Source organism: Eretmochelys imbricata, chromosome 13 (assembly GCF_965152235.1).
Source record: "Eretmochelys imbricata isolate rEreImb1 chromosome 13, rEreImb1.hap1, whole genome shotgun sequence".
Lineage (NCBI taxonomy): Eukaryota > Metazoa > Chordata > Testudines > Cheloniidae > Eretmochelys > Eretmochelys imbricata.
In genome coordinates this window covers 4866637-4938339 of record NC_135584.1, presented here as the reverse complement: position 1 = coordinate 4938339, position 71703 = coordinate 4866637, and the positions used below count along the sequence as shown (strand labels likewise).

Sequence of the window (71703 nt, the reverse complement as noted above, 5' to 3'; positions counted from 1 at the left end):
AGAAAACAGCTGCAAGGCTGGGTTGAAGTCTGGAAAACCTGCCTTACAATGAGAGACTAAGGAAGCTCAGTCTATTTAGCTTAAATTAAGATGTGGCTGAGCCATACTCTCAGCATGGACCTGCGGGAGAAGATTTCGAACAGCAGAGTCATTAATCGGAGGGCAAGGCAGCGTAAGAGCCAGTGGCTGGAAACTGAAGCTAGACAAATTAGGACTAGAAATAAGGTGCAAACTTTGAATGGTGAGGGTCTGTCACCGCTGCAACAACTTACCTAGAGACATGGTGGATTCTCCATCACTTGAAGTCTTCAAATCAAGACTGGGGATGAGATCCTCACTCCCACGCCAGCCTCTTTACAGCACATAAAAGGGATGGAGCAGCATAAAAGACCCTAAAGACTCGGGTGGGAGCAGGCATTGGGGGAGAAAGCTACCAGGCTGCCTTCCCAGAATACCTTTGTACACCCACGCAAAGGGGGCATACTGGGGGGGTGTCTCAAGGGCAGTGTTCTCATGTAGTCAGGTATTTTGAGGGTCTCTATATACTTGTGCTTAAGCACTTGAAATAAAATGTACTTAATAAAAGTACTAATATCCCTCCTCACTGTCTCAGATCCTGGATGCCCCCCCCCCCCCAGAACCCACTGTCCTAGCTGGAGCTTCAAGCACCAGGTTCCAGTTCTTAGGGCTTTTCTCTAGTGGACCCACTGTTGCACCGGCCAGGTGGGTGGCAGCCCCGTGCCCTTCACATCTGATTGGTCACAGGGGTAGCGTGGAGACTTGCTCCCCAGCCCAGCAGAGCGGAGGGGTGACTCGGGGGTGGGGGGGAGAGAGACCAGGCAGACACCTACCTCTGAGTGTCCTGCAGTGATGGAGCAAGCCCAGTTGCTGCGTCCGCTGCAGGGTGGGGTAGGAAACGCCTGCCGGCCGCTGGGCATGGATGGGCCAGTGCTATGGGGCTGTGGGGGCCCAAGCAATTGCTTAGCATGCCTCTTGCCTTCCCACCATGGCTGGTGTTGAGTTGGTTCCCCAGCCCTTCCATCATAAAGTGACTGCCCACGCAGTTAAAGGGAGATGGGGGAAAATTCACGTCCCTTTTGCCCTAGCTCTCACTAGATGCCTCCTTCATCTGGCTGGGACACCCCCAGCCTCAGAGGCCTGGGTGCCAAAGAAACACGGCTGCTAACAACACTACTGTCAACAGAGGGGACAAAGCCACCCCACCACTCTCACCCCTTCACACACGACAATAGGGGGTGGAGGGAATGGACACACACTGCACCTTTCCAAGCCCAGGTCTGCAGGGGAGGGACCCCCACTCCTTGAACTGGAATGGTGTGACTGGAATATTGCTGGTGACTGCTTGTGCTGGAACTTCAGACTTTTTTGGGACTTTAACCCTTTTATAGGTGCAATAAAGATTTTTTTTTTTTTTACTCTTAAAACAGGTGTCTTGGGTTTGATCAGTGGCTCCCCATCCCCTTCCCACCATCATGTGGGGACTTGGCCCCAAGGACTAGGGATCACTTGGATTTTTTTTTTTGAATGGCTCACGCAGGGGGCTCCTCCCCCGTTACTGATTGGGTCACACCTCTTGTCTGACACCTGCTTTATGCAGACTGGTTGAGGGCAACTGGCGGCTATGCTGATTGAACTCAGCAGACTGATCCCTTCCTGGTGTTACTGGTGATAGTTTTAACCCTTTGCAGTCAAGCTGCACTCGTCACGCAGCAGGGCACACTAGGTTCTGTACAGCTCTGATTTCTAGGCATCTGTGTTGGAACTGATTCACATTGACATTTCAGTATGGAGAGAGACACAGGCGAGACATTGTGTCTACTGGACAGACCACAGGGCAAGGAACCAGGAGCTCCTGAACTCACATCCTCACATGATTGGCAAGCCACCAGTTCACCTTTATGTGTCCCAATTTCCCCACTGGTAAAACTGGGATAATAAAAACCCTCCCTCCCTCCCAGGGGAATTGTTTGGAGCACTTCATAAGGCTGATTTATTATTATTAATTATCACTATTAGACCTCAGTAAGAACCCTAACTAGGGAGCAGATATCTGCCTGCTGCAGGGTTCTTACACCTTCCTCTGGAACATCTGGTACTTGCTGCTGTCACAAACAGGATACTGGGCTAGGAGGACCTTGGGGCTGCTCCAGGCTGGCAGTTCCTATGCTCCTACTGTACTGAGTACATCAGAATAACATGTACTGATTGAATAATAGTTCCATGTCAAGGAGTCTTTGGGTTCAAGGGCATGAGGCACTTTTGTATTGTAGATATTATGATGGGTTTACAGTGGCTACAGGGGGTGTTGCAGGTGCTGAAAGGGCCCCTCTCCATACCACACTAGCTGACTCACAAATGTTTTCCATGAGTGGGCCTGATTCACCATTGCCTCGCGCCTTGGGTAGTCACTTAGGAAAAGTGGACGTGTCCTGAGCTGGAACCATTTGACACCTACTTTGTACTAGCTTAAGGAACTGCACAAGGCCGTGGAGAATCCGGTGTAGCTGCCAGCAGTCCTCGTCTGGCTGGGGACATCCCAGGTTTTGCAAACCTGTCCTGAGTCAGGTCAGGTTTTCTAAACCTCGAGAAGTCATCAATTCCAATCCCCTGCACTGAGGCAGGACCAGCTAAGCCTGGACCATGCCTGACAGGTGTCTGTCCAACCTGTTCTTAAAAACCTCCAATGATGGAGATTCCACAACCTCCCTAGGTAATTTGTCCCCACGTTTAACTACCCTTATAGCTAGAAAAATTTTCCTTATTTCTAACTTAAATCTGCCTTGCTGCAGATTAAGATCAGGACTTCTTATCCTCCCTTCAGTGGACAGGGAGAACAACTGATCACCATCCTCTTTATTACAGCCCTTACCACATTTGAAGACTGTTATCAGGTCATTCCCCTGCCTCAGTCATCTTTTCTCAGGACTAACCGTGACCAGGTTTTTAGCCTTTCCTCACAGGTCCAGCTTTCTAAACCTTCTGTCATTTTTGTTGCTCTCCTCTGGACTCTCTCCAGTTTGTCCACATCTTTCCTAAGGCATGGCACCCAGAACTGGACACAGGACTCCAGCTGAGGTCTCACCAGTGCAAAGTAGAGTAGGACAATGACCTCCTTTGTTTTACATATGACTCTACATAAGAACGGCAATACTGGGTCAGACCAAAGGTCCATCTAGCGCAGTATCCTGTGTTCTGACAGTGGCCAATGCCAGGTGCCCCAAAGGGAATGAACAGACAGGTTATCATCAAGTGATCCATCCCCTGTTGCTCACTCCCAGCTTCTGGCAAACAGAGGCTAGGGACACCATCCCTGCCCCTCCTGGCTAATAGCCATTGATGGACCTACCCTCCATAAATGTATCTGGACTCTCCTGTTACCACACCTCAGAATGATATTAGTCTCTTTTCTGCAACCACCTCACATTGCTGACTCATATTTGACCCCTTGAATTTGCCCCTGGCCTAGTATCACACATACCAAATAGAACAATTCTTAGATTATGCTTGGTCTGCCCAGAGACCAGTGAAAGGGTTAAAGTGTGGTACATGGCTAGCCTGGCTAGCCCTGGGTTTCCTGTGTCTTACCGCCATCCCTCCTCCTCTGTTCCTTCTGACTGGTTGTTACCCCCTCTTCTGCACCTTGTTTTATTTAGACAATAAACTCTTGGCAAGGACTGTCTCTCATTGTGATTGTGCAGAACCTAGTGCAATGAGGCCTTAGTCATGGCTGGGACCTCAGGATGCTAATCATTATGATGTAAACAGGGTCTGAATGGATTCTCCCCTGACAGCTAGCTGGGAAGGGAGGAGACTTCAGGAGCAAACTGTATTTACATGAACATGCCTACTCTGCTTAAACATCCAGCAGTTAGAGCAGAGTGTTGCTCAAAGTGATCAACTTTGGCTGGTGTTTGGTTACAAATCACTTTAGTACTGAATGCAGGGGTAGTGAAATGCTGTTATCAATATTGTTGTCATTATATGAATAAAGGGGAGCAGAACTGTGCTTAACCTGTCCCAAATGAGGAGGTCGGTTTGAGCATTGGTCTGCTAAACCCAGGGTTGTGAGTTCAATCCTTGAGGGGGCCATTTAGGGATCTGGGGCAAAAAAATTTGGGGATTGGTCCTGCTTTGAGCAGGGGGCTGGACTAGATGATCTCCTGAGGTCCCTTCCAACTCTGATATTCTATGAGGTCACGCTTAGCTGAAAGGACCTCGTTAAGCCAGGGGCTCGAATGCCAGTGCCCTGTGAAAATAAGAAGGGTGGGGCCAGATATCCCAGCCAGGAGGTGGGGACTCACCCCAAAAGTCGCCTGTCTGGTTTAACCTATTCCTCCCCACTGTTCAAAGAAAGAGCTAAATAGGCTTCATTAGGAGCCTCTTTGTTATTTTAAATGCGCAGTCAGAGCTGAAATCACTAGTGGTGAGTCTGTGTTTCTGCCCAGCCTGCTAAGAGCTAAAAGTCACTAGGAGACTGACCTGAGCAATCACAGTAGAGAGGCAGGTAGCAACAGAAGGTGACTGATGAGGGGCCGGCAAGCAGGAGGCCGGCAGGAGAGGGTGGCAAGCAAACAGGCGGCCAGAGTGGCTGCCAAGAGCAACAAGCAAGTGGCCAGTGAAATCAGCGAGCAGGTGGCTTAAAGGAGCGGCCAGCCAGAGCAAGTGCTCAGATGGTGGAGCAAGCAAGGTGCCTTCTTCCCCGGGTTGGGGGGCGAACTCACACAGCTGCACCTCTGAACCCTGAGTCCTCACTAACCAAGGACAACCTCTGTGAGTGGGGTATGGTCAGAGAGCAGAGGGGGGCACAGTAAAGGAACTGTTGGTTGTAGAACTCAAGAACATGAGGCAGAAGGCTCTGTCTCACGCACTCTGGGGTGGGCGTCCTGCTCACAGTTTTATGTTTATGAATCCTACTTGTGGCATTTTCCCTAATTAATGTCAGGTGACTTCTCTCTTTCCATTAAAAGTTTCTTTTCTACACTCAGACTCTGTGCTTGTGAGTGAGGAATATTGCCTCTCAGAGGCGCCCAGGAGTTGTATGGAATTTTCCCAGGTTACTGGGTGGGAGCTCAAGTCGGTTTTGTGTTGCATTGTTGAAAAGGAACCCCTAGATATTGAATCCAGCCCTGGCTGCTGCTGGCTCCACCTGGCAGAAGGGTTACATAATGCAATTACCCTGGGTCCAATTGTACATGTTTCAAGTGTTCAGTCCCCTCACATTGTAATTTTTATTTATTTCTTTATTATCTCTTGGAAATCTTAAAACCCTTGTGTGTGCTTTTATTATTGCAAAATGAGACAAGCCACAATTTATGAGTATTACTTTTTTAAAAGTCTGCTCTCCTAGAGCATTAAAGTGTATCCCTGATTAAATTTTAACTGTAGCAACAAAACCTAAAACGTAAGAGTGCCTCAGTGCTCAGCCCAGCACATGAGCCTGGCACAGGTTGGGCTGGTTTCCATTCCGAGTGAATGTGGAGGCAGATGGCGGACGTTGCCCAGAATGGCAACTAACTCATAGGCTGTGTGTCGTCTGCTGGTTTATTGCCTAATCTCCTCTGCACAGAATCTGCTTGGCACAGCCCAGTGCAGAATGTCCAAAGTGTTTTGCCCCAGTCTCTGCTGCCGATTGTGCGTGTCGCTTGGCCTCTTTCAGTGAGCCCTACTGGTGCTCTTTGACCTATGATGACCACATGGACACCGCCTCTCAGGCTGCAGATGCCAGCCCTGGGTGGTAACCAGCTCTACAGTCTCTTTCCCCTCTTCCAGGACATGCAGGTGATGCAGCTGGAGGGACAGGGCCTCCTTCTGGCTTTAACAAAGCTGGATGGGCTCAATGCCAATCTTACTGGCCAGCTTCTCCACCCAGTGGGCCTTAGTCATGCAGGGGTTTGTGCACGACTACCACCATAGCTAGGTTCACCTCGGCCTTGGCAGAACTAGCCCCTTCCAGCTCCTCCTCCTAGCTTTGTGTGAAATCCCCTTCTATGTAGCCTGCAAATGGATGGTCAAAGCCCATCTGAAGGTCACTTATGTTGGAGAAACCATACCTTTCCCTGTCTTTACTTGCTATTTTGGAGTTGTTGTCTCTGCTGCTCTGTGCCTGCCGGGGATGTGGCAGGAGCACCCCCCAAGAGACCCCCTCTTACCAGTCCAACCTCTTGTCCCTGGTAGGAACCATGTTTCTCTGGATCTTCTGGCTGATCTTTGTGGCAGCCCTTGCCCAGCCAGGGGATGCCTAGCACCAGGCTGGGCTGTACAACTTCATCACCCTCAGCGCCGGTGCTCTGATCACAGTCTCGGCTTCCCGCCTTCTGGAGAAGCAGGACAAGCTGAGTATGTGCCACCCGCCTGGTGCTACCTCCACTGGGGGCATGGCCATTGGGGCGTTGGCCAACATGATGATCACACCAGCTGCTACCCTTCACCCTGGACATCATCTCCTCTTTGGCATGCATCCTGGGTCTCAAGTCTGCGACTCCCTTCTTGACTGGGAAACTCCATCTCCAGCAACCAGTGTGGCATTAACAACCTCCATGACCTGTGTGGCGTCATTGGCACCATGGGCGGGATGGTGGACATCTGGATTGCTTTTGAGGAGATCTATGGCCCCCACCTCTACCAGATCTTCCCTCTGTGTGACTGGCCAGGTGGCAATGTCAGCTTGGATGCATCCTCATTGGGGGAAGAGACTGGGACGGAGCACCTCAGAGCAGGTTCTCTACCAGGCTGAAGGTTTCGGGGCATCCTTTGCGGTGTCCCTCTTTGGAGGGTACCTCTGTGGGCTGGTTCTGAAACTCCCCTTCCTGGTCCCACCATCTGATCACCTCTGTTTTGATAATGCTCTTTATTTTAAGATCCTGCATCCGACTGAGATCTCGGACACTGTTAACCTCCATCAGGAAGTTCACCTTGCCAATGAATGACAAGGTTTAACAGTCCTCTTCTGTTGAGGCTGCAGGCCCGACTTGACCTCCTCTCCAAGCACCAGCTAGATCAAGGCCCTCATCCTCTCCCTGACAGGGAGCTGTGTGTGCATGGCACTTTGAATTATTCAGTGACTGCGGCCTGTACTGGTCCCTGAAGAAGGAGGCGCAAGAAGCTTTCACTGTGTCCACTTGGCCTCTGATATCTCCAGGCCTATCTCCCATGGCTGTATCTAAATGATGCTGCGTCCTCGCATTGTGTCTATCTTGTTCCCTTGTTCTGCTTTAGGTGGGAATGACCTAAATCCACGGAAAGGCAACTTGGCTGTTCAAATCAAAACAGCGTCACATGTGGGCCTGGATTGGATTCTGTCTCATTCTTGACTTTCCAGCGGGGAGGCTTTGGGCTGCCAGAATGAGTCCCACATTGCAACGGGGTCTCAACCAAGCCCCTTCCCCAAGCCTTGGGGAAAGCACCCATGCAGCCAGGCCCACCTGCACTGAGCACACATACAGGCAAGGGGTGGGGAGCAAGGGAACAGAGACAGAGGTATTAGGGCAGACCTGGGGGACCAGTCTCTACCTGTGCTGCTAACTGCCTCTGCACAGCCTCCGTGCTTTTTGTCATCTTGTTATGAACCAGAGGCTCACGTGCTCTTAGGGCTGCCGGCTGCCAGGCAAACAATCTCCCAGATCCCTCAGCCGTGAATTGGTGAGACTCACTTGTCTTCCTCCAAAACACCTCACAGTGTCCCTGCACCATGTTTCCTTTGGATTATGAAATCTAAGTCCTCTACTTTTCTTGCCTACCAATCCCCCCTCTCTTCTTTATGGGGAAAAGGACCCATCTCCATTGATTCCTAGGGAGGATAATCTGCAAGGTTAGTGAGACTACTCTAAGGTTTGGCTCATATATATGCGCAGTGATGCCCCCCTTCAACAGGCTTTAAACCTGGGACATTCTGCACCAGCGCATAGACCTCTACTGCTTGTGCTAAAGGAGCAGCTCCACGAGCTGGCAGCAGTAGCCAACTGTTATCTCTTTGCGGTCTGGCTGCTGGAGGGAGACAGGACCCACACTGCGCAAACGTGTTACAAATATCTCGCCTCTGTCCAGTCTTGCTTTTAAACGTCCCCGGTCATGGATCCTCCAAAGACTTCCCTTGCGGAAGGCTCTCTGCCTAAGAGTTCTTGCTATCCGGAAGCTTTTATTGTGCTGATGGCAAACTTTCATTTTCTGTCTTTCGACCTGCTGAGTCAAAGTATATTACCTGGTGAATTCCTGGGTGGGCTGCTGGGGCCTCACCAGAATCTGAATGCGTCAGGGAGGGCTCAGCGGTGGCTAGTTCTCCGATGCAGATACCAAAGAGGGGTCTAGGGACATTTTTATAGGGGCACAGGCCTGCACCCCTATGGCCATGTCTCCCAAAGTATAACCAGCTGCAGTCCCTCAGCACAGAGCAAGTTTCCTGCTTTCTTCTGCTGGGGCTGCGGAGCAGCAGTTCAGAGTCTGGCCCAAGACAGAAAGAGGATGCTGACTGCTGGGCACAAAGCAAACACTTGGCCCCAGAGAGAGCTGTAAACAGGACAGTGCAAAGGGGATTGCCCCATCGCTGCAAGGGGAATCCCATACCCATTACCTGCCCATGACTGTGAAAATTTAGGGGAGAGGAGACAAAAATGTCAGAAAAAAGACACCACTGCAGCGGAGATCCATGTAAACTGCAACCCCGTCCTTGCAACAGGAGGGCTGGCAAAGCAGCACAAACCTCATTGCTTCTCTGCGGCTTCCTGGTCGCTCCCAGACTGCTCCTCCCGCCGTGGCGCACTTCGGTGTGTGTGTGTTGTCTTTGAGTCTTCCCCAGAAGCGCTGGCTCCTGTTTGAGGCTCCACTCGGGCAAGACACCCTGTGCATTGCCCAGACAGGAGCCCGGGAAGGGGTGGGCTTGGAGAGCGCAGTGAGATTCTTAACTGGTTCTTAATCTGAACTGGACTGGAGGGAAGGGAGCGGCTGCCCACTGGAAGGCAGAGCAGTGGCTCCATGAGTGGCCAACATCCCCCCAAAGGCTCCTGGGATTCAGGGAGCAGCACCTCCCCTTGCCTGCCCCCCTGCACACCCCTTTCTGCAAAGGGCATATGAGTCATGGCCCCATGTGGTGACGCTAGTCCCCTCTGATCCTGCTACTGCTGCAGATACAATGCCACAGAGGGTGTTCTGTTCGCAAGGGTGCCCCAAACCACCCCTCCTCCCCCTCGCCCTTGCTTGAGGAGTCTGGAGTCTCTGCATGGCTGGAGGTCCAGAACACAGGGCATCCAGCTGCTGGCCTGGAGCCAGCAGACCCCACTTGATGGATTGCACTGTGAGCATCTCCCCTCCTCCTGGCACAGCGCCATGGAGAGGAAGCACCCAGAGCAAGGCTTGGGAGTTGGTCCTGAAATAATCAGAAACAGGCCCAAGTGCCATGGGGTTGTTTTGTTAATTGTTAGAATAAAAGAGTGTTAAACTCACCCAAAGGGATTCTCCCTCTGGATCCTCTTCCCCGAGAGCAATGGGCCCGTCCAAGTGGAGGCCACAGGGTGGGGTGACTGACCCACTGGGGCTGGGAGAGGTATAACTCAGAGCCGTGTGGGCTCCCTCTTTCCTGTGTCCCATCAACTCCACACGAGGCCCCATGGCTCAGGCCTTTGTCTGAATGTTCCAACAGAACCAGTTTAATCTAGATCCTGTTTGAAATCAATTCGCTTCAACCCAGTGTGGACACCCATATGTCTGTGCAAGCGGCTTATTGTAGTTTAGCTTGATCTTCTCCTAAGGTCACATCAACACTCAAACTGGCAAAATCAATGCAGACTCCTATGTATTTGAAACTGTTTACATGGGTTTCACTTGGCCCCAAGATAAACTGCTCCAAGCCAGATTCAATCAAATTAAGTGTCTACACACAACATTACATTGGGTTCACCTCATTAGTTTCAGCTCACACCTTTAGTTAAAACAGTGTCACTTTGGGTGTAGCCTAGGCCTCACTGACTCAGGGTCATAATTTCAAAAGTGCCCCAGGTCGATCGTCAAAGGTATTTAGGCTCCTAACTCCCATTGAAAGATCTGGGTCTGAGTGATTTAGGAGCCTCAGTCCTATTCGCTTGCAAAGAGACTTAAGAACCTAAGTCACTTTTGAAAATTTGACCCTCCAGAGTAGAGGTGACATGTTGGCGGGGCAGGGGGATCATGTGCCCCGTCCCTCCCCAATTTGCTGTTTGGCTTGTACAGAGCATGGTCACATAGACTGAGCATCCCCAATCACACTGCTGAAGCCAACTGCACTTACTCACTCACTCTCCCTCCACACACACACACACATACACAAGTCATCTCTGCTCCAGAGAACTCAGTGTATGACAGGGTTGGAGGGAGTTCAGCACCCTCGTGGCCCTTTGATGACTAGAACCGGGCAACATTTTACGACTGAAACATTTTTCGGTGAGAAATGCAGCTTCGGTTGCACCAAAACATTTAACGAATTCCCGTCAATTTCTCCAAAGTGTTTTGGTCAGAGGAAAAAAAATCAGAAGGTTTCGTTTCGATCATTTCAAAACAAAAATGCTTCAATTCTTCTATTCGAAACGCCCTTTGGATTCGGAACGTCCGTTCGTTTTATTTTTTTTTAATTAAAAATGTAAAAAAACCCTCAGGATCTAAATGAAATGCTCTGTTCGGCCTGCGGTGATTCCCCCCCGACAACTTTTTCAGGGACCAAAAATTTTGAAATCCTTTATTTTCGATTCCCCCCGGAACTATTTGGTTGTTGTTCTTTTAACTGTCGGCTCAGCTCTATTTACGACACCCATTTTCATCCGTCATTCAGGAACGCTGTGCAGCTCTGGAGACCCAGCCACCCAGAGAGTGACAGGAGCTCAGGTGTTGGAGAAATTGTTATCCAGCAGAACATGTACCCACTGGCTCCTCTCCCGGTCTGGTGCCTGCCTCCAGGTGAGCAGGTGTCCTGGGACCAGCCCACGGAGAATTCGGTGGGGCTGGAGAGATGGGGGTTGGAGCTGCAGAGATATTGACGTCTCCTGATTTCTGTAGCAGCTGCTCGGGCTGGAATCCCCTCTCTGGTGTGGTTGGGAAGGGCTGGTCCCTTGAAAGGAGCACCCCCGCTGAGGACATCCTGCTAATGGAGTCCCAGAGCAGGCACGCCAGGGAGGCCCCCATGCTTTGTGGCACTCAATCTGCTTGGCAGATGGCAGGAATATTTGTTGTCATGCAGGAGCCTGGAAACCCAGCAGCAGGACCAGAGAAAGGGGGAGGTTCTCCCCCACCCAGAGAGCCTCTTTATTATTAGTTAGCCTGAGGTTTTCAGTGTGTTTCTTGCTCATGGGCTCAGAGCTCTGCCTAAAGCCTGGCATGGAGCTAACAGACAGCATGAGTGTCTCCAAGCAGCTCCGCTCAGGCACCTCCCTCCCCGGCTGCAGCCCGCGCCAGAGACAGCCAGACGCCCTGACGGGCGAGGCACCGCCATGCAGGCCTACGGGATCCCTGCTACTCTAGTCCTGCACGGAGCTGTGAAGAGCACATCTCGGCGGGTCGGGGATTGTGGGGATGGACAAATGTCCTCCAGGGTTTGTGACCTGGCCCCTCGCATCGTGGATTTCCACAGCTGCATTGGATGGGGACAGTCTGCGTGTCTTCCCATTGTTTTCCACACCTGGGGGCTCCTGCCCGCAGAGGAATTCCTCTCCTCCAGCCGGAGCCAGGGAGGGCCTGCAGATGGGCGCATCGCAGGGCTCTCCAAAAACAACTGCTCTCCAAAGGATCGAGCCGTAAAATATTAACCAGAGCCCCTAGCGTTTATCACACTGTAAATCTGGGCTTTCAACAGCTTTATGACGCTGCGCAGAGACAGGGAGAGAACAACACACTGTTCCCATTGTCATACACAGACTTAACATGCCAGGCCAATTCCCTTCTCCCTCAGTGTCCCTCGCTCAAGCTTGTCTGGGATGGGGGTGGGGGGGGGGTTGCAGGAGCCCACCTTCCAGGTCTGGAACACCCACAGGTGCTCTGGAACTACAGGTACAAGTTCCAGGGTCAAGTCAACCAGCCTTCCTTTGGAGGCCGACAAAAGGAGCATTGTTGTGGTTTACTCCAGGAAGGGCTTTTGAAACCAAGAGTCTGCCCCATAAGTAAATGCGCCTCCGAGGGCGTTTGCACTCAGCCAAACCTTCACCCCAGAGGCAGCTGCATTTTGGTGGGGCAGAGTCCCTGGCAATTGTGAAGCCCTTGGGGTGAACAGCACTGTAGAAATGTGAAAGATGTTATTAAATCGCATCCTTGGAGGAGGAAATGCTGCAGCGCCAATCTGAGGGGTCCCTAGCGTGTCACCGGACATGGGCAGATACAGGATCAGCTGGTCTGGACGCCATCAGAACCCAGACCCAAACCGCACGTCTTTGGCCATTAGAAACAGTTGTCTTAACTGCAGCTGTCCCTCTCCCTCCCCAGCTTCAACATCCTCATGCTCTCCAGCTCCAGGAGCCCATGAGCTGCCCTGGGATGTTCTCGTGGTGTTTTTGAGTCTCCAGGAATGGGTCCATAACAGGATGGCTAGGTTTGTGCTCTTCCAGGCGTGATCCCAGTCTAAGAGTTTTGGGGAATAGCAAAATAGCCAATAGCGTCTTGGCTCTAACCCTTTGGCAGTTCATCCATCAAAGGGGCTGGGCTAGCGCCCCAGGGCTCTCCAGAAGGAACAGATCACTGGACTTCTCCATACTGGGGCATCTCACCCCAGAGCTCCCACTCAATCTAGCCAGGCCTGCATTTAGCAACATGGAAAGGGCAGAGGGAGGGGGCGGCCCCCTTGAAATCGGTTCCCAATCCCCTTGGGAGCTGTGACTTCCCAGGCTGATGCCACGACCTACCCAACCACTCCCTGCACTACCCCAGTTAGGAGACAGGCTCTGGGCTAAATCCTCTGGAGCATCCGCAGGGAGTAGCTACCCCATACTGGTCCCACCCCACTGTTGCTGCTTCCCCGGCACAGCCGAAGGACGGCATAATGAGTGATAATTACACAACAAGAGCCCCAGAGAAGGAAGTTTGGATTTGATGTTATCAAGTGCGTGGAGCATATCTGTGACAGCCGTTAAATGGACCTCTGCAACACACACGCATCCCATCACACGCACGCAGACACGTGATGGCCACACACATGTGCTCTTCCACACGCATCGAATATAAAAGACACGGTGGCCCGGGCATGGGCATGGACCCAAACAGGCACCGCTGCTCACGCCTGCCTGCACACAGACATATAGAAAAGCACACTCAGGGCAACCCCAGACCTTTCCCCCAACACACACACACCCCTCCCCCCACACATACATTTGCTTTTCAAATTCAGCAGCCAGCAGGCAGAGACTGCGCAATCCTACAAAGCGCCAATGCCCCAGAGCTGGGCACCCTGCTGGGTGCCAGCCAACCGCCTGGCACTGCGAGGGGGAGCGGCGACGGGCTGCAAGGAGCCATCCAGGGAGCTGGGATCGGGGCCACTTGCCAGAAGCCCCAGCCGCCGGGCAGGGAGCGTGCGCCCTCAAGGAAATGTGTTCACTCCCGCACTTGGCCTTGCCTCCCTTCTATTTTTATTTTACTTTTCAGGCCCGTTTCCTTTTTCCGGCTGTTTTGCTGCAATTCCACCATCGCTCCAACCTCCCTTTTCCCCTCCCTCCCTTTCGCATTTTCCTTCCTTTCCATTCACTCATCCCTCCCTGATGGTCCATAACGTTCTGTCTGCCCGGTGCTGGTTCTGACCCCCCCCACCCCCCAGGCTTGCTTCAGTCTCCACCAAGCCCCACGCACCCTGCTCCCAGCCGGCAGGGGATGGCGGAGCTGCAGCCGCATGGAGCAGCGAGAGGAACGGACAGGAGAGGGGCAGGGGTTTGGTGTTTATTAGCCGTTCGTTCGTGCAATCACTGTAAAGCCCTCATCACTGGTGGTGCCATGGTCTCGGGCAGCCGCTGGAAGGACACCTCCTCCCCTGTCCCCGGGGCCAGTGCGTTCTACATCTCGCTTCCCACGTCCGTGTAACCGCCCTGGCCTCTGTCACGTTTCCCCTTGATAACTCAGCCTTTTGCTGTCAGCATAAGCTGCCTGCCAGCTCTGGCTGCCGCTGCTCCCACCCTGCTGCCTGATCGTTCTGCGGCTATCCTAGGTCTCTGAGGCAGGGCCTGAGCCATGACGTCCGGACGTGAATCCAAGCGGCACCCACACGCCGGAGTGCCTGGATCCGAGTTCAGGCCCGTCTAGGCAATGCAAGGCCTTGCCTGCAGTTTCCAGGACAAGCAGCAGCCTGGGAGTTTCACGGCCGCTCCACGTTATGCGCCATGGGCCAAGAGAATGGCACAATCTGCCCAGGCTTTGCCTTGCTTTCTCTGGGACCATGCTGCCAGTTCGGGGGGGACTTGGCTCCATGGCTCCGGTGAAGAACCGAGCGAGTCGTTCAGACAACACAAGTCACAGCCCGTCCTGTCGCATGGAGCCACCAGACCCGTTACGCTGGGAGCTGGCAGACGGAGGCCCCCAGCCACGTCTGGATCCCCGTAGAAGGTGGAGGGCTATGGTCCAGAGCCCGAATGCCTTTCAGAGACTGGTGGGATTTGTGTGACGGGAACATGCTGCTGTCCCCCGTACGTACAACCCCTAAGCGAACACGCCCCTCTGCCAGGCCCTCGGCAACCGATCTGCCCCCACAGCCCAAACGACGGACCCTCAACCCGAGGGCCAGCCGGTCCCACCAGCCCAAGCAGCGTCTCAGTCGTGGCCCCGCCTGCAAGCTGCAAACGCAGCTAGCTGCAGCAGTGCATGGGGCAGCACCGGCTAACGCTGCGAAGCACCTTGCCTAAAATAGCTCCCTCAGGGCGGCCTTGAGCCAATCACTGGGCTGCTATGCAACCCCTTGGCTTTTCCGCAGGCTCCGCACCAGAGAACGGGACAGCGCATGGCAGTAGCGGGGACGCCCGGGGCACACTAAGCAGCACCCGCCACCCCACCCTCAGCCTCCCGCTGCTGGGAACAAACAGGGAAAACGTTCGCTCCGCGGGACCTGCATGAATCATGCTTCCCTTGGTGCATTGGAAAGGCTGATGGCTGAGCCTGGGGGCAATTGAGGAACCCCTGCCCCAATATTGTTATAAAACCGGGATGTAAATTGGCGAAATCTTTGCTATTTTAGGACTCTCAGGGGGGTGGTTGCTAGGGGGCGGGATAGCTGGTCTCTCTCCCCCTCTCCCCCCTCCACTTAACAATTAAAACGCTCTTTGTATCTGACCTTTTGTTTAGGGAAAAAAGCCCAAACCCAAACAATGTTTTCAATGCAAAGCCCCCTGCAGAGCTGATAGAATGTGGATCAGCAAAACAAGCCCGTGTTTGTTCTCTGCACCAGCTACTGGCTCTCGGGAGCCAAGCAGCAAACTCTGCCCACCCCGGCCACCTCCCAGCCAACTTTGCTGGGCTGGAGGGGGACGTCGGGGTAAAGCACTGCTCCCCGCTGACTTGCAAGGCCTGCCTGGGGGCATGGACAGGAGGGGGCTCTGGGAGTTACGGGCTCCCTGTATAGGATTCACACACCCCTGGGCATAAACTCCACTCCAGTTCCAGGGCCCATGTGAGTCTGACATCCTTGTATAGGCTGCAGCTGCCACCAGGAGAGAACCCCAGACTGTGAGGAAAGGAGACGGACCCAGCCACCATAGACCGGGGCAGAGGAAGCGCAGCAGGCAGGCAGAAGGGGCATAGTACAGGGGCGGGGCTGGAGACAGAGGGTCAGGTGTCAAAAGGGAGCGAGTTTGGTGAGACACCTGGCACTCAGGACGGCAAACCCTTCGCCAGGCTGCTGCTGGCCAACAGTGGCCTCTCTGCCCGTAAAGATCTCTTTCCTCCAACTCTGCCGCAGCACTTCCTGCTAATGACACTGGGTCAGGGTGGGGAAGGGGCCTGGTCTCCTGATTTTCCTTAAAGCCCCAGCTCCTGGAGGCAGGTGATTGTGGGCGACGCTCAGCTCTCTCTCACTTTTTTTTCCCCCCCAGTTTCTAGCCATTGCCTGCAAACATGAGCCAAGGGTGCCCTAAAGGCTAAGGAACCAGAAGGCAAAGCAAAAGGAGGCCCCATTTTTTTAGATCTCGTGATTTTTAAGCCTTTCTGGAGGTGGGCTCAGGCTTTCGGAAGGCTCCCCTTGGCGATGCCCCTCCGATTGATGCAGGGACACTTCCTCTCCGGTTACAACGACGTGGCAGCCAGTAGCCAACGAAACAAGGAAGCGCTAGGTCTTGCTGGGGACCGAGCCCCCAGCAGCGGGGGCACGACAAGCCCATGAGGACCCTCCATCCCCCTCTCTGGTGAAATCGCACTGACTTCACTCCGAGCGAGCGAGCAGACGATTTCCCCCGACCAAGAACATAAGGAGGGTGGGGGTGGCAGGCTGGGATACTCCCCGGGAATCCGAGTTCCACCCTCCAGCAATTCTTTGGGCAGCCCCACACAGTGGCCGCCAGCCACGCTGCGTGGCATAGCTAACGTGGCTCAAATCCCAAGGTCCTGGCCGCTTGGCTGCACAGTCTTTCTCTAGCACAGCCTTGCACAGCCCTCTCCTGCCATCTAGCGTCGTGCAAACGCCAGGAGACCAGGGCCAGGTTCTGTGCTCCACCCCGTGTTGTCTTACGTTGGCTCTCAGGCTGAGATTGTCCAAGGGCCTTGGCCGGGCTTGGTTCTCAAGCCCGAGCGCTCTTTGATGGACGGGCGTCCTGCAGAGGCTGCGGATGGACCACAGCCGTCCCCCGGCCGACACAGAGCCAGACAGGCCATGGCTCTGGATGCCAATCTCCCGCCTTGCTCCACGCGCAGGCCTGGCCCCAGTGCAACGGCTGCACAAAGCCCCCAGCAGCGAGCGGGCCTGGGAAGGAGAGTGACGAGCTGGATTAAGAGAAGCCAGTTCTGCCCTGTCCTGCCCCCATGCTAGCTCAGCAGCGTCAGTGGCCCTGACCAGGTTCAGCTGGGGTCAGTGTTTGGCCCCCGGTGCTGGGATCTGGACTCGGGCCTTGGGAGGAGCAGTCCTTTCGCAGAGGGGCTGCGAGCACTTTGCAAACAGTCAGTTTGGCTCAGCCCAGCAGGAAGGGGAAGCTCTCTGGGGCATGGGCTAGGTCTTTCTGGGCTTGTACGGCACTCAGCACACTTGGGATCCTGAGCAGGGCCTCTGGGCACTCCCTGACCCTGAGTATTAAATAAAGAGAGATTAGCCCCATTTCACAGCTCGGAAAACCCAGGCAGGGCGCGAGGCAGGAATTTGCCCAGGGTTACAAAGAGGGCCAGCGGCAGAGTTGTGGGGAGATGCCTTCCCACCCGGTCCTCTGCTTTAACCACTAGCCCATGCTCTCCCCCCCTTGCTGGGGGCAGGGAAAGTGCATTGCTCTAGAAGGGAGATCGCTGGCTCTTGGACAGGAGGGGTCATAAGGAGGAGCCTCCCCCCAAGAGTTTGTTTGGGTACTAACCTTAGCCACTGAGGCAGCCTGCGGCGTCAGGACGGGGAGGGACGTGGGGCTGCCAGGGCACCGCACAGCGGCACGGCGAAGCAGGGGGCAGGAGTGTAGAGACAGAGCGGGGGTGGGGAAGCCAAGGAACACGTGAGGGTAAAGGGACGGGGCAGGGGCTGATGGAAATGGCTGTGGACTGAGCTCCTCTCCAGCCTGCCCCGTTCACCAGCTCCCTGCTGAAGCCGCTCGGTGCACTGACCGCGGGGCCCTCAGGATCAGGCCCAGAGGGGCTGGCTGGAGCCACTGCCATCCTTTTATCACACATCCCCCAGGTGCATTGGTGGAGGCTGGGGGCAGGAGAGGGCAGAGGCCAAGCCTGCCAGGCCCATTAACCCTCTAGCAGCAGCGCCAGCCGCCCCGCTCCGGGCGGGTTTACACAGGGGCCAGTGAGGAAGGGGGTTTTGCTGCATCAGTGATGAGCAGCCCCAAACCAGGTGTTCCCACCGCGGGGGCCCTCGGCCGCTCGCGGCTGTCGCTCCGGTGTCGAGAGAATAGTCACAGCCCTTGCCTGAGCCTGCCTCCCTCACTCGGGCAGCGTGGCGTCCCGGAACAAGGGAGGCTGGCTCCGTTCCAAACAGACGGGCAGCTGCATGCTGGCAATGGACCATCCAGCCCTAGGTGCCGCTTCTCTGACCTGCCACCACCCCAGGAACGACACATGGGGCTCCCAGTTTATTCACCCTCTCCGGTTCCTAACAGGCTGGCTCAGGGTACAAGCCATCCTTGCTAGAAGAAAACCAGCAGAATCATTTGCATGTGTACAGTGCCCTTGAAGGCAGTTGGGGAGAGGTTCACTTAAAACTGATCAAGGGATTTTTTTCACCCTGTGTATAACTAGCCTGCGGACGCCCCTGCCACAAGATAGTACTGAGGCCAGATGATAGCAGGGTTCAGATCAGGACTGGGCATTGATAGGGAAAGGACAGTAGGACTAAAAGCCACCCAGGGTTTTGAAAGGGATCTAAACCTTCATACTTTAGTGCATGATCCAGCTTCTAACTAACTGAGGTCAGGAGGAAACTTGCTCCATGGGCAGGTTTTCCCATTCCTGCAGGCTGCAGTGTTCTTTGCACCTTGCTCGGAAGCATCTGGTTCTGGCCAGAGCCAGAGACAGGATACCAGCCTAGATTGTCCCCTGGTCCAAGTTTGTCTGACAAGTCCTGCGATTAGTATCATACCTGCTTTACAGCAAGAGAAACTGAGATTAACAGACTGGGTGACTCGCCCAAGGCCAGCCAGATGCAGAGTCAGGAACAGAACCCAGCAGAATGATGCCTCCCAGCCCTCTGTTCTAACCACTAGGCCAGACTGCCACCGTTACTCTAGGAACTCCAGCGTCAGCAGCAGTTGAGGTTGTGTCAGCAGGGACGGGGCGGGAGGTGTGAGAGGCGTGGGATGTAGCTTGCTCTCCTGTAGCCATGGTGGCTCTGGAGTGGGGGGCTCATAGGCCTGGGAGGCGCACAGAGAGCACATGCCACTTCTCTGAATGCAGTCCTGCTCACCTCTCCCTCATCATCCAGGAGTTCAAACAAGGACCGGGAGCCAGGAGATCTGGCCTCTCCTCCCTGAGTCTGCTACCAACTCTGTGAGTGACCTTGGGCACGTCACTTAGGGGACATCTACCCTGCAAAAAACACCCTGCAGCAGCTAGTCTCTAAGCCCGCAGGCTGGGGCTCACAGTATGGTGCTCAGCATAGCTGCGTAGATGTTCCCACTGGGGCTCTGAAACCTGGGGAGTGGGGGGCTTTCAGAGCCCGAGCTCCAGCCCAAGCAGGAACGCCTGCACGGCTCCATTTAGTGCCTTAGCGTCAGCCTGCGTCTGTAGGCTCGGGCTGTGAAACCTGCGGCGGCAGGCTTTTGTTGGGTGTTTTTTGCAGCGTAAACATAAGCTGGTCTCTCTGCGTCTCTGTTCCCCATCTGCACTCCAGGGATAATAGCACGTCTCTGCTCCCAGGGGTGTTGTGAGGGTAAACTCCTTGAGGCCTGTGGGTGAAGCAGAGCCAAAGATGTACCCAGACAGGTTGTTGCAAAGGGTTACGGTTACAGCAGAGGGACCGTACCTGCAAGATAGCCCCACAGAACAACTGGGAGTTGCACAGGATGCTCCGATGAGTCTGCACCACCTCCTTCAGCCAGCAGGGGGGATTCTAGTTTCGTGATAAAATCTGGTCCCCAGACTGAAAAGTATTTTTGCAGCAAGGAAGGGAAAGGATGATAGTAAGACGTAACCGCAGCTCTTGTAGGCCAGACCTGCGCTAGCTTTAATTCAACTGGCATGGCTGAAACCAGCAGCCAAGGCACAGAGGCCTGGACTTCCACTCCAGCTGTACAAACTCTAGAAGAGAGGGGGGAAATCTGTGTTTTCTAGATAAAATATCCAGAATCGGTAAGGGAAGAAGTTTTATTTTCAAGCTTCTGAGAAGCTGCAAACAATGGGGCATTCACACGGAAGAACTGAGAGAAGGCAGAATGTGTTGGTAAGAGAAAATTTGTTATTCATGAAACAAACTATCCAATCCCCCACCACCTGAGGTTTTTTTTTTTAATTATCACCATTATGGCATTTCAACATTGGATACACTGGGGATTTATGCATTTCATGGATTTGAAGGATTTTTGCAGAGGTTTTTGTTTTGGTGCATGGAAAACGCTTTCCTTTCCAACGCTGCTCCTTCGAGCAGGCTCATGTTGAAATGTCAGGCAGCCAGTAAGTAAAAGGATGTTTCTTTACGATCTCTACTCACCACCTGTGACGGTCACTTGTCTGCACGAGGCTGGCTGAGTGCTTCTCGAAGAGCTGCAGGTGCTCAATGAATCTCAGAGCAGCTCCTCCTGAACTCAGACTCGCCACTGACAGCAATGGAGTGGCACTCCCTAACTCCAGCAAAGAATTTGGCCCTTGGTGTTGCGTTCCTAACCAAGTAAATATCTTGGCCAACAGCCACCTGTATATGTAGGGGCTTGGTTGCCACCAGTAAGGGTGCAGAGTACAACAACGGCATTGTCCCATGAAGAGCAGAGAGAAGGAGATTCATAGATTCCAAGGCCAAAAGGAACTACTGTGATCAAACACTTTTCACTCCACCTGCCACGGCCACAGGGGGATTTGAACCGCCGCCCTCTAGCATTGCAAGCAGGAGCCAAGTCCCAATGCCACCTCATATAGATACAAGACTGCTCTCAGCAGCCACTGGCTAGGGTGTCCCTGAATGTCCTACTGCATGGCTCAGCATGAATTCACAGCAAGTCGGGCCCTCTGGTGAAGCGAATGGGAGCAGCATTGCCTCCAGGCCTGGAGCCCTACCAGCAACAACTGGTTTTCTATAACGGATGAAAGGGTGAGGTCTGGTGCCTCTCTTCTAGAAGCAGGGGATTTGTTTTGCTGGCAGGAAGAGGACAGTAGTTACAACAACATAAATGATGAGCAACTAAAGGCTGGTTTTACATCTCGGCAGCACAGCCTTCCCCTTAGCACCACGAGGCAACGACCGTTCAGCCCTGACCCGGAGGGAAGAGCACCACTTACTGAGTCACTAACCCCACCTCCGACAGCCCTTTGGCTTTCCCTTGCCCTCTTGCAAGTGTCCATCACAAAGAATGACGCGAAGAGAAACCCGGCCCCAAGAGGAGATATAAGTGGTTCTCAATTGCCTATTCTTCCTGGTTTTTCCAGGAGATGGTAGCAGCTGTAGAAAGTCCATTTCATTCTCCGACCAGCCTGTTGAGCTCAGGTTGAAAGAACGAGGGAGAGAGAGCTAGTTCAAACCCATGGAATATCAGGGGATCTAAGATTTTCTAGACTACTTGCCACTATGGCTACCATGCCCAGCCTTTCGGGAGCTAGACGGCTTTCTTTCCAGCACCTGCTGGGATAGGAAGCCAATATTGCATGTCAATGAACAGTCCTGGGAAAGCAGCAGACATGATCAGGTGGTGCAGTTGTAACCCACACACCTCCTGGGTGTGGTGTTCTGTCCCATCTAGTGGTACCAAGACCACTTAAAGAAAGAGATAAAATGAGTCTGCTCCACAGCCTTAGCTAATAGCCAGGGGGCTTTTAGCTCATGCAGTAGAGGCTCATGGACTAAGCTCCAGAGGGGTGCCAGCTTCAATCCCACCAATCAGGGTCTGTCAGCGTTACACAGTGCGAGAGATTTCCTAGCAGACAAGAAGCATTTTCATGATCCGGGAGCCTCTTCTTACCCTATTACCCTCTTCTTTCACTGCCCTGTCCTTCCAAATTCCTAACGTACAGACCCGTCGGAGCCGAGACCTCCACTGTGGAAATGTCCCACAAGGTGTTATTCAGAACAAAGGAGCAAATTCTGTCGATGCCACTCAGTTGATTTCAGGACTGTATCTGACCCTCAGTATTTGCTACCTGGAAGAGTAGTAGAGTGGGCCATGAACACAAGAGAAGTCCTTCTCCAATCCCCACAGAGAAGGATGGGATGCAATGGAAAGCAAGCCCCAGCACTGCCTGCTTCACCCAACGGCAGAACCAAGAAATCAGAAGGCAAGGAGTTTCCATGAAATCAGTGTTGCTTACTGGCTAGTATGGAGGTGGTGGTACAATCCCAGGTGCTCAGCACCCATGGGGAGAGCACCATACATGGCTTCCTACTGACCCTATGTGTCCCAGTCCTTTGAGTGCAGAGAGAACAGCTTCTCCCAGCAGGTGACCAAGTTTTCCACCGTTCGCGCTATCTCCTTCAGCTGCTTTCTCCTGTTGCCCTGGCCTCTGTGTCGCGGTTTCTCTGTAGCTGTTGACAGACTCTTCTGTTAGCATGCAAAGAAAGAAAACAGTCACGGCAATGAAAACCATGGCCTAGATACAAACACCAAACAGGACAGAGACCAGTTCAGGGCTGTTCGTACCCCGGGGGAGTACTGGAAAATGAGGGTCCCCAAGCATGCATGTAACCCACAGGTAACGGTGGGACCTGTATCACACACACTTCCCAGTGGGTTGTGTGCACTCTGCTGGAAACCTGGACACTCATCCCAATGGGCACATGCACATCTGGCAGTACAGGAGAGAAGCCACCTGTGAGGTGTGGGGTTGTACCATCGAGCATCACTCTCCAGAGAGGGTGGGTGCGTTCCAACCTGGTGGAACTTTCCAAGGTAAAACTTCCAATGATGGGGATGGGGCATGGAGGTGTTTCTCTCTATATATATATTTCAACAACAGCCTAAAATCCTCATAAATAATCCCAGCGTTGGATATTGGCTAATTAATGCAGACCACACACATCTAGTATGGAGGAAAGTCGCCTGGCAAGTGGAGAAGATACAAGATCTGTTCCCCAGATGCCTTGAAATGGTTCCCTCCCCCAGGTATAGGTCTCCATTCATAGGTGCTCTGATAGACTATTCAGACCAGTCAGCCACATTCCCCAATGAGACGACACTAAATAAATTAATTTCTCTGACAAATTGAATGGAGGAGGGGCGGAGCCAGGGATTCCCTAAGACTGCCAGGTAACCTGAGCTCATCGGCAGACTCTTGCACGAGGGCATCAAACATGAATGGATTCCCTCAGCTTGGGCTTTCCCCCGCGACTCTCCCAGGTGAGGAGTATCCGTTAATGAACCCTACACAAGTGCCAGATAGGGAGAGGGTGGCTATCAGCTTGGAGTTTCCCTAAGGTTCTCCCGCAGGAGAAGGCTAAGGGAATTCATTTCAGACACAACAGAACAGCTCAGTGACAGTTCAAAGGCATCATTCCAGGGCAGACGCTGGATCTTGCCCCAGGCCTGCATGTGATGCTCAATAAAGACAAAGTGGGTGAGGTAATATCTTTGATTGGACCGACGTCTGGTGATGAAAGAGACAAGCTTTCGAGCTTGCATGCACAGACCTGAAGAAGAGCTCAAAAACTTGTCTCTTTCACCACCGGATGCTGGTCCCACAAAAGATATCACCTCGCCCACCTTGTCTTTCTAGCATCCAGGGACCAACAGGGCCACAACACTTAAACGTCTTCACGAATGGCATTTTTGAAAGGGCTGGAGAGCCCTGGAAAGGCTGCTGCTTTCTGCAGCTGTGTTTCTGTAACCCACACACCTCCTGGGCGTGGTGTTGTCCCACCGAGTGGCACCGACACCACTTAGAGAGAGAGATTAAGGAGTCACTGCTACAGCCTTAGCTAAGGGCCATTTGGCTTTTAGCTCATGCAGTAGAGGTTCATGCACTAAGCTCCAGAGGTCCCAGGTTCGATCCTGCCTGCCAGCTACCGGGCTCTGTTGGTTTTACACTTCTATGCTGGAGTCTTGCTGGAACGTGCATGGTGCAGTCTGGTGCAAGGGGGCAGGTTCCTCTATAGGGATCAGCCTTCTGGGAGATCTGCTCCATGGACCAGCTGCTGGGAATGGCACAGACTCTGGAGGAAGATCACTTTCTTTTTCCTTGCATTTATTTTCTGAACGGATCAGAGCCCAGGAGCCCCAAGGGCTAAACCACCACTGGGAGAACTCCTTTGGACTGGGGTGCCAGGTGAAAAGCTTGGGAGCTAATCAGACTCACTGAGCTCAAATTTCAGTTGGGAAGAGGTGCCGGACAGCTGCACCCCAGACTCAAATGATGGCCCAGATCTTGGACAATCAGGACTGTGGGAAAGGATTTGCCCACTGCCCTGTACCCCCCACCCATGGCTGCTGTTTTTTGCACTGTCCCAGCTGCATGGCAGAAGAGAAAAGCAAGCCCCAACCTTGTAGATTTTCTTGCAGTTCTGTTTGGTCACAGACTCCGTGTTGCTGACCACCTGCATCACAGCCACCACTTCAGGATTCCTCTGTGGGCCTCTTACCATGTCCCTGAGAGACATGCTCATGGTGGAGATAGACAGCAGGATTTTCTGCTCCTGAACAAAGAAGGATGCAAAATCCAGATGAGCAGAGCCAACTCGAGCAGAAAACACTAGGATTAGTGGATGAGCCAGTGCTAGCTTAATACAAGCTCGGGGTCCCAGATTCTTAGATCACTGGAGTAAAGAGTGCCCTAAAATATAGTCGTTGGCCACCCCTGCCCCCCACCCCCAAATTCCCTTCCCCCACTCTGTGCCGTAATGCCCACTAGAATACAGCTGAGGGAAGCTGTTCTGCTGACCGCTTGGGGAACAAGGCATGAGACAGTGTCACCGGGGAAGCGACACCAGCGTGACCTGCCGCCCACCCACCTGCACTGCCATGTTAGCATTGCTGCTGCCCAGCAGGAGCCACCCCAGCCGCTAAAGAGACCCGCAGCCTTTCCCTCAAAGGGCAGGTCATGGGCACGTCCATTTCCCTTTTTTGAGGATCCCCCCTCACGCACAGACACACTTCCCCTTGTTTGAATACAAAAGAAAAAGCCCTCGGTTATTAGCTACACAAAAGCTGGGGGGCAGAAACTCAGAACAGAGCAAACAGCAAAATGCTCAAGTGTTAGCAGCAAACGGTGCGAAAGGTGGGGTGACCAGATGTCCCGATTTGATAGGGACAGTCCCTCTATTTGGGGCTTTGTCTTATATAGGCGCCTATTACACCCCCCCCCGGGTCCCGATTGTTCACACTTGCTGTCTGGGCACCTAGTGAAAGGGGCACATATCACAATGAACTGGCTAGTGCGTCTATGCTCTACTGCCTCCTCCTGGGTGGAATCGTAACTGCTCCAATAGTTAATGGCGGTTCGGAGTCCCAGGGGTTTGGAGTTCGGTAGCCACGGAGCTCTGAGGGGCCCTGGTGTACAGCCCAGTGACAACACTGGCTGCGGACTTGTCACACCAGGGTCAAAGTGAGACGGGAACTTCTGTGAGTCTCAGACACTCGTGGCTGGGCTTTGTCTAGCGAGGGGAGTGTGTCGAACTGGCTAGAGAGCAAGCGTCAGTCATGGCCCTCTGCTGAGTGTGATAAGAATGATTTGGCCGTGTCCCTGCTGCCACGAAATGCTGAGTGACCCTGGCATGAGGATTAGTCACTGGGTGGCCACTCACACATTCCCACAACAACTGGCTTTCCGGTACTTCCGGGAAAGGCGTGGGCCCACCCCATCGGTGCGACCTTGCGCACGTGGGGCACAGGAAATCGCTCTGCAGGCTCCATTTTGAAGAGCGCGCCGCTCCATTCCCGCTGGGGTGACCTTGCACACATGGCGTGCATGAGGTCACGTTGCACAGATGACGCCATTTTGAAGAGCATGCCGTTCCAGCCTTGCCACGTGACCTCGCATGCACCGGGTATGCAAGGTCACAGCAAGGGCGGGTGGAGCGGTGCGCTCTCCAAAATGTCAGCCCTGTCCAATACTTGACAAAACCACATCTGGTTTTGTCTCAGTCCTGGACAGGGAACAAACCACCCAAGAAGAGGACTCTGCAGCTTAAAACCAGACAAACGGCCTGCCTCCATGCACTGCAGGATGGCCTGATGTGTGACCCAGTATTGTACAGACTCACATCTCAGCCTCCATGCTTTTTCTCACACACAAACACACACCCGTTCAATGGCAAAACCTGTGTGAAAACAGGAAGAGAACGCAGATCACCCTGTTCCACATACACAGACAGGGCTCATTGAGCTAAAGGGAAGTACTGGCTGTTAGCTAGCAGTACAGGGCTGATGACACACAGTTGAGCAGTCCTGATTTCATCTAGTACAGGATGCTGGTGTACAACCCCACACCCCCACCAAAGTACACTGCAGAGAAAGCATTTGTCTAGAAGCCAGCATTTACCTTGTTAGAGAGGCAGGCTAGGCCAGCTCTCCCCCTCCTTGGGGTTCCAGCAGATCCCGTCAAGTTTTTCTGTGTAAAATACAAGGATTACAAGCTGCTCAGCTGTGGGCCTTTCCCCACGGCTCCCCTGAAGTTACTGTCCCGCGCTCTCTGCATAGCGCAGGCTTTGTGCGCTGGGGAGAAGAGATCCACTGAACTGAGCAGAGCACCCCATGAAGCTCTATGGCTGGCTTGAGAGTGGGGAGAGTGCTCCTTACAAAAATCTCCTGGCACTTTTCATGGGGCGGGGAGTTTGCTGTTGCCTTGGCAGCTGCATTCCAGTGGTGCTCTGGGCGCGCGCTTCCCATTCTCAGGGAACACTGTTATATTCCAGCAATGCCTAAAGGCCCAGGTAGGGTGGAGGCCCGATTCTGCTGGGCGCTGTACCCACATCAGTGAAGCCACAGTCCCTGCTCCAAAGGACCGAGGCAGCCTAAGACAACCTGTGCCACATGGCCAGATAGCTACATTTTTATACCCGCCCACCTGCCGGGGACCGTCCACTCACCAGGTTCTGGAGCTCATCGAAGATCACGGCTTGGTACTGCCGCAGGATTTCCACAATGCTGCACTTTGCCTTGCCCTTGCTCAGCACCGATACGAGCAGCAGCAGAACAGCACAGAGGAGAGTCCTGGGGAGAATCTAGATGTGAAAGAACAACTCAGCTTCCGCATTGTACACTAGTGCCCGACCTGCCTTCCCTGTGCCACAGAGGCGAAAGGAAGCTGGTTTCTCTTGTGTGGTTTAAAAGCAGGACAGGGAGAGGTCAGCATGGACTCAGACTCCAGAAGTGCATATGGGGAGCTCCTATATAAGAAGTGGAAAGCATTAAGGGTGCATTGGACTGCAGTATAAATAAGATATCCTCCGGGAATACATGTCCCTGGGTCAGCTAACCAGATTGTGCAGCATTCCCAGCAGATTTGGACTTTATCAGACATGGGGAGAGGAAACTCCAAAGCTGAGAGGCCATCCTGGAGGACCTGCTGCTAGCACTTTCTTCTCCCTTTAGAGCAAAGAAGCTTCCATTTCACCCCAGCTTGCAGCTCTGGCAGCCTGGGAGCGATGCAGTCTTAAGTAGGATGGTCCTAGGACATTTCAGGGTCAGATCCAAAGACTTCATTTAGAATTAATGGCAAGAGCATCTCCATCCTTGGAGAGGTGTTTTTATGTGTTCAAACAAAACTGGGGGCAGCTGTCACAATGGTGCATAGGAACAGAGGAGGCCTGAATAGGCAGAAGAATGGCTGCTGTGTGGGAAGCCTATTTTGTCACATTTTAAAAAGGTGCTGAATATAAAATACAGGAGCAATAAAATCCGGTGAGACGTGGTCTCTTGTGCAATTGTTCTGCACTAGGTAGTTCTGCGTCTGCTCCAGTTTTTCAAAAGGGTCCTTTAATCCAGGTGCTCAGTGGTCTCCCACAGGAATGAAACAGACGCTCTTGATGGCTAAATGAGGGGGGAAATAGCCTATGCAGCTCTCTGCTTTCATTGGTGCAGCACGGATCCCTAGTCAAACCTTCAGGCTTCATGCTTTCCACGCAGTACTGAAACCAGCTGTGACACAGCCCTGAAGCCAAAGCTTTGATATCTGAGACTGTTGAGTGGCTGGAGTAAATAAATTTTATCTTAATGCTTGTCCTGTCTTTGAAAAATCCATGATCCTCAGACATGTCAAGGGATGGTCTAGGTTTACTTCCTTCTGCCCCAGTGCAGGGAGTGGAATTGCTATTTGGGTGTGGCAGAATCTTCTCAGATACGCCAGTTCCACACCTTTGTTTTCTCTGTACATTTCCCCAAGAGAAGGGAGAGATCACTCCAGAGCAAACTTCAAAACAGCACAGAAGATATAAATAATGCTCAAAGCCATTCATCAAAATGCCAGCTTCGCTGCAAACGGAATATCCCTTTCCACACAGACACCGGCCAAAGTCTAAGGGTTGCTAGTCTGGAAGGCTTCCCCCCAGAGAAAAGAAGGCCATGCCACTTCACTGGAACTATTAAGTAAAGGACTCTTTCCATAAATATCAAATTCCGGAACAGAGCAACAGTTGCACCATTTCCAAGCAGCTGGGACGGGTACTACATTTTCAGTACTTAATATGTGAAGAAACACAGTCTGCCACTAAAAAGACAGGCTGGCTACACTCTCAAAGGCCATGACCCGCGATTCTCACAACTCATGTGACCAGCCTGGTGGAGGGGCGCACTTAAGAGATACGCCCTTGTGGAAGGAAGACTCTAATGAACAAATCATGAGAACTGTTTTCTCTTAGTAACTGGCACTGTTCAGAGGTGGGAAAAGTTGTTACAGTTAATTCACATGCCCGGGGATTACTAATTCTCTCTCCATGACGGTGTGAAGGCTTTGTCCCTGGCCCCCCTTACACACACACACCCCGCCCCCAACATTTCAAAATCAGCCTCACTTAATGTTTGTCAGTAGCATCCAGGAAAAGTTCATTGTGGGTTTAGAAGTCACCTGGTCCCATGGAAGGACCAGGGCTTATCTGTAAGGTTAAGAACAGGTCTGTGAAGGGCACAGGCAGCTAGGTCGAAAAATTCAGCCTGTTAAATTGTGCTTTGCATACGCCTGAAGGGGCTAGTTTCTTCTTTCCCGGCTTTAATCCTCTAGCAAACCCTGACAGATAAGGGAAATCACCAGTATGGACAGCAGTTCCTGGTGTCTCATGCGCTAACCTCAGCGGCACAGAACCTGCTCCGGCAGAAATCACTTTGCCCCCCAGTGTCCTGACTTGCACCGCCCTGATAAGTCTGCCCGGGGGGGTGGGCCCTGTAGCTTTGGGTAGCTTGGAGGGCAGAAGGGGTCTGGCTGGCTCTGCCTGAAACCTCGCAGAGAAGCACGAAGGCAAGCCCGAAGGAAATCGGTTTCCACCCAGGGCTCCCCGCAGTCTCTACGCCCGCCCACGCTCTCCGAGCCAGCCGGCTCCAGCCAGGAGCCAGCACCGGGGCTGCGGGGAGGGGGGATCCTGCCCTTTCCAGAAACAAGCAGCCGCTGCTGAAAAGAGGGAACATTTACAGGAAAGTCTGGCCCGCGGGACGCGGGGTTTCTCGCTTGGACGGGAACCGTCCCCGGGGGCCGGTGCTGAGTGGGAATTTCCAGTTTCCTTCTCCTGGATCTAGCTGGAATCGGTGCTTCTCCTATGCGCGGGGGGGGGGGACCCCACATGGTCCCAAACGACCCTCTCAGCCCCCTCCCCCAGCAAACTTCCAGGTATCAGCTGCCGCGGGCTAGGATCAAGTCGCCCCCCTCCCTCTCCCCCCGACGGGGACACTCACCATTTATCTCTCGCGGTGCCGATCCCCACTTCTGCAAATGCCCGGGGAGGGAGGCGAGGTGCCCAGCTGCATGGTCCCTTCCCGCCCCTCCAAGCTCCAGGATGCCCGGCGCGGGGGGCCCGTCTCAACCTGTGCCCCTGCCTCCCCTCCGAGCCCCGGCAGCTCCCTCCCCTGCTCCAGCTGGGTCCCAGCATTTGAACTTGGCTCCAGGATCTAGGAGGAGGAGTGGGAGGGGATAAAGCACTGGCGGCTTTAGTCCCACCCTCCCCATCCCCAGATCCTGCCTGACCGAGTTATCCCAGGGGGAGACCGGCACCTGCCCTCCCAGAGCTGGAGGAAGGGAAAAGGGGGCGGGGAGGAGGTGGGGGGGAGGTGAATCAGCCTCTTAAAGCTTCGACAGGGGGGTAGGATCAGGGCAGGAGATTATAACTTGTCTAGAGAGGAGATGGAGAAGCAAGTCTGGGCCTGGGAATGGAGGGTCAGGTCAGATCGCTCTGCTTTACAGTGCAAACTGCCGGGAATCAAGTCCCAGTGGGTGGAGGGTCAGATTTTCAGTATGCCCCAGAAGTACCTGGTTGAAGAAGGTGCTTTTTGACCTGTATATGGAGCAACCAGGGCAAGTCCCTTCTGGGTTTCAACTGAAATTTCAAACCTTGATTATGAACTCTTTGGGGCAGGGACCTTGTTCCAGGAATGTAGATTGCAGAGACTCTGAGTCCAGGACAGGGCTACCATACTACAGGTAATAAATAACCATCTCCCTTCCTAAATGTTTCAGAAAGGCTCCTGAAAGCCAATTTCAACCTGAAGTCCTCGGTGCCGGTTTCACCAAGCATGCACAGGCCAGGTAAGGCTTCCAAAACACTATGCAACTACTGCTGCTGAAGACAGCCATGCCTAGGCCAAGCTGCCAGAGATCTGAAGATCCTGAAACAAAAGCAAGAGGAAACACTTGCAAGTTCTGCTTTAAAAACAAGGCGTTGGCTCCATCCTTATTCCCCAAGAACCACCTTTCAGGGCTGAGGATTTTTGCTGTGGGGCTAACTGTGGTCAAAGACCCCGGATCATGGCAAGGCAGACCTTTCCCTTTCAGTTTCTACTAGCAACACGTTTTAATCATTAGCAATTTCTGAAAGTGGATCTAAAATGGAATTAACCTACTTTAGTGCTCATAACTGCACTTTGTCCTATAAAATCTTGCTACACGTTATCAATTTATAGACCTTAGTGGGAGTAGCCAGTGTGAAATGGTTAAGACACTTTAGCACTGTTTACACACAAATAGAGGTTAAAAAGGTACCTTTGTTGGCCTCAGACGAATGAGCCCAGAATCGTATTTGGAGTGTGAAGTCAGCTAAACCTAATTTAAATTCTTTTCACCATGATTTTTACAGAACAAATTGTGGATAACTAACCTAAAGATTTGACAGCAACCAAAAGCATGCTTCGCCCTTGGGTATTAATAAGACATGGCCCATGCCCCATGCCCCAACAAGTTTACAATCTAAGTTCACACACGATGCAACAAAGATTAATGGACCAACAAAGGAGAACGGGGTTAACAGCAATAAAGAGAGTTACTTGGCAAAGGAGAGGGCACAGAACCATGAAGCAAAAATGTGTGGCTTTTCATAGGATACCTGAATAACCTAACTAAATTCTTATAGACGTCTTGGCAGAACTGTGCCTCCCAGAAGGGAATGGTCTACTGGATCATTGCTTGAAGCAGGAGGAACTATGTATACTCAAGGACACACCACTAAAGGCTGGATCCAGACATGTTTATTGTGCTCTATGTGCCCATAAATCAAATTTACAGGTTCAAAAATCCATTTTCAAAATTTTAAGACATCTAAAAACATTAAGCTGGTAAAGGGAAGGGTCCATTTAAAAAAAAATAAGCATCAACATTTAAGGGCCTTTTGAAAGATAAGGTGAAAGGCAGAAACACTGGGTGGCAAGAGGAATTTCATGCTCTCAAAGAAACGAATCCACGTGCTGGTACATCGCCCTCACATCGTGATGCTTTCAATACCCCATTCTGTGCCTCAGCACTGGGAGAGAGAGTACATTTACCCTGAACGGTGAATTTTTGCATTAGTATGTTGCTACATTTTATGCTCTTTAAATTAGGGAAAGTTCACTCCAATATCACACAAAGCCTTAATGAACGGCCTTTGTGTTGAACAAAGCAAGGGAAGGGGAGGATGGAATTCAGCCCTCAACCAATGGGCAGGGATGCACTGTGGAGGTCAGAGTCCTAACCCTACAACCGTTTCTGGGAGTTTCCCAGACATTGGAGCCAACAGCCCTTCCCCAGCCCATTCCAAAGCAAAGTGTTAAAAACCTCACTATGTTCCCTCCAACACAACCTCACTGCAGGACTTAAGTGCCATATAGGGCTTCACAGGTCCTCGGTACCTGGGTGACCGTGAAGCCCAAGCTTGCTGCCCTGATTACTATTGTATGTAGATTGTCTAGCACATTTCCAGTACTATGGCACTTTCCAACCAAAAGGAACAGTCCCCTCCCCTTACCACCTAAGATCTTACCACCTAAAGAGACAAAGGACAGATGAAAAGACAGGGAAGGGATACCATCAATAAGCAGAGGGGTCAGGATAGGCCCCACAGGTACTCAATATGTAAATGCCATTTGTTAATATATGCAGTAGCCATATTGGTCCCAGGATATTAGAGAGACAAGGTGGTCGAGGTAGTATCTTTTATTGGACCAACTTCCATTGCTTTAAGCTTGTCTCTCTCACCAACAGAAGTTGGTCCAATAAAGCATTACCTCACCCACCTAGTCTAATTTGTTAACAAATTTTTTCAAGCTGACCCCCTGCAGAACATTAGTTTGACCCAACTCTGGGAAATCCTACTTAAACTATCCCCTTATCTATACCCTCCCCATCCCAACCAACAAACGCTCCTGTCCTCTCTCAGTACGGTTAACCCAGACTCAGACTCAGCCCCTGCATCCCCCATGCAGAGAACCTTCACTCTCCCTCTGCATCAGTCCCCATTCTCCAGCGACGGAAGGAAAGTCACTGTTGGTGGTGGAGAATCTCTTGGGATACTGGAGGTCTTCCCTCTCCATGCTGCTTGCCCTAACAGCTGCAGGCCTGAGCCTTTGAAAGCTTACAAGCCCACAGCACACCAATGCGGTATACTTTTCTTAATGAAGGTGCAATTGCACATGTTCTCACCAGATACCTGAGAGAGAACACATGGGTTTCATTTCGCATTTATAAATCTGGAAGAAAAACTTTCATCAAGAGTGGCCACTTCTTAAACAATGTGGCACTTAAAGCAAAAGAACATGAGAAAGCTTGGCAGACAAATACATTCCTCACAGGGGCACCGTTGTAAGGAGTGTAGCTGGCCTTTTATAGGATACCCACCCACTAGTCAGATCCAACCACCCTGCATTTAGTCTTTGACACGCAACAGTCAGTGCAATGGAGGAAATGGTGCTCAAATAGAATTCAAAGCGAAACACAAGACAGTTGTATTTTATAGCATCCCATTACATCTGTACAGTTTTCCAGGCAAGTGACAGGTTTTCTTCAAGCAACATTCTATGATGATACATACTTAAAAAAAATCACTATATCCTAATATACAAATGCTATTAAATGAAGTTGGAGATGTTTGTATCTTTCAGTTGGTGAAGAAAATAGACACAATCTCTCTGGAGGACATTTCTTTTCACTCAAAGGAGGATCAAGAGACCGAAAGTCACCCCTTTGGGTCAAAAAATGGCACTGCTCATAGGTTTAGAAAACCTTACTCATGAACCTAAGACAACTTACAGGGGCCACAGACACAGAGATAATCTATGTGCTCCAAGATCATCCCAGCAACAAGCTAGTTTCTCCATTTGAGTTTGGAGAAGTTTTTCATATCCATCCATCCTGGAGGTCAGCTTCAGTTGCTACAGCACATGGCTTCTTAATGGTTCTAAGAATAAAGATTTTTTCTTTAGAGAGCCTCAAGTTGTTTTTACCATGTTGTTTTAACACTACTGCTGTAGTATTACAGTGAAATTATTCTATTAAAATAATATGCTTACATTATACATTTAAAAATTAGAGAAAATATCACTAAAAATAGGTTCTGGTTATTGAATTTCACAAAATGCTCAATTATGAATAGTTTTCCACAAAAATCTGACCAGGATTCTACCCCAAAAGTTGAGGAGGCAGTTCCAGTCTAGCTTTGTCACACCAAACACACATTTTTGCCTTCCATTTCTGCCACCATGCCCTTCTTTCCACCCCAAAATTCCAGGCATGTCTTCCACCAATTATTGTTCTTTGGTTCCTCTATTTACTTTAAGCCTCAGTATGTTTAAATATCAAGGAGACAGCTTTGTTGACAATGAGTCATCATTAAATGGGCCAAACACCAAGAAACTGAAGGCCTGGCTGACAGGAAGAGAACTCGTGCCAGGGAAGACACCAGAGGAGTTGCAAGTCATCAGAAAGTGATCAAGTAATAATTAAGGTTTGAATTTACAGAATGGGTTCACACATCCAAATGAGAATGCCCATCAAACCTATGCAAAATTACTCAGCACCACCACCTGCCAGCAATGTTCACAGAAGACACCATAACACAAATGCATCTGATTATGCCACACCAACGACGTCAATGTGCAGTCTCAAGGGCTACCGCAGAAGTGGAAGGGACTGTCTCCTCATCTTAATATTTTTTTTGGAAAACCAGGGGTCCTCCTTTGTTCCACCAACTTCCTTCGTTTACTCTACGCAATTGTGTTGCTGGCAGGGTTGGAAACGTATAGCAAAGGGGCCGTGTCCTCCAGGGGTGATTGACGCAGCTGAACACAGCATACTCTAGAAGGCATTTTTAATTTTGGCTGCCACAACGACTAGGATCTCTCCAATTTTCTTCTGCCAGTTCTCTATGTCCTTGGACACTTCACACCACAGCTCTCCATGGCGGGGCTCAGCATTCTCACAGCGCTTTTTCACCTCTTCCTGCTGCTCCTATGGAGGAAGGAAAACAACAGGCTGGGACTACCTTAATCCCCCAATTCTTTCCCCTAGCTGAGCAAGAAGGTCTTCAGATCCTACCGTTCCTCCTAACGCACTGGTACATTGTGCTGGAAGTTAAGGGCGTATACAAACCATTAAAAAAAGAAAAAGCGGTGAAAATCAGGGTTAGGAATAACTGAAGGTTAAAGATTGGCAGCAATGGCAACTGTTCTGCTTTGCAAAGCAGCCCAATGGCTGACAAACTATTTTTGGTTTTCCACCGTCTACCTTTCCCCACATTCTTTACATAGTTGCTCTTCACAGAATTTAAGATTTGTGGTGAGAGAACACACAAAAACGGATATTTTGCGGAGTTATGAATCTAATACGGTGCTCTATAGCCTAGTCTTAGTACATTCTAGGCTGCCAGACAATGAAACCGTTTCCCTATTCACAGTTCAGGCAGAATCAAAGCAACTGTGGTGGACGCTTTCCTTGTGTTGCCTAAAGACATCACGCATATCGAGGGGGACTCATCTCCCTGAAGCTGAGAAGTCTCACATCAGCTCAGTACCAGGTTTCTCATGAGCATTACATAGGAACTGCCATACTGGATTAGAACAATGGTCCATCAGATCTGATATGCTACTTCCAACCACAACCCATATAGATATTTCAGGGGATGGGATAAAAACCCTCATAAGGGGCAATTATCCAGCAACACCTATAGGGAAGCTTCTTACTAACCCCAAGCAGCTAGCGGATGGCTTACGCCTTGAAGAATGAAGGTTGATCTCAAAAATTTTTGTATCTGCTAATGTAACTGTGGATGGCCAAGACAGGCTGCCAACTGTGTCGCGTTCTTTGTGGTGGTGTTTTTTGTGATATTCACTCCTGGTGGACTGAGTGGAAATACTATCTTTGGAGGACCACACAGAAAAATTAGTGTGCGTGGGGTCAGTGCTCAACAATGCATATTTTACTGCAGCTATTATTGGGGTAGCAGTTTCTAATTTTTAAAATCTATATTATTTTTCCATGCTGTGATATCTAGTGAAATTGGTAAAGGAACACCAGAGCGCACATGTAGAGAGAAGTGCATATTCGGCCTAAACGTACAAGAGCTGTGGCATTGCTAACTGATCCTGAAGAATCCCCCATCCTCTGCTTCAAAAGCAGAAACTACACACTTCAGTTTAAGAGTAGATGTGCAACGGCAGTGAGCATTCAAGATGGTATTTGGCTTGACAATTACCATTTCCTGCAGAACCACATAGAGAACACAGATGGGGTACACTAGACTTACAGTTGCTCTGATCTATAATCAAACACTAGGCTTGCACACAATTGTTTCCCAGCCACATAAAGCTGTCTGTAAAGATACATAACCTTTTTTGTTTAGAGCTTTGAGATAGCTGTTCTGAAAGGTTCTGGATTCATAAAATGATTAAGTCATTTGTAGGTTTACATTTTCCTTTTGTAAAGGCAGTCAGTTGGCAATTTCTGAAGGTGAAATCTAAAAAGTAATTCCATCTATTAACAATGCTGGTTTTAAAAACATCACGTTTTAAGTCACACTGCTCATAATTATCTAGTTAGCAAAAGCAGTCTCAGCCTCTCACTCCTCAGGCCAAGTGTAATGCAGAGCAATGCACTCTCTGCTAGGAACAGGGTGCCCTTAACGGCTGAGCAGTAATTCCTGTTGCTGATTAATCTGTAGTGACGATGGGCTGCAAAAACAGTCCTGTTAGCCAGCGGAAGATGGGATGGGCACGCCACACCACTCCCCAGGAGGTCACGGCTTCTTTCTAGAGAGAGAGACACACTCTCTTACCTCAGTGCCATGCTGGAGCTCGAATTTGTAAAAGAAAGCCCAGGCATCCCCCAGGTCTGAATCTATCTTCACTGTCCGATGGAACCATTCTCGGGCCTTGGTTATTTTACGCTCGCTCCAGAACAACCTGTTGTGGGAAGGAAAGAGAGAAAAGCAGAAGTGGGCAGTTGGCAGGTCACTCTCTACTTGTAGAGACAACTGGTCATCTGACACGGTTTAAAAAGTTCAGCTCTTGGCTCTCCCAGAACAAAGGGGGCAGCTATGCAAAAGAGATCCTTCTGCTTGGGAAGGTGGAAGAGAGACTACAGAGGTGAAATGGAACACCCACTGTTTCCTTGCTGATTGCTGAGTCTAAAAGGGTAAATTAGCCCCCAACCCAAAAAGGAAGCAGGTGGGAGAGTCAGATGTTCTGAAGAAAGAATGTTATTACTTTCTTGAAACCCAGACAGAATCTTCCTCCCTCATTTGCTTATTGTCAGTCAATCATGCTGCCCCAAAGTCAGAAAATGACAGGATTAGGCAGGCAATCTTATCTCCCACCCCCACGTTCTTAATGTTTTGAGATGATCTTGTAGCTATCTAACAAGCTATGTACAATCTTTAGATATTTGGAGCTTATTTAAGTCCTGTACCTACAGAAGTGTGTCCAGATTTACGAAGGCCAAGCTCTAAAGCAGAACCCATCGTACCATGCATGTATATAGTGAAATACTAAAATCTACTGAAACAGATGTACATTGAAAATCTATTTCAATGCAAAAGGGTAGGAGTGGGATTTAGATGTTTAAACCCAACTTTTGCACTCACATTGCCTGTCACCATTTCTAAAATTTTCTCATGAATTTCAAAACTTCTCCCCCCAAGAACTACTCAACTGTGTCAATATTTTATGGGTTTGGTTTCTGTACATCAAATAGAGTTCAATTAAAACTAGCGAGGTCTTTATGAATAGGAGGCTGTGTGATTGGCTAAGCTGCTAAGTTGTATAATTTTATGGTTTGATAACATGATTGATTTTTAAGCCTTATGATACTCTTGATTGTTCGGTGTTAGATAAACTGTGATTTAAAGAGCATGAACACTGATAGGAAACAGACAAAACACCTGCGAAGTAACAATTTGCAGTAACTTATTTACTTTTAACAAAAGCTCTTCACAATCATGTTACAGCCCTAGGTATCAGAGATACATACATAAGACTCATTATGGGAGGCGGAAGCAACTTGTGCTGGGTTTAGTTTAGCTACTAAATAGTCTGAGGCTGTACCAGAAAGGGCCTGGAACCAGTTTCCCTAAAGCGAAAGTTAAAATTCTTCTCCTTTGCCGACAAATCTGAACAAGTCAGCTGTCATTGTCTGGCAGACCCTAGTGCCACAGTAACTGGAGTGAATCCTGTATGATTTGCTTTGGCTTACAAGAAAAGTTGTGAAAGAGTTGGGCACTGTTTTACACACTTCCTCTATTAAACTCTTCTGGTATTTACAAAAGAAAAAACAGCTGGTTTCAATCACTATTGCACTAAAATCAGCCCTGCACTTGAATGGAGGCCCTTAACATAAAAGAACAGGAAAAAAGCCATGAAGCACAGTGTATTAAAGTACTAGCCCTTCAACATTCGATAACTCAAAATTTGGTCTAGGCAACAAGAGAAAAATGATATTTTAGTCTTGCTTCAATTCCTAAATGGACATTTGCCTGCTTCACAGAAGCAAATTCAGCACAATTGGCAACTTATACACAGCAAATGCCCAAAATGAAACAGCATGGGATGACGGAAGCAGAGCTGGAAAAGCAGAATACAGCAGGTCAAGATTATGGGCCACTGGCAGAATTTGGGGACTAAGAGGGCAGGCGGGGAAGAGACGGAGTTTAAATAACCTGTCCACATTAAACTGGCACAGTGGCCAGCCCAAGCAGCCCCATGCTTCCATGGGCATGAACAACATATCCTAAAAAGTAAAAGCAATGACAGCTTGTCTTCAAGTCTTTGTCAAAGTTATGTACCAAGGTATCTCCTGCTAGTGATGTTTTCAGTGTACATAAACCTAACACTAGAACAGATCTCAGCATAAATCCACTGTGTTCCCCACTGTACTCCTACACTTCCTAGCTGACATTAGTACTCTGAGAAAAGGCAGACAGCTTGTGTTCAACCAAGCGAAAGAAGCTGATCTGCACTGATGCTCACAGGCAGCTACACAGATGCATCAGTTGTTCCTGGATTTGAGGCATATCAATACTGTATTGAAGCAAGACCACGTGATACCGATCTGCAGCAGTGTTTTTGTTGTGTATGTGACCTCAACTTGTGTACAGAGACAAAATGTCTATTTTTACTTAATTAAAATAGGAATAGCTACTCACTTGGCTACAGCCAACAGGACGTGAGGGTCGTGCTCACACTTCTTCAGGGCATCCACACTTTTGGTCTTTCGCTGTGGTCTTGCCTCAAGGAAAATTGCTTCTGACCATAGGATTCCTAAAAACCAAATAGGAAGATTCCAATTTTTGTTAAATCAGAGATTAAAAGGCCACATTACCAAGAATAACGAGTATGATAGAAGCTTAAATCCAGAATGGAGTGTCTTTACTGTCTCAGACTTTCAGGCCAGAAGGGACCATCATGATGATCTAGTCTGACCTCCTGCATATGGCATGCCACAGAACCTCACCCACCCACTCCTGTAGTAGGCCCATAACTTCTGGCTGAGTTACTGAAGTCCTCAAATCTTGATTTAAAGACTTCAAGATACAGAGAATCCACCACTTACTCTAGTTCAAAACAGCCAATGACCCATGCGCCTCACTCTGAAGAGGAAGGCAAACTCCCTCAGGGTCTCTGCCAATCTGACCTGGGGAAAAATTATTTCCCAACCCACATATGGCAATCAATGAAACACTGAGCATGTGGGCAAGAACCACCTGCCAGACACCTGGGAAAGAATTCTTTTTAACTCAGAGCCCTCCCCCTCTAGTGTCCCATCTCTGGCCAGTGGAGATATTTGCTAATAGCAGTCAGGGATGGGCCATAGGCCTTTGTAGGCAATCACACCATCCCCTCCATAAATTTAGCAAGCTCAGTCTTAAAATAAGTTAGGTTTTTTGCTCCTACTACTCCCCTTGGAAGACTGTTCCAAAACTTCACTTTTCTGATGGTTAGAAACCTTCATCTAATTTCAAGCCTAAACTTATTGATGGCCAGTTTCTACTCATTTGTTCTAGTGCCAATGTTGTCCCTTAACTTAAATAATTCCTCTCCTTGCCTGGTGTTCATCCCCTGATGTATTTATAGAGATCAATCATATCTCCCCCTCTACTTGTTTTGTTAGGCTAAACAAGCCAAGCTCCTTAAGTCTCCTCTTGTAAGATAGGTTATCCATTCCTCTGATCATTTTAGTAGCCCTTCTCTGCACCTGTTCCAGTTTGAATTTGTCTTTCTTAAAGACAGGAGACCAGAACTGCACACAGTATTCCAGGTGAGATCTCACCAGTGTCTTGTATAATGGTAACAACACTTCCCCATCTCTCCTAGAAATACCTTGCCAGATGCATCCTAGGATTGCATTAGCCTCTTTCACAGCCGCATCATATTGGTGCTTCATAGTCATCCTGTGATGAACCAACCTAATGCTCAAATAGCTCTTACCAAAACTCACTAACTTTGTACTGAATGTTTCTTTATTTTGTGCTCTGCAGTATCAGCTGCTATTCCCTGAGTACTGAGACTCCAGCTTTGAAGAGTTTCCACAATACACACTCTTAGCTTTCCATTTTTTTTGGTACTTCATACACTAGGTATGTGCCGGCCCCAAAGACTTTCAGCTGAGACCACCACACAATGGGAACAGTGCAATATAGAACTATCCTCAAACCTCTTCTGGAGACCCTGCAGCATGCAACACACGATTGGTGTTATGCGGTGGCCATCGGCCATTTATGGATGCATCTGTAAGCAATGTTTGAACACGGTTATCCCACAAGTGCAGGTAAATGTTTTAATTGTACAGACAAATCACATGCATTTGCCTACATACTAATTCAGTTAATTCATGAGTGCCAAAAGGTGGGATACACTCATCAGCTTTCCAGTGGTTAGCATGAAGGGATAAACGGTCTGATGAAACTTTCCACAGTTCTCTTCATGCACACAGTATATTTCCCAACACCACTGCCAACAAATTATTAGAAGCAAAGCTAAAATGCCTTGAAAATATATACATTTCTAGTAGTCTGCTATGAAGGGGACACTTAGTATGAAAATAATAGACCACACAAAGTCATTATTGGCAGATTGGCAGTAGCTAAACTTGAACCTGGTCTATACTACAAAGTTTTGCCAGCAGAGTTGTTGGCTAGGAGTCCGGGGGAGGGTGGAAATCACACCCCATAGCCAACACAGTTATGCCACCAAAACCCTGGTGTAGATGCAACAATGCTGACAGAAGAATGAGCTGGAGCAGCTATGCCTGCAGAAGAAGAACTTCTGCCAGCTTATACTGCATCTGCCCTAGAGAGCTCTGCATCTGCACTAGAGAGACAAGCCCATAGTGAACAACCCGGACCAAAAAGGTAACCAAATCTCTCAGATAGGCAGGAGTGAAATTGTTGAGTATGTAATTTTAATTGTACGGGACACACTACATCTATCTCTTCAAAGTGAATATGACAGGTAATTACCCTCAGGAGGAAAAACATTAAGAAGCTATAAAACATACCACCTGGAAGTAGTTGGAAGAGTTTGATGAAGAACGCTGAAGTCCTCCCAATGATCCTTACTGTACACTGCTGCCAAACAGGCCAGTCACAGGAGGCCCAGAAAAACTGCTCTAAATGCCCACAGAAGTTTAAGGTTACACATCCCCAGAGAATTTTTCTTTCATTGCCAAAAGCTGAAAAGGAAATCTGCTCAAAGGAGCATGAAATCTTCTGGTTCACATGTCAGCCAGCCACACCTGTGGAACACTCTCAATCTATGAAAATCTTCAGAAGTCTTACATCTGTCAGGATTCCATCAGGTGGTTCAGAGCAATAGCTTCCTGTAAGTGGTAGCCATGTATGCATCATAGGTAAGGATACGATTCTGTCACGGATATTTTTAGTGAAAGTCATGGACAGGTCATGGGCAACAAACAAAAATTCATGGAAGCACTGACCTGTCCCTGACTTTTACTCAAAACATCCCTGACAAAATGGGGAGGGAGGAGGGTCCAGCACTCTGCCCCCCTGCCTGGGAGCTGCAGGGCTGTTGGGGGTGGGGGGAAGGGTTCAAGCGGTGGCAGTTGGGGAGCTGTGGGGGGGCCCGTCAGCAGTAGTGGCCAGGGAGCTCTGGGGTCCCTGTGGTGGCTGGGAGCTGCGGGGGGGCCCACCGCCATCCACAGAGGCTCGGCTGCTGAGGCAGTCCCCTGCTACTTGCAGCAATTGGTCAACTGCAGGGCCCCCAATGTCACGGAGACTCTGGAAGTCATGGATTCTGTGACTTCCACGACCGCTGTGACATAATTGTAGCCTTAACCATGGGTGTGTGTGTGTGTGTGTCTCTCTCTCTCTCTCTAACTTTGTTCTGATTTCACTGATCGTTTAGAGCAAGAATTTTCCCTTTGTCTCTTTCAGGGCTTCCCTTTACTTGCAGGGTATATTTGTACCAGTGTAGAAAAGTCCATGACCTGACCATGTGTTTTATGACTATTGTGGTATTCCACAACAGGGGGAAAAAAAGATCCTTAAAATAAAAAGCTTTTCTTTCTCAAGATTATTTACCTATGTAGTTGCTACAGGGCTGTTATACAATTGTGATTAGGAAGAGAACTCAGCAATCATGAATGGCAGGGAAGGAGGTTCAGGACGAAATACTTCTATGTGGTTCATGCTACAAAAATGTTCAGAAACTCTTGACCTAGTGGGAGGGTGGGAGTCAGAACACTTGCATTCTAGTCCTGGCTCCAACACCGATCTGCTGTGTTATCCTTAGCAAGTGCACACAATTAGTTTTCCCCGTCTATAAAATGGAGATAGTATTTATCTATCCCATGGAAGTGTTGTGAAGGTGCCGACAAGCTACGATATAAGGAATTCTTATGAGTGCACATCTCGTAATGGAAGATGCAAAGAAATCTCATAATTTTTCCACTAAATCATACCCTGCTGAACAGTTCTACTGCACAAATGATCTCTGTTAACCCAGAGTGCTTTCATTCAATCCCAGAACTTATCACCTCTTTTAAACAGGAGACATCAGTTTAGTTCTCAGAGGAAAAAAAAGTTACCCATGTCCAAGATACTCTCTCAGGAAACCAGGAACCACAAACTGGACACAGGCCTGATATCACAATCCAAGCAACACTGCAGAAAAACTGAACCACCTGTGAACAATCCATGCCCTTTTCTTCAGGCAAGAGTCAAGACCTCTAACAGATCTGCAACACTTCTTCTGAAGAAGGAAATTACCACCTCCTACAGCATATCATAATCTGACCGGTACATAAGACGACATGGCTAGTAGAAACATCTTAGAGAGATGAGGAACCCTCTTATCCACCAAGCAAAAATAACTGGATTTCAGAAAAATCAGCTCCTCCTTACCCGAGTTGGGACATTCCTGCAATGCCTTGGCCATCAGCGTATTAGCAATGTTCTTTAGTCCAGCTCTGTATTCTAATCGCACGGACTCTAACCTGGTGTGGAAAAGATAGCATTGTCAACATCTCAATTCAGTATCTAAGAAAGCAGGAGCCCACCAGTGAGACATTTCATTTGAAGGACATGGGATTGGTTAAGAACACATCTACCAGTGCTCTCTGCACAGCTTCCAGGAGACTAATTTTGCTCACTCTCATAAGCTCATTGGGCTAAATGTATTCAGCAGGAAATCATGGAAGAATCAATGACTATTATAATTTTTCCATCCCCTGGGTTAAGAGACAATTGTGACCTTTATTTTGTAACTGTCATCTTAGATAAAAAACATTTAGAGGAGACTGAATTAACATGGAAAAGGAAAGACCTGGTTTCAGAACGTTAGTTTAAATTAATCTACAGTTTCCATTAAAAGAAAACAGCTGGCAACCAACTGCATTCCCCGAACAAGTAACATGATGGCAGCTGTGTCCTAGAAGAGCCCCCCAGAGGACTGCAGGTATTCAGAAGGGAATTGTTGTCCCCAAAGCAAAAGAGTGAAATGCCCAGGATTTCCTTCTGGCTATATGCGATAATTTGGATAGAGAATCCATGCTTGGATGGCAGGAGGTTGGGGAAGGGTGAAAGGTGGTCAGCATAAAAAATACATTGCCCTTATTGTTCATGTGTACTCAGTTCAGCTCTACACTACTCACCAGAGGTCTGGATTCTTTGGATTCTTCAAGCGAGACTTCTCCAAGATGGCTCTAGCTCTGGTCAGTTGCCCAACTTTCTCCTCCAGCCTGGACAGCAAGAGCCACAGGGGTGTGGAATGGGGGCACTTCTTCAACTGTTTAAAAGAAAGCAAACAAACCATGGTTTGGGGCAACAGGGAGAGATGACAAAGGGGAGTTTATAGAATTGACTACTTTTTATGCCAAAGCTGCAGAGCAACTTCCAGAGAAGCGAATCCTTAGTGAAACTCTGAAGTATGGGGAGAAGGGGGAAATGTGAGTCACTGGTGTCACTTGATATTTTTCACAGCCTTTCTGGTGAGTTTTATGATAGGAATCCCTGTGAAAAATAATTTTTTGTCTTGTCTCTTGAAGTTCCAGGGGAAAAAAAGGGCAATGCACTGTATATTACTGAGCTGCCTCAGTGTTATGAGGAAACACACCTTGACTAATGGGTGTATTCAAAATCTGTGTCGCCTTGAGATGGAACATAAAGTGCTGCATCAGCAGAGGAGAACATGGTATCCAAATTTAGGTTTCCTTTGACTTTAAGGGACTTTAGGCCACTTTTAGCCTCCAACTACTAACATGTCTCCAAGTCAGTTTCATGGCTAATTTTAAGAGCATTCACTCTCTTATTCCACATCACTCCCAAGACGTGCCCCAAATATATTTGGGGTATATGGCAGCATGCACCTTTTTGGTGGCTAATGAATCTCTTTGGACTACATAAGCTCTCTCCTTGCACTTTGTTCCTCGTAAAACCTACCAACGGGTACTTTTTTTGCTTTGGTAGCCATTAGAATATTGAATAGAAAAAGTAAATATTTTAAAGGGGAGCTTGAATTCCCCCTCCCCCCAATCAAGAACAAGCATATGGCCAGCTTCCTCTTAACATTGTCAATACAACTGAAAGAATAGGTAACTCGGTTATAGCATAACCATAGTCAATCTACTTGGATGTGTGGTTTGATGTTTATACTACAGAGCATGAATGTGTGGCGAAGAAGAGATTAGCCTCTCATTTTACACAGACAAATCTGAATGCACCAAATACATGTAACTTGGAAGGATCTTGGAATGAATATTACTCTAGTGGAGGATAAATTCTATCCAGAGACTCTGGTTTAGATGTTCATACTTTGCTCAACCTCTTCACCTAGCTATTCCTATGTGATCATTCTACCATTTTAGCAAGATGTCAGCATCCAGCCTACCGGTTTGCCAGGGACAGATTCCTACAAGTTATGGCTTTTGCTTTGAGGAAGACAGTCAATACACAATTTCCTCATACTGGAGGCATGAAAGCAGAGATGGAATCATATCCATTCTTACCCCTTGATTATAGGCTTCCCGAGCTTTTTCTATTAGCTCATCTTGCTCCTCGATCTGCCCTTTCATCATCCACAGCTTGGGGAAGTCTTCATAGTGCTTCAGGGCTTCCTCACAGAGCTCCTGGGCAGCAGCAATGTTCCCAAGCACCCATTCCAATTTCACTGATTTCATAAAGACCTAACACCAGACAAGAAGGTGCTTTATCATTAGCAGTTATTGATCCAGTAACATATCAATGCAGTGGATTCCTTGTTCCACAAACATACAGCTATTACATTAGCAGACTAGGAACAGACTTCTGAAAACAGGAAAATTAAGGCTAAAAAAATTCTGGAAGTCAGCAACAGCTAGAGATCAATACAAAAGTTATCCAGGAGCTGGAACAACATGATCAAACTTAACCTTTGCCGCAACTATAAGCAGAGTGCATATAAGTGATATTAAAGAAGTATTCCAGACACAAATATTTAGGCAGTAGAAGAGCATATGAACATGAGTTTGCTCACCGGCTTTCCTACCACACCCCACTTTCCTTTACCAGGTCTCTACCACAGTTGTAAATGTGGCTCCCAGGACCTCTTTCCCTCCTTCCCCACACTCCAAAGCTCTGAACTAGAAGGCTAAGGACTGCCACATACTGCTTGCAATTCTTCGCTTTACCATTTAGAAGGGCCATTGTTGAGAGGTAATGTGCTTCTTGCTGGTCCAGATTGTGAAAGACTAAAACCAAAAATCAAATACAGACTGCAAGACATTTAGATACTATTAGCTTCCCACATCTTTGAACACCCCCAATAGCCCATGCAAGGAGCAACAGCATCGAATCTGACATACGAAAGTTTCACAACCCTGACTGCCAGGTAGAGAGGAATGTTGAAAAGATCAAGGATGAGGGGTAAATTTTTTAAATTAAATTTTGCTTTATTTTCCCTATTACAAAGACTAGATCTATTTTGTTTGAGGGGTGCGGTGGGAGGCTGTTTTAAAATGGCCCAGTTGAAAACTGGCAAAATAACTTCTGCCTACACATAATATTGCTAGCTAAATCCTACGGACTGACACACCAGTGTAGTTTTATATCACAAACCAGAAGAGTCTGGCCTTTTAGATAACATGCCTGTACTAGGAACTCAAAAAAATATGCATTAGAAAGTCTTCCCTACAAATAGGATAGTTTCATTTTTAAACGTGAGAAATGAAATGCAAGACATGCTTTATGTAACATGTCTATTACATAAACTGTCCACTGTAACTGGGAATTTCTTGACCTTTGCCATCTGTGTAACATTCTAAAGTTTTATTTGATCCTAGTCTTTTTTCTCCATAATACGTTTACTTCATGTTGCAATGCGCTGGGGAAGCACTTTAACAAATCACTCATGTCCCGGCAAAGCACAAATAGCAGGATGCCATCTGCCAAGTCTCTGGGGCCAGGAAAGTGAAGGAACTTCCTCTTCTTCCCGCCCCTCTCCCCCACATCAGAAGAAGACTGTCGTTCCACCCATCACATGTTCTTACTCTGGCTGTGGGGGCACTGCTACGCGCTTTTGCCAGTAATCTCCTCGCTCTTTCATATTCGTTGTTTTCAGACTCCAGCTTCACAGCAGCCAGCCAGATCTCTTCACTGTTGGGATTGGCCTACGAGAACAGAGTGAAATATATACTCTGATTCATCAGAAGATTTAATCCTTTGTTTGGTTCAGATTAAAACTGTAATCAGGCCCTTGTCAATCTGCACCAGGATTCTTTCAGCTCAAGCTCTTCCCAATCATCTATGGCCTTTTAAGGTTACAAAGAGTTCTCCCAAACAGACCCACAATCCAAGGATCTACGCCAGTTTAGGAATTGGACGTTTAATTTCTAAACTGCACAGAAGAGTTGGTCCTTGAACCTTCTTCTGAACCACCAATTACAGTGAAAAGATTATAACGCTGACGCAGGGACTTTTTTTTATTACCCCTGAACACAGTGCCTGGCAAAATGAACCCTTGATCCCTGACTGGGGTCTGTAAGTGCTCCTGCAATACAAAATAACTTCAGGGCATCAATGTTGGAAAAGGTTCAGAGCTCTAAGAACAATTAAAAATTCCAAGAACCTAGCTGTGGAATCAAAAATCAGTCACCTCCAGTAAGAACAAGTCTCTGCTGTCATTCAGTTTTACTACCACTCTGCTCTTGGAGGCCCCACTCTCCTCAGCATCAGCACTATGGAGCTCCCCACTCCTTTCAGTGTCTAGAAGATAATTTCCTTCATTATGCAGTAAGCTGACTATATTGGTCCAGGCTACAGACAATTACAGGGGGCAAATAGGAGGGCACTGCACTATCTGTGGGTATGATCCTGGTTCTGGAACCCAAACCTGTACATTTCAATGAATGGAGGAAGTAGACTAATTCATCCAGAGGAACCTGCTGATAGTGGGGAGACTGCTAATCGGAGAAACTGGGCTGGGAGTGGCAATTTTGAAAGGATTGCAGTCTACTGGGTTCCTTCCAGCCTGTTTCTCTTTTCTATCTGGGAAACACAGAAACAAAAAGGAATGTGAGTTTTGCCATTTTGAAAGGCTAACTTTGCTGCTGCGGGAGCTCAGAGCCCTCTCTAGAAAGGACCTACTCACTTGCTTTGCTCTGTTCCACCCTGGCAGTAATTAATTTATGCATCTGCCAAGTGCTCAAGTCTGTTAAATGAAGGCTACACCCACCTGGAAAGCCAGGGCCAAAATGCTTCTGGCTGCAGGCACATCTCCAGCCAGCCACTTTGATTTGGCTCCCATGAGCCACAGCACTTCTGCTTTAGGACAGTGAGCCACCGCTCTCTGCAAGAGAGCCTCCAGCGATTCCCTGAAACGAGAAAACGTGAGCTACGATAACTCGAAGGCACAGCTATAAAGCTGAAGTGCCAGACCCTACTTCAATTATTACTCCATGTTATAAATAGTTATTGTTGCAAAGTCCAGTGCTGTAAACTCTGATAAATCATGTCATAAGGAGAAGGGGATGGGTTCTTTTTCCATGAAGTTTCTAAAATCAACTTCTGAAAAGGGCTCGACAAAAAATGAATCGTTGTTAAGACACCATCATTTGAAGCAAGGGTTTATGGAGAGACCTCATATACAGCTTGTGTGTCTTGGAAAGTGCTGTTCAGCCCAACAGTAAACCGTACTACATATGGGGGCAACTGACGAAGAAGTCTTTTCCAGCAGTATCAGCTGAAGTAGCCTGGATCACACTGATAAGAAGTTATGTTTTCAGTAGAGTAAAAGTTTATATTACAAGTGAAATGCGGGGGTAAAAGTCAGTCACCACCAGGAAACTTGAAAGGCAACTGACAGCAGTGGAGGAAAAAACAAACAAATGTGCTGAGAAAGCACTCAAACATTAAAAGTTAAGTCTCAGATCCCGCAATCAGTTACATCTGAGTAGTCTCAATGGCTTTAATGGGATTACTTGCGAGTGTGTATGTGTTTGTAGGATTGTGGCCATAGGCCCTTACAAGTTTAGCCCCTCTTCCAAGCTTTCTAAGGAGAAAATATTAGATGCATGTGACACAGCACAAGCTTTAGATATACTATCTGCAGTGGCTTTTCTTTTCTTTTTAAATTTAAGTTCAAGAGTGATCCTAATCAGAACAGTTATCTGATACAATTTAGCAAACTTTGTAATTAAAACCTGACTGAGGGCCTCCCTGCACACACACTGGCTCACTGACCACCCAGTGTACTTGGAGAAGTTTAAATGAAACACATGCTAGATTTCTAAGTGACTTACCATCCTACATTCCCACCATTTCTCAGATGTCCCATTCCCAAACAGTTTAACACCACGTCCATATCATTCCCACATACCAGGTAGCCCCAATCACCAAGAGGATTTTTAATGACTTCACACCAGTATTATGTGCTGTCTACCACTATAAGAAATTAAACTCATCTCTGCATACAATTCCAATGGGTTTTCATCAGCTCAGAGACTTTCTAAATCCTGTTATTCAATAGTTTGTGGTCAATTTATTAGCTTCTTTGCTTACAATAACTCCAACCCACACACTTTAGAACTGTAAGAACACCCTTTTGGTAGCGTGAGAAACATGCAGCATATGTACCTGGTTCCATGGTTCTTTTCAAAGTAGGCTGCTCGCAACCAAACACTTTTCTTGCTTGGGAAAACTTGTAAGGCATAAGCATAAATCGCCCGAGCACACTCTAGGGCATTGTGAGCAACACACTAGAGAAAAACAAAGGGAGGGGAGTAAATCAAAAGGGAGTCAGTAGAGGGCCTAGAGATATAAAGTACAGGATAGAATGACGAACATATCAATGGTGACACAGGGCTCAAGGTTTTGCAAGAATTCCGGTGACTGGTATTTACCAAGTCCATATATTAGCAACAGGACAAACATCTGAATAACAATCACTTAGCGGAAATTAAATATATACTGGATTCGGAATAATGTTTAACTCTAAATAAGGTGCAATGGTGGGATTCTCACAAGCACCTAGGAGTCTCAGGAACATGAATGCCATTGCTTTTCAATTGGGCTTGTGCTCTTAAATCACTTAGGTGATTTTTAAAATCCAATGTTTTTAAAATTGGTCCTATATGCTTGCATATGCATTGCTTACCTACAGAACTCACTGGTGAGCATGATTACATGTGCACACATGGCTTTGTAGCCTCAATTCCAGGTTAACATATTGAAAATGTAGCTTTGGAAGTTTTATAAAAGTAATACTGGTAATTTAGTTATCAGTGCATATTCAGTCTGTCCAGACTGACAAAGAAATCCAGTTAGATTATGTAAACATTTGAGCTAGAATTTTCAGAGGAGCCTAAGGAAGCCTGCCACCTAATTTCCTTAGGTTCCTTTGACAATTGCCATCTTGGCCTACAATATCTACTCCTATTACTGCAAAATTTCTGCGCAACTAGCAGTCTCTAGAACAGGAAGGTTGCTGCAACTAAAATTGAGAAGTGCTGACAGAACTCAGAGACAAGCTTGCACAGAGTCTGTTGGTATCTGGCCAGTAATATCAGCCCTTCGGTTTCATAAAAAACAGATCTACCTTCCCAATTGTCAGTCCGTTTCCCCTACTATAATTCAAAGAGAACAGAAAGGCCATAATCGGACATACACTATCTGCATCTTCCATCCAGGTATGTTTGCGATCTTCTTCTTCAATCCCAATCCCAATCACAGCTCGCATAATAGCCTGACACGTGGCCACACTCCCAGCTTTATCACACTCCTCAGCATCCTAGAGACAATGAGAGCAACACTAAGACAATCTGTTATTTCAGTCTGAAAAGCCAGCAAAGGAGACAGCACATTCTGTAGCATCCTTTGAGCAGGAGAAGACTGACAAAGCATGACCTCTCCAGCCTGGAAGGGTGCTCTATTTCACAGATTCCCTTTGGACTGACCCAACTGTGGATTTTTCCAAAATAAAATGCTGAAAACTATGAAGGGAAGTGAGGGGAGAGAGCATGAGAAGATAAGAAACGTTCCAAGACAGACTGAGCCGTGAAACCTAACAAAAATCCTGTGTGAAATCCTGTGTGAAAACATACACAAATTGAGGATGGTGGCATCAGTGCTCATAACCTCAAAATTACTGATCTTCCTTTACATTTGGCTTGATTCTCAGATCTCAATGTTTAAATAAAACGCTGTCGGCCACCACCAAGTTAAGAAACATTTGGCACATTTATCAGAATTCACAGGAGAAAAGGTTTGTTTTAATATACACAACTCAAAAAAGGCTAAGCAGATTTTCTTGAACCTGAAAAATAAATTCTGCTTCTCACAGGACATCCAGCATGGAAAATTCCAACACTACAGAAATCTGAGGAGGAGGACAGCAGGTTTATAATGGAATTTTAATTTCAACCCTCATTAGATTGGTTCCTATTGCTATAAATGAAGTTGTATCTGGTTTAAATGATAATGGGAATGGTAGTTTTATAATTCAAAGATATAGTTTCCTTACTGAAATTCTTTTGAGTGGTGTGCCAATTGTGCAATGCACAGGTGAAGAAAAGCTCTGTGTAGCTCAAAAGCTTGTCTCTTTCACCAACAGAAGTTGATCCAATAAAATAGATTACCTCACCCACCTGGTCTTAGTGCATATATGAGATTAAAGTTAACAGGGTAGGCTCAGACACTGCCTTACTTGAATTTTAGTTTGCATTCAGAACAAGAGCGTAGCATATGAAAACACTTTGCTGCCTTCATGCACTCCACCAAGTGCTTTAGGCCAATAAAATAAGTTATTTTAAAATAATTTTCTGCCTTTCAAGTGCAATTTTTTAAGCAGAAGGATTAGAATATTAAGCCAATTGAGAGGTACATTACAGAGGCTATTGCCAATCCAGGGGCTTTGCAGGCATCATTGTTATCCAAAACATTCAGATATGGACACTGCACAAAATCGCTCCCCTACTTTTTGCTCTCCACATGCAATCAATTACACCCATTTCTTGTGATGTGTTGTTGGAAAAGGTCTCCTTCTGGTGAGTAGATGGCTCTTAAACCAATAAATCCAGGTGTAGGTAATACACAAAAGCACAGCTGGAGGCTTGTGCCCCCAACATCCCCATATAGCAGCTGCTTGAAGTAGCACGGTTTAAAAAATAAAAAATAATAAAAAAAAAAAAAGATGTAAATCTGACTACAGTAAAGTACATTCTCCAGCTTGATTGCATGTTACTCCCAGACATACCACTTAATCATGGCACTAGCCTGGTTCCTTCCAGCTCAGATAGTTATTGATCAGAAGTGACTCAGACATGGACACTGGTTTATATCAGAAATGTTAAGTTCCATATTATTTAGCATCAGTAGACTTCAGAGCGGGAAGAGAATGAATAATCTGAAATGGACTGTAGTTCAATACTAGGATGCACAGAAGGGTTTTTTAAAAAAGGGAACACACACAAGTACCTGGATCCACTGCTCCCTGTTGATTTCTACCCCATTTGCCCTGAGGGACGTGATAGCTCTGTCAATGATTTTCTCCACCATCTGAGTGTTTCCATTGGCTTCCTCCAGTTTGGCAGCAGTTATCCAAATGTGACGGTCTGTTGGAATGTTCTCACGGGCTTTGTTTAAGACTTTGCGAGCATTCTCGTATGTCTCCAGCCTTGCCAGAGCAAGCCAGAGCTGGACAGCAACAACAAATTATATATTAAAACAAGGAGACGACAACACTTTATACAGCAGTATCTGCCCAGTCAACAGGAGAGAGAGAGAAGACTTTGGTAGATTCTCCCCATCCCACATTGTAGCTAGGCTGCAAGATGCCAATATATAAGTAATAAAATAATCAGCGTTTACCACTGGCCTTGAAAATTCAATACCTCTTATTCCAAATGTGTGAATATGTTGTCTCTGTTGGACTTCTGCAGTAATATCTTCTGTTGTGCTGTCAGTTGGATTTATAGCTCAATATATAGTTCAATGTTTTTAAAGTGAATAAAACAGTGGCCTAAGTAATGTGTGTGTGTTTGTGCAATTATCATAAATGCATGTGCAAATTAGGTAACTGTGCAAGCAAATATGCCTAACTAGCCATTTATGGGTACAATTACCCAATTTACATGTACAATTACAGTAACAAGTACCCAACAAAATGAGGTGTAAAAACATGCTGAAAACCACCACCTGAGGCGTGCAAATTAACCCAGAAAGATACTGCCAGACCTGTCTTGCTGGTCAGTTAAAATGCCTGGTAAATCCGCACATTGCACTTTACTGTCAACTTTGTTTTTCAAACCTTGTAAACATCAGATCCTTTCTATAGGAACATCCTTAACCTGTAGCAGAGAGAGATTTGTTGACTTACTTCCACACTGGTTGGGCAGCATTCCACTGCTCGGCTCAGCATTATCCTAGCATCTTCAGGTTCTTCTAACTCCACTGCTGCCTTCCACAAGCGTACTGAGTTCGGAACATGCTCAAGGGCTAGTAAGGTGAAATAATAATATGAATCTTGGTAAAGAGAGAGAATGCTGTACTGGCAATAATCACTTCTGCAAATATAGCTATCCCTTTTCTTTCATAGAAGAAGTCTTAAAAAAAAAAATCATTAAAAGTTTTGCTCACTGAGAAATAAAAGTGGAGTTGGAGAGGAAGAAAAAGTACTGTTTGTCCAAACCAGAAGGTCCTCTTGTTTCTCTTCAGCCAGTACAAGAGATGGAATTGGAGCAAAATCTAGCCTGAAATTCCACAGGCTGCAGAAGTCTTAACTGGTAACATCTGTTAATTCTTTCAGAAACTGCTTCAACAGTTGTCAGAACACAAAATCAGGAAAGCAAGGAAGCCATAAAGCACTGTTTCCCCAATTCAAGCCAAACAAAAGTGATTTTCAGACAACTGTTGTGCAAGTTAAAGGCTTTTCCATTTAATCTTGGCTGTGCCCAGTTTGAGATTTTAGAGCTGTTAGATATTACAGGTCTAAATAGGGTTCAAATCAATTTTAGAACATTATGACAAATGTTTTAGCTCCTTAGGACAGGCATTTTGTTACTGCGTCTTTCACTCAGGTATAAAAAGAAGCACGCAGGGATTAATTCTGACAAAGACAGATATGACAGAGGGTGTTCTATATTTTATTTACAATCTCTCACTCCTGAAGTTGGATTAATGTACCAGACATATATTACTCCTCCTCCTCCATCCAAACAAATCTTATCCACTACAGCATGAAACCCACAGCGTCCTAAACCCTCCTTGTCTCTGCCATATAGACATCTTGGTGTGTGAGCATATGCAAAACACCTTAAACATTGAAAGTTCCTATAAAAGAGTCATGCATCCCAGAGAGTATAGATTTTATTCAATAATAAATTTGTTCACCAGTACATCATGCATTAGACACCATCGTGTAGTAGGAAGAGAGCCTGAGATACAAGTCCTCGTATTAGAGGCCTGGTATGAGACTTGAGCGAAAGTAGTGGGCACCTAAACCTGGCCGGGCACCTTTGCACCTTCACGGATCTTGCGGTCATTGGGTGGTTTGCTTGAGGTCTCCTGTGCCGGCTGTCTGCGCAGAGCTGGGACAGCACACAGGGAGATCACACACACGCGGCCAAACATCTAACAACACATCCTAATTGTCAAAACCATCCCTCAACAATTAAGCTCTCTTTTAAGCATTTGCTGACAGTTTAATGGACAGTGGTTTAACTTTCCCCAAAGCGATCTATCAACATATTACCCAAAAATATATAAATTATGGTTTTGGAAGAGCTTTGAAAAAAATGTTCCAGGCCAACACTAAAAATATACAAGCCACTGAATTCTAAGTGTCCTTTCAGTAAAGATTCCATTTAACCAAGAGCTTTTCAGCTTATTTTAGTCTTGTCCAAGCGGTTTTTATCCTTGATAGAAATGCATTCCCAGCAGATTTTCCTGGATGTGCTGTCTGAAACATTAAACTTCAAAACAAAACTTTTCTCAGCTCACCTTTTGATACCTTGGAATTTAAAGTGACACTGTGAACTTAAGAAAAAAAAAATCAAACTTTTTTTTAAAATCTTTTCTTACTACAAGCAACACCAAAAGATAACAACAACAGAATATTTCTCTACTTTTCAGGTGTTTTTTATTTGATGCACTTCGTGTACATTCAGTTTCATTGTTTTGCCTCTCTGGTTAGTCTTTTCCATGCTTATATGGGAATGTTATAGCAACGGGGAAGAGAAACAGTTTTAAAACAGGAAAACGTGATTGTAAAACCACAAAAAAACTGAAAGATGATTCCAAGGCAAGTGTAACATCTGAAATTACTTTTAAACTCAGTTTTTGAAGTTGAGCAGGTTTCAAGTTAAAGGTGTCCCTTTAATTGTTCCAACAAAGGTCCAGAGAAGACAAAGATTGTTATCCCGAGCTTCTCTCAGACTCAAAACCAGTGGGAAATACATATAGAAAATTATTATGGTATTCTGACTAGCTGAACATTAACTGTTCTTCATCAAGTTTATAGTGGCAGGAGCTTTTCTTAAAGTATTCTAAATGAGTAATGTCAGCCTCTGATAGCTTTAAGTGCTACTTGGCAGGAAAGAGCATTAATTTCTACACCTCAAAATGGATTCTAGCACTCAACTTGCTGCCTCACTAGAGACGATAAAAGCATTAGAAGCTCTAGAGTGTTTGCTGGGTGATAGGATCATACAACCCACAGAAACAAAAGAGAAGCACATTACAGGATCATATTTCCGTGCTGTTACTTGGCACTTAGCCCTGATTATTTTCTGGTAAATACTGGTTAAAATCACCAGTCCTCACATGATTCCTGATCCAAATTCCTCCAGGCATCAATTTTGTGCTGCACCATAGGAAGCAGTAGCCTAGGAACACCATGAAGCTGATAGTAACGTGTGGAAATCAGAAGCAGCATGATAAACTTGTATTCTTTTCCACCTACATGAACAGCTATACACCAAACTTTTTACCAGATAATATTCTGAACTGAAAACTAAAAGCTTCTCACAGAACATACAAACTCTCTAATAATTTAAACATCAGACGGAAAAAAATAACTTGTGTACTTAAAATGCTGTAAATCATTGTTATAATCCAGCTCACAAGTCAGATCCAGAAATCTATCACTTTCTCATATGACTAACATCTGTTTTTCTATTTAATACTTATTGCAACTCTTATAGGCGCACACACACACAGTTTAATAGCAGCAGCTGTGCTTAGCAGCACATTGCAGAACAAATTCTTTTGCAGCATCTAACCCGTAATTAAAAAGCCACACACAAAATAAATATCTGAACTCTTGCAAGTTCCAGAACAACAGCTGCAACCCTGAAGTGCAAATCTTTTATTCAAATGTTGGCAAGTACAACACAAGTGTCATTTCATCACAGATAACTAACTAAGTTGCAACAGTTAGGTAGGAGGTAATTTACTTCCCTTGGTCCTAATCCTTGCAGCAATCATACTAGATGCTATGCAGTCATTTAATACTGTGGATTGATGCATATTGAAGATCTACAAAAACCTTAAATCCTTAACCTTCTCCCTAGACCTTTAGAACACTGCAGTAACTCTGAGTGTTTGTTACAGAATTTAAATGCTAGGATTCAGCAGCTTGACAGGGAGGTAGTTTTAGTCTCTTCTGAAATGGGACTAGCAGATTGACTTCAAACAGCCAAAGAATTAATGCTGTGGTGCCATGGGCAAGACCTCTAATTTCAGCACACCAGGATGAATGGTCATGAGAGAGAAGTGCCAGCCATGCTGTTGTCTGCTAGTTAAGGAACAGGCATTATGAGTTTGAAGGAGGCAGTACACTTCAGATGGACGAGAGCTGTGATGGCAGCAGCATAAAAGACGCAAGCATTTGAGTAAATAATGTAGAGAAAAGCTATCTGTCATAGGAACATGGAAATGTCCATACTGGAGATCTATCCAGTCCAATCTCCTGGATCCTCTGACCAGATGCTTCGGAGAAAAGTATAATACCTCACCCCTTGTAAGCTCTAATAGTTAGAGGCTGGCTTAAGTCCTGAAGCACAAGGTTTAATATCCCTTCCAAAGTTTTTGTTGTCAAAACTATAACTCTATATCCAATCCCATTTTGATCCTGTTAAGTTCTTAGCCTCAACAACTTCCTGTAGCAATGATTTCCACAGTTTAATCACACATAGTGTGAAAGAATATGTTCTTGCTGACGACAAGAACAACAACATTTAAAATCCCAGGCCATGCCCTAAAGAGTTTATGTTTTATTATATTTTTAGAAGAACGCTTGCAGGAAATTGAAGGGTTAGTTGTTATAACCCTGTAGAAGGTCTCACCTTTCCTAAGGACACGTTTCTTTGCTCGTATATCTGTCTCCAGTTCTGCTGCTCTGATATAAATCCGGACAGACTGTGGGAGGTGGCGGACTGCCTGGGCCACCACAGCCTTAGCCGTATCTCCAGGCTGCAGCCGGGCAGCTTCTAACCAAACATCTTCACTCTGTGGGTCAGCAAACAGTGAAACTGACACCCTTTCCATCGGCACAAACAGTGGCAAAAGTTCCATAACAAGTTTAAACCAGAGCTTTTGGATAAACACTGTTTCAGCTCCTCTGATAAGTTACAGGAGACGTTATATTAATCTATACCAAGAAGCTTAATGGATGAAAATATGCTTTTAGTAAAAGAGCTGCCATACTCTTTTCACAATTTTTTGGAACAATCAACAGGGAAGCAAAACAACTCTTACCTTGGGGCACATTTCTGTCCCCTTCATGATGAGGTTTCGAGCTACTTGCAGTTTGCCAGTGACCTCTTCCAGGCGGGCTGAAGCTATCCAAGCTGGTGGATGATGAGGGTTGGTCTCCCGCACAGATTTCAGAAGTAAACGAGCTTTCTTGATGTCACTGGTAAAGGAGAAAATACAAACAAAGCTTTTAGTAAGCTAAGGAACAGCTTTCCTTCACCAATAAGCTCCCCACACCCAGTTCCTCACAATCACACTCAGATGCACATTAACTCAGACCTCAGACATTTTTGCACACAGGTAACACATTGTATACTACCACTATACCTTTGTGAAGAATATATTTTATGTAACTGAGGTCAATGTGAAGGTTGTGTATATTTAAGTGAGATTTAACCCATTTTGGCCAGATACATTAGAAATATAAACTTCCATTTACATGCAGAAGGGTCAACCATTAATAAATGCCAGACCACTTCACCCCAAACTAGACTTACTTGATATCTCCTCCATGTGTAGGTATCATAGAATTCAAGTCTGTCAGATATCCTTTTGGGTCTACCACAGTTTGGCCACTCACAGAGTCAGACACCTGGGAAAGTAAATCCAAAGCTGATGAAATTACCAGTCAGAGCACTACAGTTTGGGCAATGAAAAATACAGTAAGAGTGAAAACATACAAAAACTGTTCTCTCTTAATTTACATGGTCATCTGATATGAAAACCAAAATGGAGTAAACTGGAAAACTTTGCACAATCTTTACATAATGTATCTTTACACAATTAAGCCATATTATCAGAGTTTAAGCAAACAGAGAGGGGAATTAAGAGGCTTAATCAAAAGCAGAAAAATGTATGCAAATGAGATTAGAAATTAAAGGGAAAGTTACTGAGGTAAAAAGATCCAGAAAGGGTGCTCCAAATGGCAGCTGCAGAGAAGACTGCTCCTTTATAAAGTTACTAGTTTTGGTACAGAAGCTGAGAGGGGAGGACTGAGTAGAGAAGAAAAACATCTGTGAAGCAGGATGGAGCCAGTCCTCTGAGGATGCTTTTTAGCTAGACCCTGTTACAATCAGAAAATAGGAACTGAAACCAAGGCAATGCAATCAAACCTCTCTATATGTGAGAAACTAGGCAGAAATAGCCTGCACATGCTGTGTAGATATGTGTAACTATGACAGACTGAATTTCCATGTTCCCGCTGAATTCTGATCTTGAAATCTGGTGCACTTACTATGCAATGCTAATTACAGAAAAATATTTACATTTGATATTTGACACACATCACCAAAAGTTTAATGGTGCAGACTTACCAAAAAATCCCATTAATTTCTTCAGTGAGCTGATCACATTAGACATTAAGACCTTCAGTTTTGAGAAGTTAAGGGAATCTAATATGACCTGTCCTATTGACTGGGTTTCATTCAAGAGAATTGTCAAAGGCACGAGAACTTGCTGCAGGCACCAAAGCTGATAGTCACCCTAGCCATTAACTGTTACTTGTTAATATTACATACGCTCTAGTTTTATGTTTTAAAAAGTTGGCAAATGCATAAGAACTGTTGATTTTACAAGAAATGGCACTGGTACCAGCTTGCAATTAAAGATAACATGAAGCTGGCTTGCTTAGTTAATCCTTTCCTGGGATTTCCTTAAGAAATTTAGCTGAAGAGTAAAGTAATTAAATATTTGATTTTACTGGGGAGAAGGGACAAATTAGAGAAAAAGTTTTTGTAATGTTGTCTACAGAAACATCCCCATGATTATGTCTATAATAGGCATTTGCCTTTCATGCAGCTATTCATTCAACATTCTATGACTATGTAAAAACAAACATACTCTGTGTATGTATTCAATCATATCTGATGTTAATGATATGGTGCATTTTTTACTTCTGTGACAGCACTGTAGAACTAACACAGATACAGGAAAGGAAGACCGATTCTGTTCTCTCACCTGAATCAACAGGACTGTTAGTTAAGTTCCAAACATCTGGCCAAATTTTGCCTTTAGTTATACTGTGCAATCCCTCTCAGATAATAGGTTGGCCAAGCAGAACAAAAGGTGCAATTTAGCCTGACAAATCTTTAATATTTGCAAATATACACCACAGAGTCAAAAAGCACACAGCTTGACTCAGATCCCATGGGAGAGTGTAGTGCTGATAGTTAGAAATGCCATCTTTTCACTTCGGAAGCACAGGGAAATTTGCTCTTCAAATCACTGAAATAAATATAGAACTCCATGATACCATTTCAGAATAAGTGTTGTGTACTGTATGGTTCACTAATTAAGATAAGAGGAACAACCATCGCATCAAACTAAAAACTGACTCTGTAGGTCTGATGTTCATTTCTGCCATGACTGGCATGCTCAACTCCTCTGTGATGATCCAGAATGCACTGACCCATCTCCCAGAGAATTCCTCTAGAACAGGCCTGTAGCTAAGGGCTGTAGGGTATTCTTTTAATTATTATTGCCCTGCTTTTCAATGTTTTTTTCACTATTTAATATCCCAAAAAGAATAAAACAATAGTTTTTCAAAACCAGGCTTCATTACAAAACAGGTACACCTTTCAGGGTTATGGTGTTCCTGTGCCCTTACCTGGCTCAGTCTCATATCCATCAAGGTATTCCTGGCCTGCCCAATCTTCCTCATATCTAGTTCACCTGTCCCAGGTGTCATTAGCCCAGGTGTCATTCCTCCTGGATATGGAGTGTTCAAACCCCCTGGATACGGAGTGTTCAGACCGCCAAATTGCTGCCAAAAAATGAGACATCATGTTAAGGTTTATGCTGGGATTTACAACAGAACTCAAGGGAGTTAGATGCTCAGCTCCTATGGAGTTTCAATAGGTGATAGATCAGGGGTGGGCAAACTATGGCCCATCAGACGTTTTAATCCGGCCCTCGAGCTCCCACCAGTGAGTGGGGTTGGGGACTTGCCTCGCTCTACCCACTCGGAACTCCCCAGCCCCTGACTCCCAATTCCCTTTATGAGCACCATCTTCTGGCACGCAGAGCCACACTGCGCAGGCGTGACTTCACTGCGCTGATTTCCAGGATTGGAATCCTGCCCCTACGCGGCGACAGCCTTCCCTCCCACCCCGCATGCAGCAGCGCGCCCAATCCCCTCCCAGTTTCCTATGACCCCACCCTCGAGACCCTCGAAACTACCCAAGGGCCGCACCCATCCCAGCTAGGGTGCCTCTGCCCGTGACTGGTACAACAGCCTTGGTGTCACTGCCAGCAGGGCCCCTAGGAGTCCCCGGTACCACCCTGTAGAGCCCCCCTCCCCAGTAACATCCCTTTTAGATCCCCCCATGCTAGACCCCCATCGAGTTCCCCTCCCACACAGGGCATTCATGGCCTGCTATACAATTTCCATACCCAGATGCAGCCCTCAGGCCAGAAAGTTTGACCACCCCGTGCTAGATGTTTATGAGTTTGAAAATCTTTCCCATAGTATTGCCAGTACAAGTTGAACAATTGCCGCCAAGTCACAGTATGAACTGTGGTTCTTATACTGGGAGTTGAATAACTTCCTATAGACTATCAAGTGGTACTATTCAACAGTAAAACATGAGAATAGGTATGTTCTCAGATTTTTTTCATTAAGTGTCAAAAGATGATCATGACAATATTAACTGAAAGAATATTAGCAATAAAGTCATGTAATCATTTGGTGTCAATTTAAGTCCAATAAGTTTTCTCTTCTATCAGCTGATCATAGTACTCTGCATCCATTTAAACAATTAATTATGATCCAAAAACTTCAACCATTGACCTGTCAACTGAAAGTGAAATGTCTTAATTCTAGAAGAAATTGAATACAGCAGCCACTAAGGGAAGTTTAGATTCCGCTATGTGTTACATATTTGGAAAAGTTTCAGTCAATAAGAAATACAATGTTGGTTTACTGACCAAAATTAATTCTGGACATCCCTTAGCCAAACGGAGCTAAAACAAAAGGATTTTTAGAAGCTTCCGATGTTAAAACAAAAGGCTGTCTGATTATTCTTGCTCAGATTCTGCTCAGCTCCAGAGTTTGCTGACTAAAATAGAAGTTTCCAATAAGCCTGGGACTGCAACACACAGCAACCTCTTCTAAAGGCTCTCATACTAAAGAGGTCTTTCCATATGTTATTCACTTAAGAAAGGGTTATAAACCTAGTGCCTTGTCTCTATTTTAAATGGAATTGCAGGATGTGTTCTAGGCAAAGAATAAGGCACATTTCACAGCCAAGTACTTGTCTCTAGCTACTATTAAACATTTTCTCCAATTTACCATGAGTAAAGCGGTAACTTCTCCATGTTTGTTTTCATGCTCACCGTTTGCCGGGGGTCCACAGAAGTGTGATTCTCCCCAGTCTGTAAGTGTTTAGCAAAGAAACTATCAGGAACAGGAGTCAGTTTCTCATAACGTGGGTTCCTCTGACGTTTGTTCCTAGCATCACCAACTTCTGGAATACTCAGCCACTCTTCCTCTGTGACTTCCGCTAGCTTCCTCTACACAAACAAAAGCTGTCACTACTAATTTTAGAAAATTCTGCTTTTAAAATTTACAATTTTTCTATTGTTTAGTGGACTCTCAATCCATTGGTTTCAGAGAATTCAGGGTCAACTGAGTCCCATTTTGAAATAAAAAGTCAACACTAAAGAATTTCAGTGCACAGGGGAGTTGTATACTTTTAATAGGAACCCTCTTTGTACAGACTGGGCTCTTGACCTGATATTTTTATACTTTTGCCTTGTTAATTGGTAGAAATTGTTTTTAAATTTTAACAGGGTGTTATAAATATGTAGTTTAATCTGACTAACTGCAATGTCCATCTTGAAAGCGTTGAGAGTCAGGACTGAAATTTTTCTTCCTCCACATCAGTTATGTCAATCCTGGACATTTTAATAAAGCACAGTTGCAACATAGCTTCTCAGCTGGGTGACCGGACCAACCAACTCTCAGGATGCAGGGCTTGTTTATACTTGTGGAGCCAAAAAGATTGGATACCAAAATTTGTGTATATTTCAAAACCCTAATATGCCCATTTGGAATGGCAATGATCACATACACCTACAACTAAATGGCTGGTAAGTATTTAATCCTACCAGTCTTGAGAGTACATACACACACAAACTACCAATAATATTGATTTACTGTTAACGGCATATACCAACAGTACTCCGGTTTAAATCAATACTGACCAGTTAAAAAAAAAAAAAAAAAAAAACCTGTGTCCCCAATCCAAAACCATTTGCTGAAAATCATACTACAAGACTTAAGACATTATCAGCCCCAAATTGGTTTCTGCATCACTAGCTACTACCTTCATACCCATTCTTGTCTATTATTCAATGGAAATCAGTTCTAGTCTTAAGGCAGGGGACATGCATAACATTCTTAACAAAATACTATAGAATAGGAACTGTGCAAATAAATGCCCAAAGTCACGTCCATCTCTTCACTCTTAAAATGGGCTATTTTCTTCATAATGTGTAGGACAGTTATCTCCTTACTTTTAAATCTGAGAACTGCTGCTGAATTTTGGGACGTTCCATACGGTACTTTTCAATCTCCTCTTTCTCCCGTTGTTCTCTAGAAAATAAAGAGTGCTGAAGCCAAGCTCACTGAAACTCTAAATCTAGTACCATTATTAAAGAAACCTGTTTGTCAGAGCTCTTAAGGCATAAGCCTGTATCAGAGAACTGTTAACATACTGCATATAGCAAGTTGAAGTTATTTATCTATTTACAGAAGAATATTAAATATCTCGTCAAATAAGACATATGTCAGGATCCTCAAGCAATAATACTATAGAATAAAAACTGAACTTTGGATCCAGGTTTAGTCTTAATCCCCAGCTCCCTATGGATCTGATAAAATACTCCGTTTTTAGTAACGTTTGTTAATAAACATACAAAACGTCCAGATTAGAAGACTTTTCTAACAACGTCTCACTTGTTGTGTGATGCATTTAAGTTCAATCATATTAGTTTTGGATTAGCATATCTCTAAATCACCAAACCTCAGCCACTTCAACCATATGCAAGAAAAGCTAGTCAGTATTAGCATCTGTTCAAGGTGTCATGCAAAAAGCACTTCTGAAAATCAGACCCACCATCTCTCACATTGGCTACCCAAAATAAGTGGCTGCTTTTGAAAATTTTTCCTTTAGAGATTTGCCCAAGAACACAGATTGAGACAGTGGAAGAGCTGGAAACAAAAGTCACAAGTTCTGACTCCTAGACCCACTACGATCAGCAAATAATGCCTCTCTTGACAGTGCAATAATTATACCTTCTCTCTTTACGCCGTTCATCCATTCTCTTATCCAAAGCTGCATAAATAGCATCAGCTTCCTCATCGTCTTTTTCGTATGGACCACTTGAGAACAGGCTCCCAGCATAGCCGTTAAACTGAGAATTTTAAAAACAATAACTTCAGTTTAAAGATGCTATTATATATCTAGCACAGTTATCAACATCATTCGGGATAAGGAAAAGACCTCAGCAAGCCACTTCTAACAAGAGCATCCATCTAACACAACCCTAAATAAAAGCAACCCTTCCCTTGCCCATACTGTATGAATTTCAACAGCAAAACCTTTTAGTAAATAAAAATTCCCATAAGGTAAAACCATTTCCTTCAATTTTGCCTGGTTCAACTCAAGAGACTATACAGTCCAAATAAAGACAATGACACGTCAAAGGGCAACAAAGCTCAGATTTCACTTCTGGAGGCAGACGAAAGATGTATCCCACAAAGTACCGAGACTAATGTTTTATTTATAGATCCCTCCCAAGATACTCAGGGCATGATATGGACAATTAAACCATAACAGACAAACATCAAAACAAAAACCACAAACAACACTGTGGCATCTGTACAAACAAAACGTAGTGTTAAGTGACTCTACAAGGAACTCTGCCCTGGTCTCCTCTACTGTAGATCTGACACGATTAAGGGGAGTGGTTAGTGTGTGTGTGTGCACGCGCAGGGGTAAAGGGGAGCAGAATTATAGACACCTCCCTCAGCCAGGAGGAAAAAGCTAACAGGAATGCTACAATTACATCACCTCATCATAATTGGTGTCATTCAGATCTTCATCATCATCATCAGCCTGGTTTTTCTTCATCTGGTCCCCAACAGTTCTCTTCCCTGGTGGAGCATGACGATCATCCACTGGGTCGTTGGCATCTCGAGCTGGGCCAATATCAGAACGGGTGGTAAAACCCGTGGCACTATATTGAGAGACCGGTAGCCAGCATTTAGCCTAGTAGAAATAGTGCTACAATATACAGATGTCTGTTTTAATCACTCTGAAAGTGAGCCATTACAAACCTTAGAATCATAGGACTGGAAGGGCCTCGAGAGGTCATCTAGTCCAGGCCCCTGCACTCATGGCAGGACTAAGTATTATCTAGACCATTCTTGACGGGTGCTTGTCTAACCTGCTCTTAAAAATTTCCAATGATGAAGATTCCACAATCTCCCTAGGCAATTTATTCCAGTGCTCAACCACCCTGACAGTTGAGAAGTTTTTCCTAATGTCAAACCTAAACCTCTCTCGCTGCAATTTAAGCCCACTACTTCTTGTCCTAGCCTCAGCGGTTAAGAAGAACAATTTTTCTCCCTCCTCCTTGTAACAACCTTTTATGTACTTGAAAACTATCATCATGTCCCCTCTCAGTCTTCTCTTTTCCAGACTAAACAAATCCAATTTTTTCAATCTTCCTTCATAGCTCATGTTTTCTAGACCTTTAATCATTTTTGCTGCTCTTCTCTGGACTTTCTCCAATTTGTCCACATCTTTCCTGAACTGTGGCACCCAGAACTGGACACAATATTCCAGCTGAGGCCTAATCAGCATGGAGTAGAGCGGAAGAATTACTTCTCGTGTCTTGCTTACAACACTCCTGCTAATACATCCCAGAAGGATGTTTGCTTTTTTTTTTGCAACAGCATTACACTGAAGACTCATATTTAGCTTGTGGTCCACTATGACCCCCAGATCCCTTTCCGCAGTACTCCTTCCTAAGCAGTTGTTTCCCATTTTGTATCTGTGCAACTGATTTTCCTTCCTAACTGGAGTACTTGCATTTGTCCTTATTGAATTTCATCCTTTCTGCTTCAGATCATTTCTCCAGAATATTTTGAACAAACTTGTAATTCACAGGTATGTTACCTGGCCCCCATAGCTAAATGATGTGATATCATGCAGGAACAACTGTCCTCTTAAAGAGACAGTTTTGTGCAGGATGGACCCAGGTTTTATACAGCCCTGTTCGCCCACCAGCTATTATCCCAACACTGCCACTCCTCCAGGTCCACCTCCTTTTTAAAAATATGTAAGACCGAGGGCAGGCTGTTGGCTGCTCAGAAGCCCTAAGTCCCCTGTCCCTAGCCTTTCCCCACTCTCCCAATGCTCTTTAACTGCATTAGAGTTTCTCACACTGAGCTCCTAAGGCCTTGCCCACATGTGAAAGTTGCACCAGTTTAACCGACGATGTGAATTTAAACTGATTTAGGGCTTGTCTACACTTACCCGAAGAGGCTAGCTACACTGATTCAGGTAACCCACCTCCCCGAGAGGCGGTAGCTACGTTGACAGAAGCGCAGTCTACTGTCAGCTTAGCTGGGTCGCTCAGGAGTGTGGATTTTTTCAACCCCTGCAAGCAAGGTAGTCTAGCAACCACAGTGTAGACACTTCCGACGCAAATCCACCCCCGAGCGAGGAGTTACCCCAACCCAACCCCCAGTTTAGAGCGGGAGGACTTCTACCGCCGCTCCTGGAAGTGGAGTAGGTACACCATTTAAATCGGTTTAAATTCACCCCAGGGGTACAACTGTCTCATGTGGACGAGACTTAAGGGGCCAGCAGAGGGGCTGTTTTTGGCCTCCCTGGGACCCACGGGGGGGGGGGGGCCGCGCCTGCACGCCCACACAGCATGGCGGGGGGGGGGGGGGGCACACACCCACATGAGTTGGGGGCGGGAAATAGGGACGCTGAGCCCGGAGCGTCCCGGCTCTCCCGGGCCCGCAGTGCTGGGGAGGGACTGGCGGAGGGGAGGGGGGGTCCCCAGCGACGGCGGGGGGCCCAGGCCGCCTCTCGCTCACCCGCGGCCCAGGCCCGGCACGTAGCCCAGCGGCGCCGGCATGCCCAGGAACGGCTTCTTCTTCTTGTTCATGGTGCCGGTGATGGAGGCGGTGAGGCCCGAGGCCCCGCCGGGCCCGGCCGGGTTGGAGCCCCCGGGGGGCGCCGCGGCGGAAGCGGAGGCCGAGGCGCTGCTGGCCGCCATGTTGGGGAGCCGCGCGAGGGGGCGGCGCTACCCAGGCGAGCCGCGCGGCCGGGAGGGCCCGGCGGGCTCCGTGTCGCTCCTCAGGCCGGGCGTGTGTTACACACACCACACACCCACCCCGTGTGTCACACACACATTCATAGACATACACCCGCAGTGTCACACTCACCCCGTGTGCTACATACACCCAGAGTGTGTGTCACGTTCATAGACATACACCCACCGTGTTACACACACCCACCCCGTGTATTACATACACACACAATGTTACTCACACACACAGTGTTACATTCATAGACATAAACCCACAGTGTCACACACGCACCATGTGTTACATACACACAGAGTGTGTGTCACATTCATAGACATACACCCACAGTGTTATACACACACATACACACACCGTGTGTTACATACACACACAATGTTACACACACACACAGTGTCACATTCATAGACATAAACCCACAGTGTTACACACACACACACACCATATGTTACATACACACACAGAGTGCTTGTCACATTCATAGACATACACCCACAGTGTTACACACACACACACACCCCATGTGTTACATACACACACACAATGTTACACACAGTGTGTATTACATTCATAGACATACACCTACAGTGTTACACATACACAGTGTGTTACACAACACACACAGTGTGTTACATTCATAGATATACACCCACATTACACATACACAGTGTGTGTTACATACCCAGACACATGCAATGTGTGTTACATACACACGTGCGATGTATGTCACATACATAGATATACACCCACAGAGCGTGTTCCACACAGATACACACAGAGTGTGATATATAGACATACACCCATATGGTGTGTTACACAATTTTACATGCACACAGTCATACGCCGTGTTACATACAGTATTACAGACATGCTACAGACACAATATTATGTACATAGACATACACAGAGTATGTTGCATACACACACAGTGTTACATTGACATACACACACATACACAGTGTTACGTACACAGACGTATACACAGTGTGTTACATATGCACATACGCATCTGGAGTGTGTTACATATGCACACAGAGTGTTAGATACATACACATATATACAGCGTGTTATGCACATGCACACACAATAATTACCCATGCATTCACACAGTGATATGCATGTGAACACCCAGCATTACATACACACAGGCACACATAGTGCATTATATACATACACACACAATACATTATTTATATACTGTTACCCCCATTTTGACCTGAATGGCTAGTCAGGACTTTGTAGGTTATTCCAGTTGGGAGCAGAAATTGACAATGGAGTTTGGTATTTTCTTTGATGCAATCTTGTTTATTTACAAGGTATGTACAAGGTTCTACTTCTTACCAGGAGGAACCAAAACCAGGGGATAGCTTTTTTGCGTACAAGCCCAAACTTCATTCATCCATCATGTGTGACCCAAAGCCTCTTTCTGGACTTCTTCCAGGGCCACATCATGCTTTGACGCTGCTCCGTGGCTTTCTTGCTCTGCCTTTAAGTCTCTCTCAGTTTCATGTCTGCACTCCATCTTCAGCTTGTTTTTTACACACACACACGCTGGCCCAGTGGCGCCCTCTGCCCATGTGGTGTTAATTTCTGAGCAGACTCCATTATAGATTGTTTTAGGTAGGGCCCCTTAACTGTCTCTGACAGGTATTTTACATGAAGGGCATGTTCACACCATCAGTTTCAACAAGGATTTAACCCAGCTCATTACAACAGCACACTCTCTCACACACAGAACATGTTACACACATACACATCCCCTCAGTATGTTACAGAAGGGGGCAGCAGCCTTCCTAAGCCCAGGCCTGCGAAGATCCCTATTGCACATGCAGAACCTTTCATCCCCAAAGGCCCCAGGATATCTGGCAAACTGCAGATGCGGCATCTGCCACGAGGATGCTGCATCCGCCATGACGAGGGGATCTTTTGAATGAGGAAGCCAGGACCTTGTCTACACTAGGTCTAATCTTTTTTTCTTAAATTTCCCACTGTTGCTACTGCTCTTTTGGGCCGGCAACTGGGAGCGCGAGCGCAAACAAAGCTCCAAGTGTCCACTAGAGTTTCACGCAGTGTGGGTTTCTCTACACTAGAAACTTGCATCGGCGCAGCTACACCTTATATACGTAGTTACACCGAAGTAGTCCTATAGTGTAGACCAGAGCTGTGTTGCATAGACCTGTGCTGAGTATGTTGGGTGGGGCATTATGAACAGATTTGTTTTTCAAGGAGGCTGTCTTGGAGGCCATTCATTGGTAGCACAGAGTTCAGGGAGTACTTGAGAGGCAGGGGTCTTTGGGCCCAAACCAATGGGGATATGGGAGAAAGTAATCTGTTAAGGAAGTGGAGTTGCAGCTGCATAGTTTCCTTTCTGGATCTGGCCCTCTGTTCATAAAGTACCTCTGAAGCACAGCTGAGGTTTCCCACTTCATCAATGTGGAGAAGGCGGGTAGTCCGGAGAGAGAAAAATGGTACATTGTAAAGTTAGGGCGTTTACTTCCCGTTGTTGCCTCGGCACATTATGATGCAGCGTGATAATGGGATGTCTGTACGTCAGCATGTCCTTCGCATCGTCAGAACATCACTGCTACTTTGCTTTGCCTGGTTTCCATTCACCCAGTAAAGCTACCCAGGTTCGCTGGAATGAATCTCAGCCCTACTTCATAAAAATGTCCTTGGCAGAACTTTCAACATATTCTGGAGTGAGTGACAGATTTATAGCAAGTATCAGAGGGGTAGCCGTGTTAGTCTGGATCTGTAAAAGCAGCAAAGAGCCCTGTGGCACCTTATAGACTAACAGACATATTGGAATATAAGCTTTCATGGGTGAATACCCACTTCGTCGGATGCATGACGAAGCAAAACAGGCAGATTTGCTTTAAAGCTGCATTAGAAATATTACAGAGCTCTACAAAACTCCACTGCATTGACTCAGCTCTCAAGTGGCTACTCTTCCACTGTGAGAGACTTTTAAGAATTTGTTGAGGAGTAAAGACTTTTCTCTGTGAAATCTTGATGGTTCCTGATGGCCTTTGCTTTTTTGTTTGCCACCAGATGGAGCACTTTACACATGAATTTGTCCATCAGAAATAATCATCTTACAGATGCATAGTTGAAGAGGAAAAGAAAGAAGCTAAAGGTTCTTTCTACATGTCCACACTTAACATTCAAACCCACCTTTCTGAATGAAAGCATATAAAATCTTCACACTGTACTTTCCAGAATTCATTCAAAACTCAAGGGAAAAAAGGTCTTCATAGCTTTAGTAAATTTCTATCTACTCTTCATCCTAATGATTACAGCCTAGTTTTGTACATCAAGTGAACTGGTGTCTCATGTAACAGATCTTTATGAGAAAATTAATGCCATATCTTAGCTCTCCGTATGAAGTTAAGTTTAATCTGTGTGGGTGTATTTTGCTATATTGCTTATTTAAGGGATAATATGCATGGCACTGATATATGCAAAGCAAATAATTGAGCTTGTTGTTGATTAAATGCTGAAGTGGAGCTGTGGCATTTAATCAACGGCAAGTGCCATTTATTGCAAACATCATTCAGTACCATGACAATTACTGCCATTGTACTATTAGAGAGCACTTTTAGGAATCTATTCTTATTTCAAAAGGGTTTTCAACTGGTGTGTTGCTATCACCATCTTTGTAGGACTTTACAGTGATGTTTATATCTGGGATAGGTGGGTGGAATTAACTATTGCTGCTGGCTTTTAGGACCCTCAAAATAAGTGTAGCCCTCTGTCCCACTCCATTCCTAGTAAGCCTTAAATTGCAAAACAGTAGGATATTTTACATAGGGTGTGTTGCTGTGTCAGTGCATTGATTACAGGGGGAGGGGAAAAGAAGATTGAGAGGGGTGCAAAGAAAGATGGATTGAGGGGATTTATGGGGCATGTGGAGGGAAGACATTATGAAGGCCCTGATCCTCCTAAAAAGTCATGCTGATGTCCCCCAGAATCATAAAACTGGTTCCATTAACTACAGATGAAGTGCAGGACAGAAAGTGCATGGCTGATCAAGGGTGGGTCTTTAATGTGAATAATTGATCCAGGGTGGAAGGCATGTGTGGAGAAAGGAGTGAAACCACTGGAGATAGGGTCTGAATGTCAGTAGTGGTTTCACTGTCGTGAATAATGATCGTGCTCTCTCTTTAGGACTCCATTTGGCTGAGAGTGTTCTTTTCTTCTAGACTGTGCTCAGTGTCATTGTTATGAGTTATTATTTGCTTGGCACTGGCAGCGTGCTCAGTCTTTTATCCCATGTGCATGCAGCAACCTGGGGCAGCAGGAAACAACAGCAGTGGAAAGAGAAATCGGATACATATATACTTTAGCCCAGAGCCACAAAATTACTTTGATGCCTAAACCCCTGACTTAGGCACATGAGTCCCAGTTTTAGGCACCACTACAATTCACAAAACCACTGCTTCAGCGTTGCCTAACCCTGGAGGTGCCTAAACTTCCACAGGTGCCTATGTTCCTGCCCCTGCACATGCTCACAGCTGCCTTCCTCGCCACATCTAGATACCTATATCCTACCGAATCCCTAGCCTGAGCCACAAACCAGGGGGAAGCTAGGTGGAGGAGCACCTCTCACCCATGGGGCACGATCTGATAGGTGTGCTCATAGCCTGCCCACTAGATTGGGTCCCATTCAAAATCTGGCAGGTGGTGGTTTTATAATTGATAAACCCAGTGGTTAAGGCACTCACCTGGGATGTGGAGACCCAGGTTCAATTCCGATTTCAGGCAGAGGCGGGGAGAAAGGATTTGAATAGGGGAGTCCAACACCTCTTGGGAGAGGGGGGTGCTAACCACTGAGCTATTCTGGTGTAGGTCTCCCTCACTCTTTCCTATGGAAGATGTTGCATTGTGGATTAATAATTAAAGAATCACTGGAGCAATGGGACAGGAACATGGGTCTTTCACCTCCTAGGTGGGTGCTCTAACTAGCAAGCTATAGAATCATTCTTCTGCTGGCTTGCCCAACAACTATGATTATTGCAACACATAACGCCCTTTGCATCCG

At 46.9% G+C, this 71703-nt stretch overlaps 2 protein-coding genes across 2 annotated transcripts; both read right to left on the bottom strand.

Annotated features, from left to right (window-relative positions):
* Window positions 1-19924: 19924 nt before the first annotated feature.
* C13H20orf204 (chromosome 13 C20orf204 homolog) lies at window positions 19925-29695 on the bottom strand. Its single transcript, XM_077832006.1, has 5 exons — window positions 29583-29695; window positions 26789-26923; window positions 26242-26310; window positions 24245-24397; window positions 19925-22310 (listed from the first exon to the last, which is right to left on the bottom strand). Exons 1-5 carry the CDS (start codon window positions 29583-29585, stop codon window positions 22161-22163), a joined length of 510 nt encoding a protein of 169 aa, XP_077688132.1. The 5' UTR covers window positions 29586-29695; the 3' UTR covers window positions 19925-22160.
* A 3376-nt stretch (window positions 29696-33071) lies between these two features.
* On the bottom strand, window positions 33072-66643 carry PRPF6 (pre-mRNA processing factor 6). Its single transcript, XM_077832049.1, has 21 exons — window positions 66432-66643; window positions 64390-64555; window positions 63612-63730; window positions 62831-62909; window positions 61649-61825; window positions 59922-60077; window positions 57814-57908; window positions 57320-57476; window positions 56908-57070; window positions 52941-53059; window positions 52040-52258; window positions 50232-50354; window positions 49202-49323; window positions 47802-47940; window positions 46618-46737; window positions 45100-45276; window positions 43747-43880; window positions 42998-43089; window positions 38783-38897; window positions 36419-36545; window positions 33072-34596 (listed from the first exon to the last, which is right to left on the bottom strand). Exons 1-21 carry the CDS (start codon window positions 66611-66613, stop codon window positions 34444-34446), a joined length of 2934 nt encoding a protein of 977 aa, XP_077688175.1. The 5' UTR covers window positions 66614-66643; the 3' UTR covers window positions 33072-34443.
* Between the last annotated feature and the right edge of the window lie 5060 nt (window positions 66644-71703).

Excerpts from the sequence above, each read along its gene's own strand:
- C13H20orf204 (XM_077832006.1), bottom strand. Across the intron at positions 26,311-26,788 it reads TCGATGAGCTCCAGAACCTG|AAAAACTTGACGGGATCTGC; the intron begins GTGAGTGGACGG and ends TATTTTACACAG. Across the intron at positions 24,398-26,241 it reads TAGCCTGCCTCTCTAACAAG|GAGCAGAAAATCCTGCTGTC; the intron begins GTAAATGCTGGC and ends TTCTTTGTTCAG.
- PRPF6 (XM_077832049.1), bottom strand. The coding sequence starts at position 66,613 with ATGGCGGCCAGCAGCGCCTCGGCCTCCGCTTCCGCCGCGGCGCCCCCC. Across the intron at positions 50,355-52,039 it reads ACAGGGAGCAGTGGATCCAG|GATGCTGAGGAGTGTGATAA; the intron begins GTACTTGTGTGT and ends CATTGTCTCTAG. Across the intron at positions 34,597-36,418 it reads AGCTCCAGCATGGCACTGAG|GAGCAGCAGGAAGAGGTGAA; the intron begins GTAAGAGAGTGT and ends CTTCCTCCATAG.